At 45.0% G+C, this 72089-nt stretch overlaps 1 protein-coding gene across 1 annotated transcript; it reads left to right on the forward strand.

Annotated features, from left to right (window-relative positions):
- Positions 1-5306: 5306 nt before the first annotated feature.
- SHCBP1 (SHC binding and spindle associated 1) lies at positions 5307-36811 on the forward strand. The gene is made up of 13 exons (XM_063141423.1): positions 5307-5577; positions 8270-8452; positions 8862-8977; positions 10669-10877; positions 12614-12706; positions 16377-16610; positions 18115-18283; positions 19777-19897; positions 24700-24831; positions 30715-30833; positions 32212-32298; positions 34917-35058; positions 36025-36811. The coding sequence occupies exons 1-13, from the start codon at positions 5307-5309 to the stop codon at positions 36336-36338; spliced, it is 2190 nt and encodes a 729-aa protein (XP_062997493.1). The 3' UTR covers positions 36339-36811.
- The last annotated feature ends 35278 nt before the right edge of the window (positions 36812-72089 follow it).

A 72089-nucleotide genomic window follows, 5' to 3' on the forward strand; every position in this document is an offset into this window, starting at 1 on the left:
TTAGCTGATTTGTTTGTGTGATTAAAAAAGAAAGACAGAAGCGATGAGAACACATGGGAGGGTTACAAATGGAAGATGACCCCTGTAAAATTTGGTGTTTGAGGCAGGGCAATTGCACAGTCTGAACCCCATCTGGAAGCAACCTTCTAGTAATAGAAAACAAGCCTCAACAGAGCAAAGCTCAGACTAATGAAAACCAATAAGACTTCTATTACTTTCATCTCAGGAAGGATTTACTCTTTAATCATTGGAATGCAGGGCCTTCTTAATGAGACAGCTCATTCTCTTCCGACCATTACGCAGTGTTGTGGCTTATTGGCAATGAACTTAATAAGGCTGTTTATTGAAAAACATATATTACCAGGCAAGAATCAGACTGCAGAAGCAAGCTGCTTGCTTCCAAGGCAGAAATAACCTCATTAATGAAGAGGATTTTGTTTGTTTATTTAAAAGATGTCGTACATATGCTGCAGGAATGTCACTCACCTTGGGGTGGGGGAAACATGACCTCTTTTCTGCACAAACTGCATTTCTTGGGTTCCATGTTTTTGTCACTCCCTTGGGCAGAGGTGTTGAACCTCCAGTCTGTGGGCCAAATCTGAAGTGCCTAAGGTCCCAGTCCAGCCCTCTGGGGTTCCCTAGATTGGTGGTCTTCAAGTGGTCCAGATCCAAGGCCCACCTCAGACTCCTGACCTGCAACATGGCCCCCACTTTCACAATTGCCCAACATAGTGGAAATAGCTTTGCCATGACACATCTGGATTGATCTCGCAACCCAATTTTGGGTCTTGCTCCACCAGTTGAAGACCACTACCCTAGATGACTACTCCACATCCACTTTCCCCCAACCACTTATTGTAGGGTGACCATAAGGAAAGGGCTTCTGTATCTTTAACAGTTGTATAGAAAAGGGAATTTCTGAAGGTGCCATCTGTATGCATGCAGCACCCAGTGAAATTCCCTCTTCATCACAACAGTTAAAAGTTTCAGGAGCCCTGCCCTCTTGACCAGATCCAAAAGAGTGCAGGGCTCCTGCAACTTTAACAGTTGTGATGAAGAAGGAATTTCACTGGGTGCTGCATGCATACAGATGGCACCTGCTGCAATTCCCCTTTCTATACAGCTGTTAAAAGATACAGGAGCCCTGTTCTCTTTTCCATGTGGTCACCCTTTGCACCCATGCTTTACTGTGGCCATTGCATACTTCGTCCAAAAGTTATAGCCCCACCTGGAACCTTCTCTGTGGTTCTAGGTATTTCTAGAGCTTGATTCGGATGTTCCCCCTCCTGCAATGACAACCCTATGAGGGATGCCAACCGCGTGAATGGGGACAGTGCTAGGGTGACCCTATGAAAAGGAGGACCGGGCTCCTGTATCTTTAACAGTTGTATTGAAAAGGGAATTTCATCAGGTGTCATCTGTATATATGGAGAACTTGGTGAAATTCCCTCTCCATCACAACAGTTAAAGCTGCAGGTGCCCTGCCCTCTTTTAAATCTGGTCACTCTAGTATAGCTCCTGCACTTTAACTGTTGTGATGCAGAGGGAATTTCACAAGGTTCTCCATATAAACAAATGACACCTGCTGAAATTCCCTTTTCTATGCAACTGTTAAAGATACAGGAGCCCTGTCCTCCTTTTCATAGGGTCACCCTAGACAATGCTAGACCTACCCCCTATGTTGTACCCCCATTACCAGCTTCCATGCACAGGAGGGGGAAACATCTGAAATGGGGAGCTTGCTTTACATATGTAGGCTTCCTATGCAATCTAGAACCCTGACCCTGCAGGGTTCTAGATCCTGCACCTATAGCGCAGGCTGCCCACTTCAGAAGTTCCTCCTCCAATAGATGGAAGGCAACAAGAAACAGGACAAAGAGGGGTGGGGGCAGCTCTTACAGACCCATTCTCCTCCCTCCCTTCATATACAATCGATATTGTTTTTAAATCGATATTGTTTTTATGCTTTTGATGGTTTTTAAAATTTTGTATATCTGTTTTTAATGTTCATTGTTTTTAACTTTTGTAAACCGCCCAGAGAGCTTTGGCTATGGGGTGGTATATAAATGTAATGAATAAATATATTCTTTCCTGTTGCTTCTCACCACCATCTTCCTCCCTTCCTTCTGTTCCCTTTCCTATTTCAAACTTTAAAGCTTAAGACCTACGGGGCAGGGACCTCCCTCTTTGCTCTTACTCTGTAATGCACTGAAGGTCTTTCTCATTCTGCTTCGGGGGAGATCTATGAAAAAGAGAAATTCTGCAGAAAAAAAACATTGATGCTTTAGTCCCACCAACAAAGGATTGTAACCTTCTTGCATTGAACAGAAGAGAGGATGGATGTCACCAGCATGATTTGAAAAGCTAGGTGGCCCCCTAGTGGCAGTAATAATTAAAGGAACTAATGGTGCAATCCCATGGATGTTTAGACAGAAAAAAAGTACTACAAGTCCTAGCATTCCAGCTTTAGGCTGGCTGGGGAATGCTGGGTGTTATAGGACTTTTTTTTTTTTTGCTGTTCAAACATCCATAGGATTGCACCCAGTGAAGTCTTGTGACACCTTAAAGGTTAACACATTTATTCTTTATTTTTTATTTTATTTTTTTATTTATTTAAGGATTTTTATGCCGCCATTCAGCCAAAAAAGGCTCTCATGGCGGCTTACAAAAGTATTTCTTGACTTTCATGGGCTATCGTCCACTTCATCAGATACATGGAGTATTATGGGGAGTTTTCAGGTTTCTACTCAGTACATAAGTTGGTTTTTGTTGGGAACAGAACAGTAAACAGTAGGAGTGTGCACGGACCCCCCGCTCCGCCCTGCGGGCAAATCCAAAAATTTCGGATCGGCCCGCTCCGCTCCGCCCATTCTCCGCTCCTCTTCGCCGCGGAGCTCCGGCTCTGAATCGGAGCTCCACAGTGGAGGGGAGTGGTGCCAGGTAAGGCCGGGAGAGGAGGGCGGGGGGGCGGGTTACCGGGCCCTGCCGCTGTTGCCGCCCGTGCGGCGACGGCGGCAGAGCCCGATAAGGGACCAAGGGGGAGGGGGGCCTTACCTGCCTCCGTCCGCGGTCCGTTGGCTTCTTCAATTGAGCCCGCGGTTCAACCAGGAAGTCTGGGCCGCATGCGGCCCAGACTTCCTGGTTGAACTGCGGGCTCAATTGAAGAAGCCAACAGACCGCGGACGGAGGCAGGTAAGGGAGAGGAGGGTTTTTTTTCCGGGCCCTGCCACTGTCGCCGCATGGACGACAGCGACAGCAGCAGGGCCCGGTAAACCCCACTTTCCTTTCCGGCGGAGCTCCGGATCGAGGCGAAGGATCCGCCTTCACCTCAATCCTCTTCGCCACGCTCCGCCGGCCCCCCAATCCGCTTCGCCTCCGCCTTAAGGGGAGGCGAAGCCCCCCCGCTCCGCTTCTAATTCGCCGGTCCGATTAGAAGCAGAGCACATCCGTAGTAAACAGTAAAGCCAGAAGGAAAGTAATTGCAGAAAGTGACAGTCACATTTATTACAATGCTTTTAAGTTCCTTCTGACCTCACTCTTTACAATCCTCCAATGTAATTTATATTAGCCTGAAACTTTTGATAACACTGTTAATAAGGCAATTGTCACTGTCACTACTTGCTGCATTGAATTTCCTTTTGGCCCCAGCGTTTACAATCTTCTCTCCCGTGCGCTCATCCACCCCATATGCATAAAAACCTGAAACGCTCCATGCCGTCTCGTGCACCATTTCATGACAGCTTATGCCGGAATAAACGTGTTAAATCTTCAAAATGCCACAAGTCTCTTCGTGGTTTATTCGGGTTTACTCAGAAGCAAGACACACCGACATCAATGGGACTTCCTGCTGTGTGCAGGTGTTTAGTAAGCTCCAGCTTACTATGCATAGTAATTTGGGATCGTAACCCCGTTGAGCAAAATAAGGAAGGACAATGCAATCCGACACGTGTCTACGCAGGAGGGAGTCCCATTTAGTTCAATGGGACTTACCCTGTCCCTAGCAAGTGTGCTCAGGATTGGAACCTAGCGGTACATCTAGGGGTGAGCATATTACCCCAACATTAAAATCACTCCACTGGCTGCCAATTAGTTTCCAGGCAAAGTACAAAGTGTTGGTCATTACTTTGAAAGCCCTCAATGGTTTGGGTCCAGGTTACCTGCGGGATCGCCTTCTCCCATATAGTCCGCCCCGCACACTCAGGTCCTCTGGGGTGAACTTACTTCAGTCAGCTAAAACTAGGCTGACATCAGTTTCCCAGAGGGCCTTTTCTTCTGTCGCCCCCAGATTGTGGAATAGCCTGCCAGAAGAGATTCATAAAATTAACTCTCTGTGTGATTTTAAGGCAGCTTTAAAGACTAGTCTTTTCTGGCAGGCCTATCCAGATCAATGTTAAATCATGAATTTTTAAGATGTATTGATTCCTATTCTAATGTTGTTCCCCACCTCGATCCAAAGGGAGAGGCGGGTAAGAACTAAATATATTATTATTATTATTATTATTATTATTATTATTATTTAGGGTGACCATATGAAAAGGAGGACAGGGCTCCTGTATCTTTAACAGTTTCATAGAAAAGGGCATTTCTGCAGGTGTCATTTGTTTATATGGAGAATCTGGTGAAATTCCCTCCATCACAACAGTTAAAGCTGCAGGTGCCCTGCCCTCTTTTAAAATGGTCACTCTAGTATAGTTCCTGCAGCTTTAACTGTTGTGATGAAGAGGGAATTTCACCATGTTCTCCATATACAAATGACACCTGCTGAAATCCCCTTTTCTATGCAACTGTTAAAGATACAGGAGCCCTGTCCTTTTCATATGGTCTCTTCTTCTTCTTCTTCTTCTTCTTCTTCTTCTTCTTCTTCCTCTTCCTCTTCCTCTTCCTCTTCCTCTTCCTCCTCCTCCTCCTCCTCTTCCACGTGTCTACTCAGGACACAATCTCCCTTGAGCTCAATGGCTCTTACACTACTGCTTTATAACGGTTTTGAAAACTGTTCCGGCCCAGGACACATTCCATATACCGTTTTCAAAGTGTTATATCCTGCTTGGCGTAGACCCGCGCGACTCCTGCCTCCCTCCGGGATAGAACCTTTGGGCACCGCCCGAGTGTCTCAACGTTCCAGAAACCCCCTTTCCCGCTTGCCGATTGGCTCCGCGGCATCCGGAGTCTCCCTCTTCGGACCAATCGCGTCTTCCTGGCGCCTGACGTAAAGGGAGGGAGGCTCACCGCCCGGGAAGGTTTGAAATTTGCAACGGAGGCTCGTCGACCGGTGCGCGGGCGGCGGGCTGGCTGGCTGGAGGAGTGCGATGGACGAGCCCACCGGAGAAGGCGGAGCTGCGGGAGCAACGCTGGCTGAACAGCGGCCCGGATCGCCGCTGCCGGTGGAGACGGCGCCGGTAGAGCCCCTCAGCGTGCCAAGGAGAGGCGAGGCGGCGGCACCGCCCGAGAACCGACCAGAGGAGACGGTGAAGGCCGCGGTGGTAGAAGAAAGGGACCAAGAGGGCGGCGAGCAGGGAAGGGAACCTTTGCACCCTGCGCCGGCTGAGCCGCAGGAAACAGGAGAGGATGTTCAACTAGGCACGTATTTGTTTGTTCCTTCTTCTTTCCCCCCAGATCCATGGTTTTGTTACATTTCGAAACCGCCCTTCCTCTCGAGGAGCTCAGGAAGGAGGATGTTATCTTTCCACACCCTATTTTTTTTAAAAAATATATCCTCACAACAACCCTGTGAGGTAGGCTAGGCTGAGAGTTTAGAATTAGTTTAAGGCCTTTTGGTGAACTTGGGGACTGAGTGGGGGATTGGGATCAGTGTCTCCCCAGTCCTGTTCTGGTGCTCTGCCCACCACATCGCACTGGTTTCCCTCTTGGGGATTGTAGGATGGAACTGCTAGGCAGGATCTACTGCTAGGCAGGATCTACTGCTAGGCAGGATCTACACTATTGCTTATAACGGTTTATAATGGTTTTGACAACTGGGCAGGATCTACACTACCGCTTTAAAACGGTTTATAACAGTAGTGACAATTGTTGGGGCCCAGGATACACTCCAGATGCAGTCTTCAAAACGTTTTCAAAGGGTTGTATCCTGCTTGGTGTAGATCTGGCCTAGTAGTCTGGATTCAAACTTGCAAAGTTCATAGAATCATAGAACCATAGAATAGTAGAGTTGGAAGGGGCCTACAAGGCCATTGAGTCCAACCCCCTGCTCAATGCAGAAATCCACCTTAAAGCATCCCTGACAGATGGTTGTCCAGCTGTGTCATGGAATCCCTTTCAACTCTGTATCCATTTGGAATAAGTTGCACTTCCTGGTTCTGTGCTAACAATGGCAATACTGGGTTTCTGCCTTGCCTTCCAAAGGAAGTTCTGGGGGCCGAGGCTACAATTGCACTGAAAACTCTTCAAACTACCTGGACTATGTAGTTCTGATAGGGGTGGGCTGTCTCCAATCTTCTTCATTTTATACTAGAATCCTTGCTGGCTTGCAGATGAGAGACAGATCGCTCTGTCTTGGGCCGGCCCTACCATTTGACAGAGTAAGGCAGCCAACTAAAGCTGCTAATTTTCATTGTCATTAAAGGACAGCAAATTGTTTGTTTGCTTGTTGTTGTTGTTCTTGTCAGGGAGGGGAAAAGATGCTTGTGGGATTTTCTGACCTAGATGCCAAAAATAACTGGACCAGCCCAGGGTGCTATGCACTGTGATTTGGGAGGAGGGGGGACCATTTGGTGTTCTTCCTCAGGCGGTAAAATGTCTTGGGCTGGCTCTGACCCTGTCCCCTGCCCGTCTTCTCTGTTTTGCTGCTTGCTGTGGAGGAAAAGGCTTTCTTTCTTCCATGGCTAGCATAGGAACTAAGCAGGGTGGTAGAAGAGGATTGGAGTAATCCGTGCCTCCCCTACCTGCTCGCTCACTCGCCTGGATATAATGCCTGGTCACCTATGGCGATCAGGTGAGCTGTTAAATACAAGGCTGCTTTAAAGCCCTGGCCAGTCTAGGATCAGGGTACTTGCAGTACTGTCTGCTTTCTTATAAGTATCTCTGGATCTTTAGATTGTCATTGCAGGCTCTGCCTTCTGTGGTAAAAGGTGTGGCTACTAGGGGCAGGACCTTCTCAGTAGTGGCCCCTCAGTTGTGGATCATCTTCCCCATGTCTGTTTATCTAGCGCCCAATCTAATGGCGTTTTGGTTCTACTGTTAACAGTTTTGATGATTTCTACCATGAAATTATTATATTCCACTAGTTTATTATTGTGGTGCTTTGTTAGTTAATTTTAGTGTTTTTAATGGTGTTGTAAACTGCCTCCCATTTTCCAGTAGTAAGCATTTCTTTGAAAGGTGCCCCCCACTAACTTACTTAATAAAATGCTGGAATGTCATGGGGTGCAAGCATTTTAATAAGATAGTGGGGACACCTTTTGGAGAAATGCTTACGATCGCAACATGATGTGTTGTTGTTGTTATTGTTATTATTATTATTATTAATAATAATAATAATTTCTGTTCCCTAACATTGCTCTGTTACACAGTTATTCGCAATGGGAACTACAACCTCAAAAGTTGTATGCCTTGTACTTTAACAGCTGGCACGGGCGTGTGCTGAAACTAGAATTGTGTACAAAGGGCCTCTCAACCGTCACTATCCTATTTGTGAATACACAGAGAGAAGTATTCTCACAGCTCCTGTGGAGTAGGGTTCACCATTACCAGCGGCAGTAGCACGGCATCTCCACCCACCCCTGTGTTTGTGTGTTCTTCTCCTGCAAGGGGCAGCAGCAATCACCTTGGCCTCCCTCCCCCCCCCCCCCCCCGTTTCACATCCTCTGCACTGCCCTATACCTATTGTCATTCCAGGCAGCCAAAAGCTCCCTACCACCACCACCGAGAATATTTGGAGAAAACTCTGTTGAAGTGACTGTTCTCTCTCTCTCTCTCTCTCTCTCTCTCTCTCTCTGTGAGTGAGTGTGTGTGTGTGTGTGTGTGAGAGAGAGAGAGAGAGACACAGAGACAGAGAGAGAAACTTCAGCAGATTTTCTCAGCCTTTGGAGACATCTTGGCTCCTCTCCAGCTGAAACTGACTAGCGTCCTGGTCATATGCTGTATTGAACTGCAAATATGTAAGTGGCAGTTAGCTGTTTGGGAGAAGAGAGGCTTTGTACCAGAAAAGCCAAAAGGTTTCTTCTGATCTGCTCTCCGTCCAACAATAAATCCATAAAGGCGGGTTGAACCTGATCAAAATAATTGGATGGATGACTTTTCTCTTTGCTCTAAGATGAAGGCGATGAGAGTGAGGGCAGTGAATACGGCAGCTGCAGCGATTACGGAAGCCGGGGAAAGCCAGGGACGGCCTTACAGAGGCTCATCCCAGAAGGGAGCCTGCTCTTCCCGGACACTTTTGAGACGAACCACCTCCTCTTTTATGAGCGATTCAAAGCCTACCAGGACTACATGTTGGGTGAGTCACCCCTCGCCTTCTAAGGGTTTGGTCTTGATATCGGTGCCATTCCAGAATGACTTATCATTCATGTCAGCCGTACCCAACCGCTCACCCTTTAGATGCGAGTTCCCATCATCCCCAGCTAACATGCTGGCTGGGGGTGATGGGAGCTGTAGTCCCACACATCTGAAGACACCAGGTTGGGGAAGGCTGATCGACGTATTTGTCCGTTGAATTTATAACCTGCACTTTTAGGTTGAGAACCCACACAAGGCAGGCTTGCAGAATAACCAGCATGGCTCTTGTTTGCATGTTCAGATCTGCCTTGTGTCGTCGTCCCCCGCCCTGCTCTGGGCCTAGATAATGTGCAATCAGCATATGCTCTCTCTCTCTCTCCCCACCTCATCTCCCCAAATTTGGTTTCTAGCTGACTGTAAAGCCTCGGAGGTGAAAGAATTCACAGCGGAGTACTTGGAGAAGGTCCTTGAACCCTCAGGGTGGCAGGCCGTCTGGCGTACTAATGTGTTCGAGGTGCTGGTGGAGGTAAATGCCATTTCATTGTTTAGATCAGGCCTGGGGCACTTATGGCTTTCTAGATGTTTTGGTCTCCACCTACAATGAACCATTTACTTTGCTATTCCTGAACTGCTTCTGCTCCTAGCTTAAAATGATCTGTGCTGTAATGTGCTGTGCTTGTGGCATAGAATTGGTGCAGAGCAGGTGGACATAAAACATAACCTTCATGTGCCACAGAGACTTCCCTCCAGCCACTCAGAGTCAGTAGGCAAGATGTCCAAGTGTCCCACATTCTGGCCTGGCTTGGCTCTACTGAGGCCTTGGTTCTTGCCTGGAGAGCCGGGTCTCCCGAACCCTAATTCAGAAAAAAAGGCTGAAGGGGATTGAAACAGGGGTTTGGGGACATTGTGTAAAGCCACGTCAGCAGCAGTTTTAAAGTCATGTTGACTGGCCTTTGTTTAAAACAATGGACGGGGCCTTTTCGGTGGTGGCCCCCAGACTGTGGAACGATCTCCCTGACGAGGCTCGCCTGGCACCAACGCTGCTATCTTTCTGGTGTCAGGTTAAGACTTTCCTCTTTGCCCAGGCATATGGTGGCACATCTTAATCACCCACATTTTTAGTTCTTAACGGTTTTTAATGCTTTATGTGTGTCTGTATTTTAGAATTTTAAATTTTGTATACTCGTTATCTTAATTTTAGAATTACTGTGAACCGCCCAGAGAGCCCTGGCTATGGGGGCGGTATATAAGTGTAATAAATAAATAAATCTACAGTATAAAACTGCAGTATAAAAATAATAACTGAATAGGAGGTAGCAGCAGTGCAGAGATTTAAATTACAATCTCAGATATAAAACACACCCAAAAAACTAAAATGCCTGAGGAAATAAAAAGGTCTTCCCCTGGTGTCGGAAAGAACACAAAGTTTGCACTAGGGTTGTACATCAGACACGTTGATTTGGGGGCCTCATAGCTGTCACTGTAGCCCGAAGATGGCACCATGCATGATTTTACTGGGTTTAACTGGTTGTACCCAGCTAATTTATTTAGTTATGATTACATTTCTATGCTGCCCGATAGCTGAAGCTCTCTGACCAGTTTTCAACAATTGAAACCGCAAACTACATCATAATATACAACGGCCCCATTCAGAAGACACCTTAAACCATGGCTTTAACTACAGTGGTTAAGCCAGAAAGCCGGGCCGTGTTCAGAAGACACCTTAAACCATGGCTTTAACCACCACCACCCGTCTAATTTGTATACCGCCTTCCACATAAATATGCCCAAAGTGGTTCACAACATATATCAATTCATCATTACAATCAACAGTCTCTAGCACAATTCATCTAAATGTGTAATACGACAAACAAAATAAACAATGCATTTCAATAATGTGAACGTTCTAACATTTTACATTCACTATTAAATAGACACTACCAATAAGCCTTATTCACTGTGGTTAAAGCCACGGTTTAAGGTGTCTTCTGAACGGGGCCCCTATAACATGTAAAGGTTTAAAATCACAGTAAAAAACTACCAAGCGAAATAAGACCTAGCGGCAATGCAGGAATTTAAAATACAATAACAGATTTAAAACAACAGAGTATTTATGTATTTGGGTTTATTTTAGAAAGAAAGTGGGGGAGAAGTTTCATAAATGGAAGAGGCAAAAACAATGCACGGCTTCTTACCTGTCTCTGCTTAATATACCAGGTTGTTGATGTGGAGTGCTCCACCCTGAAGGCCGTCGTGCGCCTCTGTGAGCCGTTCCTGTGCGAGACCCAGGAGGGCGCTTTTACCCTGGAGCGCATGCGAGAGCTGCTGGAACTGAAGGAGCACCGGCTGCCGTTGCAGGAGCTGTGGGTCGTCTTCGATGAATCGGGGGAGTTTGACCAGACGGCGCTCGCTATTGAGCATGTCAGGTAGGTCGGGGCAGGTGGATCGGCGTCTATTGGGAACTCTCTGGGTGATTTGCACTAGATTGGCAAGGCTTTCTGACTCCTGGCTGTCTAAAACGGAAAGGAGAAACGTGGGATTGCGGTGGAGAAAACTTGGAGTGAATTTGTGTGTGTGAATGTGAGTGAGCGAAAGGACTGAGAGCTTAGTCCTGGGTCTGTGCTGGGAAAACCAGGAGTGGATTTGTGTGGGTGTGAAAGGACTGTGAGCTCAGTTCTGGGGCTGTTCACAGATTCCCGGGTGGAGTATGTGCTCCAACCTTATTGCTTAAGGTCTGACCTTAAGGAGACTTGTCAACTTAAAAGTCTCTTAGCATTTAAGATAGGGTGACCCTATGAAAAGGAGGACAGGGCTCCTGTATCTTTAACAGTTGTATTGAAAAAGGAATTTCTGCAGGTGTCATTTGTTTATATGGAGAACCTGGTGAAATTCCCTCTTCATCACAGCAGTTAAAGCTGCAGGTGCCCTGCCCTCTTTTAAATCTGGTCACTCTAGTATAGCTCCTGCGGCTTTAACTGCTGTGATGAAAAGGGAATTTCACCAGGTTCTCCATACATACAAATGACACCTGCTGAAATTCCCTTCTCTATACAACTATTAAAGATACAGGAGCCCTGTCCTCCTTTTCATAGGGTCACCCTATTTAAGAAAGCGATCAAGACTGATCTCTTCCGGCAGGCCTACCCAGCAAAATTTTAGAATGTTTTTAATATTTTTTAAATAATGTGTTCTATGTTTTTAATCAATTTTATGTATTTATACTTATTGTCGTTCCCCGCCTTGATCCAAACAGAGAAGATTTTTTTTTATATTATTATTGTTATTGTTATTGTTATTATTATTATTATTGTTATTGCTTAAGTCTCAAGTGTATGTCCTGTCGCTCTTTTGCACCTGTGTCTGCTTGGTGGGTCTTGAGCAGGACCGGCCCTCTCATGAGGCAGGGTGTATCATCCACCTTGGGTGGCAGAGTGGGAGGCGTGGCAATTTGCACATGCCTCTCCCCAGATGGGAGGACCTGCCGATGCCATGTGCCTGCTCATACACCAACCCACCCTTTACGGCCATTGCCATGTCTTACTTCCCACTCCACTATCTACCTACCCGCCTTATTGCTGTCACGTCTCACTCTGCAGATCCTCTCAGAGCGAGCAGCAGATAGACGAGCTTTCTGAAGAGCTGTGGGCCTCTTCAAACAGCCAACCAGGTCCAAACAGCCAACTGGGTTCTTCCTTAAAGCCAGGCTTTGTGGGCGTGGGTATCCCTGAAGCATTGTGGGAGTTTTTGTCCCTGGTGGCGGCTCCGATTCCGGTAGGGCTGTGAATACATTCTGGATTGTAGTCAGAACCAGCCGGAAACTCTAAAAGGTGCTATCCAAGCTGCTGACCCTATTTCGGGAACAGGGCCTTTTTGTCGGAGGCACGGGATAAAAATACTTTAAATAAAAATTAAAACAAATCTCCAAAAGATGAAACTGCAAAGAGCAGAGATCTAGAATACGGAGGAGCGAATTCAAGGGATGAAAAGGGTTCTATTGTGGAATGAGAAGATAGGAAAACCGGCACGGCAAAAGCTGGGCTGAGGTGGAAATTGAAATGGGAGATGACGTTTTGAGATTCCTGTATTCTCTCTTGCGTTGTGAATCTTGTCCTCTGTTTCCAGGCTCCGAATTAGCCACTCAATTTGCTCTTTTGTTCGGAAGGTTTTTCTACAAACACGTTTGGCGGAGCTGGGATGAAGAGGACGATGATGACTTTGATTACTTTGTCAGATGCGTCGAACCTCGTCTCAGATTGTAAGTGCCTCTTACAGATATTTTTGAGCCCTGGTGTTGGCTATTCCTGAACAGCTTCTGCTCCTAGCTTCAAGTGATCTGTGTTGCATTGTGCTGTACTTGTGGCCTAGATTTGGCACAGAGCAGGTGTTCTGCCTCGGAATGTCCAGCTGCTCCAGCAACAAAGAAATTTGCAGTCCAGCTCCTGTGCGGGAAGGGGAAATTGGCAGTTCGGCTGTGTTTAAAAGCCTCATTCAGGGGCAGACTGAGTACTGGGAAGAGCCCCAAGTGGTAGAAGGCGCTAAAAGACACTTAGATCAAGGCAAGGAGGTGGAAGAAAGGGTGCAGAACAGGCACTTTAATATCTTGAGAAAAAAAGGAACCGAATGAAGTGTTGGCGGAGAATGAGTCTTGAGGAAATGGAGGAATTGATTGAAGAAGTGAATCGGACAGCAGGCTTTGAAGAAAGCGTCACAGGATTTAAGACCGCTTTCCCCAAACTGGTGCCCTCCAGATATTTTGGACTACCTCTCTCATCATCTCTGCTCATAGGCCATGATGAGTGGGGCTGCTGGGAGTTGGAGTCCAAAACCTCTGGAAAGCAACAGGGAAATCAAGGCTAAGTTGAGGGGGGCTGTGTACTGCTGCAGTAGGGATAGAAAGTGGAAGGCAACTGAGGCCGGTCAAGAGATGGGGTGGCTAAAGGAAGCAGGACAAAGTAGCCAGTCGCCTGAAAAGACCACTGAGTAGTGGAGCCATGGAGTTGAAGGAAGAGGGGCCCAGAGAGGAAGGATTGAAGCAAAACTATAAATAGGGCCTAGAAGAGGCAGGGGATCAGTCATGGATAGGAAGGCAGGAGAGAGAGTTGAGGGGGAGACAGGATTATTAGTCTAGCCTTGGGATGGGGAACCTCCGGCCCGTGGGCCGAATTTGGTCTGTCAGGTCTGTGAGGCCCCCCACTTCCTGAAGAGCAGCAGGGCTTCCTTTGCATGCCATTCACCCTGTCTGATAGGTGAATTCTGTAACATTTTAACGCGGCCATCCTAGAGGGCAATTGGTGTCATATGTGGAGATAGAGATGAACCTCATACCATAATAATAATATAATATAATATTTCTTACCCGCTTCTCTGATCAGATCGAGGTGGGGAACAAGAACAAGCATAAAATGCACAAAATACTGATTAAAAACATAGCATGCACTGTTAAAAGCATCCTAAAAGCATATTGAAAGTATCCTGACCCGATACCCGTTGGACGCCCATGAGCAGGACCTGAGTGCAAAAACATCCTCCTGCTCATGTATCTCACCAACTGATAAATAGAGAGGTAACATATAGCCAGTGTGGCATAGTGGCTAGAATGTTGGACTGGGAGTCGGGAGGTCCCAGGTTCTAGTCCCTACTCTGCCGTGAAGCTCACTGGGTGACTTTGGGAAAGTCACTGACTCACCCTAGCCTACCTCACAGGGTTGTTGTGAAAAATTATTATTATTATTATTATTATTATTATTATTATTATTATTATTATTTATATCCCACCTTTTTCCCAGTACTGGGACTCAAGGTGGTTTACAAGATTAAAACACGTACAATTAAAACATAAATATAAATCGTGTCAGCCACCTTGGGTTCCTTGTAGGAAAACAATCAAATCAATAAATACATAAATTATGATTTGTTGCCACTGATAACTGCATCCTCTATTCTTTGGCTTCTAGTTCACTTGACAGAATAGGATTATTTTTTTTTTAGTAGTTATATTACTCATTTGTATTCCGTAAACCTTGCAGGAGAAAACAAGTTTTAGCAGGAGAGTTATGGGTTATTGTTAATTCTGTCGCATGCATGGCACCAGCTCGCCTCTAGATGGCAATATAAAACTGACTTGTAGGATTTTGTAGGAGGGAGGCATTTTTAATTCGAGGAATTCTAGCTTAGTCAGAATACATGCAGATGCTGGGAGTCTCCCTCTGGCCCAGGAATATGGATCTTTGGCTGTTTCTACACCTGCGTTTTTTCCTGGGATCATCCCTGTGCACCCAAATGACACAAGGGGATCCCGGGAGCAGGCAGGGATGATCCCTCCATTTTCCTGGGATAACCCTTAGGTGTAGAAAGGGCCTTGGTGGAATAATGCAGGATTTGTCCCCCTTCACCCCAGTTTTGCCAAGCTCATCTTAATGTTACAAGTCCCCACTTTCTTTTATTCCTGGAGAGTGATAGCCAAACTCTCTGCTCCTACGTAACTGTGCACCTTTGGCCATATGCCAGGTCCTCTTTTTGTTTTGTTCCCTTGCTCTTTAATATTTTTAAGTCATGCCAAAGTGCTCCTATTCTGGGAATTCGTCAGAAGAGCTTTGCTGCATCAAACCCCAAATCCATCTAAATTAGGAGTGTTGGACCTCTTTCAGCCCAAGGGGCCGGATTCCATGTGGGAGAAGCTCTTCGGGGGAGGAGCGCGTTCCAGTGGTGGGTGTGGCCAATGGCAAAAGAGGCGTGGCCAAAATATTTTCACTTCATGCTCTTACTGCCAGTAAGTGAGCCTTAGGGGAGGTATTTCAACCTTTTAGAATGGGGAGAAAAACACCGCCAAAGCCAGGGCACCACCCAATGATTGGCCTTCCAAGGGAAGGGGACGTGGCTATTTAAGACAGTGACCAGGTTTGCATGACCACTGCAGCCCACCATGGCTTATTTATTCAAGCCACGGTGGGCTGCGGAATTCATGCAAACTCAGTCGCTCTCCCAAAACAGTTTGAAGGGGGATCAGGCCGAGTCAAATTAGTGGTTTTATTATTGTATGCTGTTGATTGTTTTTCTGCCCATAAAAACCCTTGCATAAACCACCCTCACTGGGTTTGCTAAATGCGGTAAGCCACGGCAACTGCCCGTCACGGCTGGAATATTCAAAAGGGCGTCTGGCAAGAGTTAAGCCATGGTTTGTTGTTTATTCGTTAAGTCGCTTCTGACTCTTCGTGACTTCATGGACCAGCCCACGCCAGAGCTTTCTGTCGGCCGTTGCCACCCCCAGCTCCCCCAAGGTTAGGTCTGTCACCTCCAGAATATCATCCATCCATCTTGCCCTTGGTCGGCCCCTCTTCCTTTTGCCTTCCACTTTCCCTAGCATCAGCCTCTTCTCCAGGGTATCCTGTCTTCTCATTATGTGGCCAAAGTATTATGTACTTTGTATTATGTACAAAGTATTATGTGGCCAAAGCCATGGTAGGCTGTAGGAATTGTGCGAATTGGTCTTGAAGTTACTGCCGCATCTTGTGGTAGCAAATAGCATAATTGAATTATACACTGTGTGAAGTCCCCCCCTTTTGTCCTGGGTTTGCTGCCAATCGTTTTCACTGGGTGCGCATGAGCTCCAAGGGGGAAGTGGGGAGAAATTCTTTCTAGCTCCGAATTCTGCAATCGGGATCAATGGTGGTAAATTCCCGTATTCCTGCATTTTTTTTCTTAACTCCGGCTTCCTTCGTACAGATCTATTCCTATCCAGCCCTAACCCTGAATTCCAGGTACTAACTCTGGAATTCCAACATCCTAACCCTGAATTCCAGGTACTAACTCTGGAATTCCAACATCTTAACCCTGAATTCCAGGTACTAACTCTGGAATTCCAACATCCTAACCCTGAATTCCAGGTACTAACTCTGGAATTCCAACATCCTAACCCTGAATTCCAGGTACTATGACATCCTGGAAGACCGGGTCCCTTCCGCTCTTGTGGCGGACTACCACAGCCGGCTTTCCCAGTGTGAGGAGCTCTACCGCATGTTCTTAGACCTCAGGAACAATATCTCAGGCAGCGATTCGGACTCCGAAGCAGAAAACGTCTCCATGGTGGAAGGCATGAAACTCTACGAAAGGATGGAGCACCTGAAACAAAAGTTGAAGATTATTGAAAATCCTCTATTGAGGTAAAGTGAATTTGTATCTTTTTTTTTGCGTTTAAAAATATAATGAGTTTATGGGGGTAGAGCTGTGAAGGCATGGGACCCCCCCTTAGAAAAAAAAGCCAGGGAGGAAAACCCTAGGAATTTTGGGGAAATTGGGGGAAAATTTTCTCTCTGTTCCCCCCGCCACGCCTTCACATCTCAATGTGAGGGTTTAGTGGGGAGTCTTCCACGGGATCTGGACGACTGTTTTTCCTAGTAGTGCTGGCTCCAGGTCCTTGGGAAAGACGCCCTCGATGCCCCCCTCCCTCGGTGAATCTCCCTTATTTATTTATTTATTTATTATTACATTTATATCCCGCCTTTTTTCCTCTTAAGGAACCCAAGGTGGTGTACATAATCCTCCTCCTCCTCTCCATGTTATCCTCACAACAACAACCCTGTGAGGTAGGCTGGGCTGAGAGTCTGTGACTGGCCCAAAGTCACCCAGTGGGTTTCCATGGCTGAGTGGGGACTAGAACCTGGATCTTCCGACTTAGCCACTACACCACACTCTCTCCCTTCTCACCACTATTGTCACCAGCTGCTCTTGCTTCTCTCCTCATTGCTACCACTTGCTCGCTGGGCAGGCAGAGAGTCAGTGAGTAAGTAGGCAGTGGCTTCTAGGGCTCCTCTTTCTCGCCAATTCTGTTGTCCAGGCCAGAGTGAGAGGCGGGTGAACAAGCAGGTTGTAATGATGAAGAGGAGGAGTAACTTGGGGTGGTGGACCTCTATCAGGTGCCTAGCCATGCCTACCTTTGACGCCTGCCCTATTTTTCCAGCTGAAGTACAAGCCGTGTGCTAACCTCGATGGCCTTGCTGAGCCTAGGTACCACAACAGACGGAGATATTAAATGCGTGAACGCATTCAATTTGCTTTCCCCCCGCCAGACTATGAAAAGGATTTTTTTAACTCTTTCCCCCAATGCCATGTTCTTAATGAACCTGCCCCAGCAAAAACTGTTCCCCCCCCCCCGCCAATCTGCTATAATGGCAGCTTCCCTCATGGAGGACTTGGCAGGTCTGAGGGTGGCATTTGTTGGAGAACTGGTGTGGAGAGAAAGGGGTTAACCCCACTTCCCTACGCACCAAGGTCCCACTCCTGATCAGAGTCCCGCCCGTGACTGCTAACTTTATAGGGTGGGGTGGGGAGGAATGTGCTAAATGCAATCATTTTTTTTTTTATTGCAGCCTCCTCCAAGTAGAATTCCTAGATGGATGATACTTGGGGTGGGTGGGAAGGAGGGAAAAATAGATGATACCCTAAATCAGCCTTCTCCCGACCTGGTGACCTCTAGATGTATTGGACTGCAACTCCCATAATTCCCAGCCAGAATGGCTGTTGGCTATGAATTATGGGAGTTGCAGTCCAACACATCTGGATTTAGTGTACCACCTGTTTTGCCCTCCCCAGTATAGCATCCATCTAGGCATTGTACTTGCCCAAGGATGAGGGGAAAGTCCCATGACGCTGCTGCTCTTTTTGAAGGTACGTGTTTGGTTATCAGAAACGTGCCGGCCTCCAGGCGAAGGGAGTCCGTCCGTCCGGTGCCACCATCACTCACGTTGTGTCTTCTACCGTGATGTCCAGCCTCTTGCAGTGCCTGATCAGGGACAAGCTTTCGCCAGAGCCTTTTAACGAAGAAATCGAAATCCAGGTGCAGTAGTTGCGTTTCTTTTTGCTGCCTCGTGTTTTCTATCTGAAAAAAATTCCCATCCATGAAAGCATTTTCTCCCCATTCTCTCTGGGCAGCAAACGATGCAAACGTGTTCTAAGACAGCTATAAAGAAGTCTGCTCCACAACCTTTAGGAGCAGATAGAAATTTGCGCAAATTGAACAGGGGATCGTTGTGCAAATTTCTCAATCGATCGCTACTTGATTGGCGCAATTTTCCCCTTTGCGCAGAGCGAGCGGTGTGATGTTTTACTGCATGTGGCTATGTTGTTAGGTGTAATATGGAAGTTTGTTAAGGTTTGCAGAGTTTAAAGAAGGTACTCACTGAGTGTTTGTAGCAGAATGGTAAGTAGGAAGCCATGGAGGGGGGAGTGAGTGCTGGATGGAAGGAGAGTGCTGGTGTAGCATCTGGATTGGCTGTGAGAGAAGGAGAGGAGTCAGAGGACTGTGTGATATATATGCTGCTGCTGACAGGTATGTGGGGATATATGAGAGAGAGGTTTGGAATTGAGATATGAAGGGTCTGCGTGCTTTGTTTTGGTGGATTATAGTGTGGGAGAGAGAATAGTGTGGTTTAGAAGGGGTAGAGAAGTTCGGAGTACTTATACAGAGAGCCAGTGTGGCATAGTGGCTAGAGTGTCAGACTGGGAGTTGGGAGATCCGGGTTCTAGTTCCCACTCAGCCATGGAAACCCACTGGGTGACTCTGGGCCAGTCACCGACTCTCAGCCCAACCCACCTCACAGGGTTGTTGTTGTGAGGATAAAGTGGAGAGGATGAGGATTATGTATGCCACCTTGGGTTCCTTGCAGGAAAAAAGGTGGGATATAAATGCAATAATAAATACAGTTACATTTGAAACATTGAAGTGAAATTACCATCTGAAACTGTTACGCATTGTACTTGAAAACCCTGCGCTTCTGAACTGAGAGAAACCATTAAGCTTTTGAACCTGCAGTAACGTCTTGTTATTAAATGACATTCATTTACACCTGGTGTGGTCATTGGAGTACCTGGGGAAGGGTACAGGTCGATCTATGGTGGCAGCGGAAGGGAGAAGTTTGGGGCGAGGGTGCGGATCTGTATAGCTGTGGGGCCTAAGCAGAAGAAGGCACGCCACAGGGACGGCTTTAGCATCCCAAAACCTTGATGAAGGCACCTGACCTGGGTCCTTTGGGTTCCAGAAAGAAGAAGAGTGGTTCAGAGTAAACCCAGTGAAGGGTGGGCGTCACAAGCGGTGATTGCAAATGCGAATGGGAATCGGCCTTGAAATGAGTGGCAAGCTGATGTTCTGAGAGTCTTGGACATCCTCAGCATTGTTCGTTCATCCGTCCCTGGTTTTCCGTATGCCTGCATGCATGTGCTCTAAAACCATGCAGTCCTGAAATGGAAAGAGAGTGGGGAAAGCATCCTCTCTCTTCCTCCCACTCGGGCGCTTGCTGGTTGTTTTTATGGCATCTGTGTTCCTCTCCCCAGTTCCACCGTGACCCACAGTCTGCTGTCAACGCTTGCTATGAAGGGGATCGAGTCATAGTATGTCCTGGTCACTACACCGTTGAGGGCATGTTGTACATTGCAGACTCCATTGAACTAGAAGGTAAGAGCTTCTGCTCGTAAAAAGACTTGACATATTTTCCTTCTGGCTAAAAATCAGGTGGGGTTCCCTTCCAGATGATGTTGGACTACATCTCCTATCGTCCCTGACGTTTGTCCGTGTTTACTGCGGCTGGTGGGTGTTGGGAGGCCCATAGCTTCTCCAGCCCTGCATTAAAAAGTTGTGCCTTTTTTAATGAATAAATGAAAATATTGGTGTCTTACTTGCAATTAAGCTGTTGTGGTGGGGTGGGGGTAGAATTGGGGCAGGGGAGAGGCAGAGCATAACACTGCTATTGAATGGGCTGCACTGACCGCCCCCAACCCAAAGAAGCCGCATTTTAATTTTAACACTTTGGGCAGTATCCAACTCCGTCAGTTCACTGGCTCAAAGAATACTGCGCTGGCAAAAGCTAGATTCCAGACCATGCACAAGAGAAGTAGCCACCTAAAAGTTACATTTGCACAACTGTGGTTCTGCAAGCATCGTATGCAAGCAATTGCGTAATGGAAATATTCAGCGGAAATATTCTGCTAGCGCTCTTTGAACTTGCGGAATGACATTGTTGAAAACTTCCCCTATTAGGTATCATTAATTACAAATTAAAACTGGGTTCAACTCCCCCCCTCACCCACTATCTGTTGGGGTGTGTGTGTGTCCGTTGTGTTGTACCATTGTTAATTTTTTAAATAGCAAGCCCTTTACGTACTTCATGAAGGGTGCAAGCCGCTTTGGAGATTCGTAACAAAGAGGAGGATGCGAACTTTTATGAATATTTAGGGCTGTGAATATCCTTTGCTAAAGGACTAATTAAGAAGAAACAAAACTCTGTGCCAAACCCTGCAATTTCCCTTTTCTCTTACACTTTTATTATTCTGCGGTTATGTTTTGGGGGTAGGTGGGTTGCTGCCTGATTTTATTTCTTGAGGCTCTAGCAATAAAGAGGGTGGTGGTGGTACATTTAGAAACAAACAAATAAATCTCTGGCTGAAACGGAGCATAAGTCCATGTAAGTGAAATAAATGGACATTCTTCTCCTGTTTACTCTCTTCCCAGTTGTCTATCATGTGAAATATTTGACTGCAAGCTCCTTGGGGCAGGCATCTGATCTGTTGTGCATGGTGCTCTTGAGCCAGGGTGGACAGGAAGTAGATCTCCAGATGTTTTAAATGTAAACTCTCAGCATTCTTGACTGTTGGCCATGTTAGCAGGGCTTCTGGGAGTTGAAGTCCAAAACATCTCGAAGTCTATCTTCTGAACACCTGTTCTCTAGGAAACACAGATTGTTGTCTGTGTATAAACACATACACACAAATGAAACCATTGGGAACTATGCAGACCGGTGAAGCCTCTTGCAAAACATAAGAACTGCCCTGCTGGATCAGACTGAGGGTCCATGTAGTCCAGCACTCTGTCCACACAGTGGCTGACCAGCTGTCGACCAGGGACCAACACAGCACCCTACCAACCATGTTCCCCAGCAACTGGTGCACACAGGCTTACTGCCTTGGATACTGGAGGTAGCACATGGCCATCGTGGCTAGTAGCCATCGATAGCCTTCTCCTCCAGGAGTATATCCAACCCCCTTTTAAAGCCATCCAAATTGGTGGCCATCACCACATCTTGTGGTAGCAAATTCCATAATTTAACTCTACCACTGAGTTAAGTCCCTTCCCTATTTCAGGTCCACCATGCAGCTGTTAATAAAATAAGCTGTGCATCACTGCAGGGCCATCGCCGTGTTCTGGAGGCAGCTTGGGCTGTGGTCTCGATCTCTATCTTGTCAAAACTTCTTAATGGAAACAGAGCCGAGGGTTTAATTTCCTGCTGTTTTCGGCTCTTATTCCCCCCTCCCTGGCCTGTCGTGCTTTTTTATTTATTTTTATGTTGATTTTCTTTTTTCTTCCCATCTCTCGTGTCTTTGATTTATACCCACATCCGTGACAGTGTGCAATGCCCCTGCAGGATAGAGGGTTTCAATAAATTTCTTTTATCAGTGGGAACGAGGATAAGATGGTTTGGGCACGCGGGGTGGTATTTATGACAAATCGCATCCCATCAGAGGGGTCAGGCGAATGTTAGCAAGCAAATTAAAGCACACGAGAGCAGACATAGCCACCAGCTTTTAAGGAACAAAAGCCGACGTTGAGTTTATTCACGGAGTCGACTCGGTGATTGAAGAAGCGCCAGGAAGTCTTATCGCTTTTTGTTGGAAGGTTTTTTTTATTTTTTAAATTTCCTTTCCCCTTTTTGAAAGCTGAGGAAAGCCGATGGAAATGAAAGGATTCGGTGACACTGTAACGACGTGGGGTATCAACGATGTTGGATGAGTGTTAATGATGTGGGGCGGGGGGAGATGAGGAGACCAAGTTGAGCTGTTGTATATTGGCACGGAGCACTCAAGGTCAAGCAGAAGAGATTATTTCCTGACCGATAAACACTAAAGAAAAAATAAGAAACCAGGAAAGAACTGCAAATCTTACACAGGAGATCAGTCCTGTACCATTCAAATAATTCATAAAAGAAAGCTAAAACTTGGCAATAAAAGGTACAAATGTAGGTGAAGTGGTGTAAGTGGTACTAGCGTGGATATTTTTTGGATCCATGCAGGGGCGGCGCTGCCATTTAGGCAAACAAGGCAGCTGCAGAGGGAAGCAGCATGGCCTGCCTGGTCCGCAGCCTCCGGGACTCGCAACCCGTCGCCCGCGTCCAGCGCCGCTGTGGGCTCTTTCCGGCTGGCACAGATGCAGGAAATGCTTGCGACCCCTAGCAAAACTCTCCCTCTCTCTCTCTTTCACTCTGAAGCAAAAGGAAACGGGGTAACTGGATTCTAAGAAAAATACTTGGGAGTGTGGGGTGGGGAGTGTGGTGATTGCTTTGAAGCATTACTTATAACTGAGTAGGTGTTTGTCGTAGATATTTCCTTCATTTAAAAATAAATAATCCTGGTCTAGTTAGACCAAGGGCGATCATACACATGTCTATTCAGAAGTAAGCCCCAGTGAGTTCAATGGTGCTTACCCCCAGGTAACTGAGTATAGGATTATCACCTAGGTGTGCTTCCCTGTAAAATCTTGTACTGTGTGTGATCGTGGGGCATGGACGTCCGTCGACGTGCAGGCATGCAAGGGGCTAAGCAGTGCTGCTGCAGCCCATTTGCACCCCTCCGGGCACCTTCAGTCTCCGCGCAAGATGGCGGGTGCCCCCCACGTTGGATTTGCAAAAGACAATCAAAAACGGATTATTACTTATTCTGCCAATTTAAAATAAATTTAGCAGTTTCAAGTTTTGTGCTTTTTATTTTTTCTTCAAAACATATGCTCTTAAAAATCGCAATTGGCCATTTGGTGGGGTGTGTGTGCAAGTATCTCGCCTTGCCTAGGGCGTAAAAGAATCTGGCACCAGGCCTGGATCCATGCTGAAGCAGTCATTTGCTAAGCAGTAAATCTGCTACTGAAGAAGTCTGTTCAGTCGAATCGCATTTAGCAAACAATGATACACACTTTTAATAGATTGACCTTGTAAGCTGAGATTGAAAATTTGTCATAGGGTTATGATATGGTTTAGCTGTCTTTCAACACGTTGAAGCTGGTTCATTTTGCGGTGTTTGTCGATTTACTTACACGTGTACATTTTTGTTCTGAAGTTTTAGCTATGATTTAGCCTTTTGTTCTAAAGTTTTCGCCTAACACATTACCCAATTTTCTGAATTTGTGCAAATTCGCACTTGCGCCTTTTGAAGGGATTCACGCGTTTTCATGCTTTAGCCTATAGGAGAAATGTTCAATTTTTTTTCTTTATGTATTTTTCTACAACTATATATCAAATTTTGGAAAGTTAGGAAGGAAAAAAACAACAACATTCTGCAAGGTCATGGAAATCATGCAGCTTGTGAAAAACCAGTCCGCTGAGGAATCTGCAGGTTGGACTCACAGAAATCTGAACACATTTGATTCTATTGCATATTTCTCTGACATTCTTAGTCAGCCATAAGGGATGTGATTAGCGGAAGGAGGCATGGCTATCTTGGAACCCTGGGTGGGCTTGATTTGGCTTTCGGGTGGGCCAGATTCAGCCTTTGGGGCTCAGGTTATACACCCCTGGTATACATGGTTGCTGGTCGAAAGAGGGAGTGTAAATCCCCACTGGATTTGCTTCTCACTCTTTCTGCATGCCTGAAAGCTCTCTTGGAACACTTCCTTTTGGTTTCCTGTTACTCGGCTAGTATTAATCAAGCACCTTCTTTTTGGGTTTGTCTTTTGAACAAGAGTTTGTTCTTGAATTTTAAACATTCCAGAAAGATCTTGTGGCTCTAATAGTATCTGTGTTATCACATGCCTTATTGTTATTCTTGCTAGCGACAAGCTGTAAAAGCTTTACATGCTCGTAAATTTCTCTAAGTGGTTTCAGGTAAACAACTCTGGATAGCTTAGTTAACTCAGCATTGTAGTTTTTTTGTTTTTTTAAAAAAAAGTGGGTGGGGAGGGTGTACCTAAACGCCGTAGAGCTGGGCAGTGTAAATCGGAAGCTAAATAAGCATATGGAAATAAGCCTGTGTTTCGGGGCAATAGGCCTGTGTGCAATAGTTGCTGGGGAACATAGGTGGGAGGGTGCTGTCCCTGGCCAATGGCTGGTTGGCCACTGTGTGAACAGAGTGCTGGACTAGATGGACCTTTGGTCTGATCCAGTAGGGCTCTTCTTATGTTCTTACGAATAATAGCACCCCCTAAGGGGTTCAATTAGCTTCTGAGCTGTAGTAACCTACTAAGATATTTATACTTTGGTTCTGTAACTTTCTCCAAAGGCTACGGTCTGCCGGATGACATCGTGATAGAAAAACGAGGGAAGGCAGACGCCTTTGTCGAGTGTACGGGAGCGGATGTGAAAATCTCCAGTCTGAAGCTCATTCAGCATGATGCGGTGGAGGGCGTGTTGAGTAAGTTCTTGGAGCTAAGCGCCTGACCTCCCGAGAGGAAGGATGCCTTGCCCCGGCAACGGGTGTTTTTAATTTGCTTTATCCATTGTTACATTTATATCCTGCTTCTTCTCCCCTTGCAATGAACCCAAGCTGGCTTTTACGCTCCTCCTCCTCTCCATTTTATCCATACAACAGCCCTGTAAGGTAGGTTAGGCTGAGAGTTGGTGCCTGGCCCTAAGTGAGCTTCATGGCTTACTGGGGTTTAGAACCCAGGTCTCCTTAGTCCCAATCAAACACTCCAACCGCTACACCGCACCGGCTCTCTTGGATGTTCCGAGATGCTTTGGTGCGCCTGATTAGAAAAGCCTCCTTCTGCTAATTAACCTAGGGGGCCGTGTGTTGGGTAGTTCTCCTGTGCATAGAATCATAGAATAGTAGAGTTGGAAGGGGCCTATAAGGCCATCGAGTCCAACATGTCCCACTGTCCATGTTGAAGTGGTATGCGTAGAGCAGCGCACTGCTCAATTGTGCCCACTGAGACCTGAACTACTGACCTGAGCCATCCATGAAAATAAAATAAGCCAAATTGCTAAAAAAAAATTCCGATGAATGAATAGGGGGATATTTCCTTAAGTTATATATCGAGTAATATGATCTGCTGCAAAACCAATGCAGGCGAGGAAAGGAAAAGCCTTTTTATTTGTATTAAGTTTTCTCTATAACTATTTACGTAGCCAAGTTTTGATTAATGAATTTACTTATATACAGGAAAACCTTTTTTCTTTCAATACCGGACAAAATGGAGAAGGCAGGGGGAAGCTGAAAGGGGGAGAATAGGGGTGTGGTGTGTGGAAAGGGTTGGGGTCGTGGTGGAAAATGAAAAATGTCTAATCAACTGTTAAAAACAAAACACGAGAAAACCATTAAGAGGCAGCCAATGATTGCCCAACGAAGCCCCCTTGAAATTGCCAGGGTCAAACAGAAACATTTCCCCCCTTGTGCTGTAAAAATGGCAGAGCTGGTGCTAGCTTTACACTCTGGACTTCATGAGCTTACTGGGGTGTTTGCATTTTCATTGGTAATGCATATTACTTTGCTTCAGAGTGTGATAAGGTAGCCTTGCTGTGTATGACCGGCTTCCTCCTCAGTCTGTTGAATGGACTTCTGCCCCGATGGCACCACTGCTGTGTTTCACGTAACATATTTTCCCTAAAGAGGGGACTTGGAGATGAACTTCTCCTGAAGACAGTGGAGGCTGGTGGCTGTGATGTCAGTGGAGTGGTGAATCCCTTCCGGGTTTCAGTCAGAACTCTAAAAGAGCTGTCCAAGGTGCTCTGTGGATTCACCGCCCCACTGGGATCTAAGCCACCACCCTCCACCGCCTGAAGATCTTCCCTTATAAAGAAGCTTTTGTTCTGGGAGGCTTCCTAGTATCCATTGCCCTGCTAGGGTGCTGCTGGCAGAGCGAGAGGAGAGTTGAGGATAATTTTCACCTCTTTGTCCTCCTTTTGTTTTCGTTTCTTCTAGACGGGTCTCTGAGCCCGTCCAGAGGACTGACAGGGCTGAGATTAGAGAGCCACTGGATGCTTCGAATACCTTTTCCTCCCTCCAAGGTCACCCAGGGTCATCCCAAGAAACTGATTGGTGGGAGATCCAGGACAAATAAAAGGAAGTCCTTCACATAGCACATTGTTAAATTATGGAACTCACTACCACAAGATGTAGTGATGGCCACCAATCTGGATGGCTTCAAAAGGGGGTTGGATAAATTCCTGGAGGCAAAGGCTATCAATGGCTACTAGCCCTGATGGTTGTGTGCTGTCTCCAGTATTCGAGGCAATAAGCCTGAGTGCACCAGTTGCTGGGGAACATGGGTGGGAGGGTGCTGTTGCACCATGTCCTGCTTGTTCATCCCTGGCCACTGTGTGAACAGAGTGCTGGACTAGATGGGCCCTTGGTCTGCTCCAGCAGGGAACTTCTTATGTTCTTATGTTCTTTCCACAGCAGCTGTGAGGGGGTGGAGAATCGGAACTCGGAGCCCCCCTCCTGAGGTCATGGCGGTGTCTACAACCTTAGGAGGGGGACTTTGAAAAATCTACTGTCTCTGACACACTCTCCCAGGGACCATATGTTTGTTCTTGAATAGTTCTAATTCTAGCTTAATTTTTCCCTTTCATTCCTATTTATATTAATAGTCAGTACTGGGATTGTGTGTCTTCCTTGAACAGTCTAGCGTGGCTACTTCTAACATCAGATATCGAAACGTTTCTCTTTGGAAATGTTTGTTCCATAACCGGAATCTGCCACCCATCTTCTCCCTCCTTCCGCCCCCACTTGAATTTGACAGTAATCTTGCTGGCTGTGTCCTTCTGCCTTTTGGAGTAGGTGATAATTAACTCTTCATCATTGAGAGGTAGATTTGAATAACAAATGTTACAAGGGCTAGCAAGACGATTTCAACACCTTTTTTTTAAATGTGAAAATATATTCGCACACCAAAGGAAAGGGGATCTTGGGCCACTTGTCGGTGAGAAGTTACTAATTACATGTCCCTAAAATATTCTTAAAGAATATTTAACTTCCTTTACAAATGTTGTCCTTGTTCTAAATGTTTAACGGACAACTTGAAGCTTAAAGACTAGGCCCGGTCCGTGCAGACCAACCATCCTGAATTTTTTAACTGTTTTGAGCGAGCAAAAGGATTGGTGCATGCTGTCCAATCACTCCCATTATGAGCGGGAGCCACTAAACAACCCATAGATGCCCCCTGGGTTGTTTGTTGTGATATGTGAACCAGGAGTTCTGGCTTATTTCTCCCCTGGCAAGCCAGAAAATCAACCCATGTTTTGTTGCTTGGGTTATTTTTCTCGCTTTTCGCTGGGGAGAAGACAAGTCAGAGTTCCTGGGCAGAGCGTCACTGGGTTGTGTAGCTGCTCCTGCTCAAAGTGGGAGTGATTGCGGAGTTACCAGGTTCACAACAGCCATGTTTGTTTGTTTGGTTTTAAACTGGGTTTGTTGTGACGTACGAACTGAACCATTGTCAAGGGCCTCTCCGTACCACCAGTGTCAGGGATAGGCAGCCATGGGCACGTGGGGTTTTTATCCTGCTGTTCACCGCTCCAAAATCTTTGGCTGTGGAGTGGTATAAATATATTGTAAATAAATAAATATACCTGGCAATTTGAGAAACCACAAAATGGCTACCATGTGAGGCATGGCAAAGGACAAGTAGCCTGAATGAAAGACAGAGATGGTGATCTGAACTCCAATAAGCTAAACAGCGCCTTTGATCCCACGGTTTTTAGCACTGTGAAACCCATTTCACAGCTATTCTAGCTGCCAGCAAGAAAATGTGTTAATTATTTTTCTTTAAAAAGTGGGAGGGGTTGAGTGCCATTTGGTGGGCGCCAAGATGTCCGGGGGCGCATTTGATGCCCACAAGCGCTGCGTTCCCTACTTCCGTCTACGTTATCATTTGATGGTTATTTATAAGAATTATAACTTGTCTCTCAATAGGGTGCATTTCAAAGAGGGAAGCAACAATTAAAACCACCAGTTGCAACCCAAAACCTACACACCAAGGAAACAATAAGTGGGAAATTGTATAACAGCCAATAAATCAAAGGTACATTAATGTGTATCCGTCGCGCCTTCCAGAGTAACAATAGATCTTAAAAATGGGCTTAAATAAACCGCTAAAATGTTTCTCCGAAGAACAAATCCATAACCAAAAAAGGGTTTCACAAGCAAATACCACTGCAGCTGAACTGTAATTAATACATACTCACAAACCAGCAGCAATTGCAAAGGAGAATATTTGTTTATGCAAGTGGGATCTGCAACAAAGTGTTGCAGTATTGGATCGGAGTCATGCCGTTTGCCAGGATACTGCCACGATACTCCATTCCAGTTCCCCCTTTTCTGTTCCCCCCTGCCCCAACACACACAGCGTTCTGTGGTCACTGATTATACTCAGTCCTTACTGAGCTGTTTTGGGGGTTCTTTTCCTGTTTCTTATCTACATTTGGGGGGTGCTTCTGTGAACCTCGGTGTTCCTCTAAGCCTGCTGATACCTGGTCCTTCTAGTGCAGGGATGCAGGATCTAAAGGCAAGGGCCATATGCGGCCCACACAGATTCCAAAGGATGATGCTCCTTTGTCTATGTAAGCATCCATAATCTCCATGCTGCTATTAGGATATCTGTGAGTTAGTTTATTTTGGTTTTTGGTTTTAGTCTGGCTTGTGCTTCATGAGACTGTGTGGTGTGTGAGGAGTGAGAAGAGAGAGGATGTTAAGGTTGTGTTGTTTTTACCCTTTCCTCGGGCTTTTCAAGAGGTGGCGCTTGGTTTGAGAAGGGTGTGCTGTGCTAGGCAAGGCCTTCTGTGTGAGGTTGGTGTTGTCACATACTTGGCAATATCCGTCCTTTCCTTTATCACTAATAACTGCAGCCTGCCCCCACACACTTACGGGCAGTTCACGCAATGCTCTAACCCACCCTCGGTTGAATGTGGGTTGTTTTGAACCATGAGTTGTTCATTGAACAACCGTGGGTCACTGTGTTGTCTGAACATCCACAGGCCGGCTTGTTAATAAGCAGTATGGCTTATTTTCTTAAACAAGTCACCTTGAGAACCTATGGTTTGTTGTTGGGTTGTTCAGGGTGTTTAACAAGCCACACTGTATGATTAACAAGCCACCCTGGCTGCATTCCATTAACATATTAGCCCATGGTTCAGCCAACAACCCACTCTTCAAAACAGCGCACACTGAACCGCTGAGTGTGGGTTAGTGTGTTGCGTGAACAGCCGCTTAGACTTAAAAAGGAAGTATTCCAAGGCAGGTGGTATCTTCCTTTTTTGGAAAGAAGGCAGGAAATTGCTACTGAAATTAATTTCATTGATTACATTTCTATATCACCCAATAGCCAAAGCTCTCTGGGTGGTTTACTATGCCAGATTTGTCCTTGTCTAGGGATATGATGATACAGGTTTTTTGTATTTAGCTTGATTATAAATCAGCAGGTAATGTATCCCATGACATATCTCTGGTACAAAATGTCACCAAAGAATTGTAAGTTTACAACATTCCTGGAATTAACATGCAGAGTTTTTAGATAGAAGACTCTAAGATCAGGCATGTCTTTTTATCTGGTTCCCCCCGTCCCCCCATGATAGAAGAGCGTTAAACACGCAGAAATACGTAGTAGTTGCAAACAAAACACATTTTTCAAGTTTTTTTTTAAAAAGAATTATTTAGGAGCATTGCCTTTAAAGTAGTAAAATATCTCATCCACATGGTAGTCAATGAGGACTTCACAGAGCAGAGAAGTCAATGAGGACTAGTGTGATTATCCTCCTGGGGGAAATGTAGCATCCTCTGAGAACTGATGTGTGGTTCCGTGACGACAGGTTGAACTGATGTTTGGATCTGAAGTTCCTCCATTTTGCCTCTCGTATTGAACTGATTTCTTATCAATACTGCTATTGTGATTTCTATTCTGCAGAATGGAATTTCTTTACCAATTAGTTATTACTTTCCCCGAAGTTATATATTTGGAAAGTAATATATTTAGTTCATGATTTGTCAGTTTTGCTAAGATACACATTTCCCTTCAAAACAGGTAACGTCTTGCTTCTCTTCTGCAGGTTTCAGGTTTTACAATATCAGATCTGAAGTGTTTCTTAGTTCTGTTTACATCCCACAATATTTCACGTTCGCTTATACATAACCTGAATACATACAATTGTTTAGTAAGTAGTTATCCTTTCCCCCAACTTTCTTATCTGAAGCAGATTTGCTTTTTCCTAAGTTTGGTTGGGAAAAGTCCATCTTTTCAATAGCAGCCTCCTAGCTTCTGTCAAAAGTGTGTAAACCAACTCAGAGTTTGACACTCTTTTTCAGGCGTTCACCAAGGGAAGACTATGCTGGAGAATTGTGTATTGCAGTGTGAGACGACGGGAGTTGCTGTCCGAACCTCAGCTGAGTTTTTAATGAAAAACTCTGACTTGTATGGCGCTAAGGTAAAAATGGTAGTTCATTTGTAATTGATTATTCACAGTGCGATCCTATGCATGTTTACTCAGAAGCAACTCCCCCTGTGTTCGATGGGACTTAGCAGGAGTGCAGCCTTAAGTTTGGAGTGGCGAGACCTGGCTTCAAGTCCCCACTCGGGCATGGATTTCATTGGGTGACTATGGGCCAGTCACTGATTGTCAGCCTAATCTACTTCTCGGGATTCTTCTGAAAATAAAACGGGGAGGAGGAAGATCATGTAGGCCACGTTGGGTTCTTTGGAGGAAAAGTCAGGATATAAATGTAACAAATGCATAAATATCCAGTTTAGTGAATTTTTATGTGTGCTTATTCTTTGAACGGCTGAATCCTCCAACCCCCAAAATGCCATACTGCCAACTGCTTTTGAAGTTCCTTTTGAGGGACAAGTGTTTAAGAAGCACGCCCATCTTATTTGTTACATTTAGCTTCGGAACTTGACTTTGTGTCTTAGCTAGGGTTTGGAAGCAGTCTCTCATCCAGTCACTGACCAAACCTGGGCCTGCTTACCTTCCTCAAGATGGCTACATCCTGTGCCTTCAGCTCAGGGGTGGGGAATGTGTGACCCTCTGGGTGTTAGAGTACTGGAAGCTGCCTTATATTGAGTCAGGTGAAAAGAAGGGAGAAACCAATTCTCAGGATGCTGAACTTTTTTATTTGTAAGTTGAGGAGCCCGATGCGTTTCAGCCTGTATCTTTTCAAGGCCTTCTTCAGAGGGTTGTAGGAAGATGTCTGCAAAAATCTTCTTATCAACAGAATGTCTTTCTCAGGTTGTTAATGGCGCCATTAATAGTCGCCATTAACAATCTGAGAAAGACATTCTGTTGATAAGATTTTTGCAGACATCTTCCTACAACCCTCTGAAGAAGGCCTTGAAAAGATACAGGCTGAAACGCATCGGGCGCCTCAACTTACAAATAAAAAGGTTCAGCATCCTGAGAACTGGTTTCTCCCTTCTGTTCACCTGATTTGGGTGCTTTTCTCCCTCTGTTTTTGGTCCTTATATTGAGTCAGACCATGGGTCCATGTAGGCTAGTGTTGCTGACGCTGATGGGCAGTGGATCGCCAGGGTTTCTGGCAGCCTTTTTTCCCAGCCCTTCCTGGAGATGCTGGGATCAACGCACATGCTCTTCCACTGAGCTGTGTCCCTATGGGACCACAGTTCCCATCTGTTTGAGCCAGCACAGTCAGTGGTGAGGGCCGATGAGAGGATGTAGTCCAATAGCATCTAGAGGACCATCTAGTCCCCATCTCTGCTTCAGACCTTTTCAGGTTCTTTTCCATTGTTTGGATCTTAGCATATGTTTTTAGTTGCTTATTAACTGTTTCTTCCCCTCTCAATTTCAGGGTGCTGGTGTAGAAATCTATCCAGGGAGCACCTGTACTTTGATAGGGAGTGGTGTGCACCATTGCAAAGAGGGAATCCTCATAAAAGTGAGTCCTAGCTTGAATACAGAGGATCTGAAGAAGAAGGGGATAAATATAGGATGCTATAACTGGAATTAAGGTGCTTGTTTTAGACACGGTTAAAACACACACCTGTTTTTGCAATAGGAGAATAGTTTTTTATTTGATTTCTTTCCTGACCAAGGAAAAGATCTTGGGGTTGTGGTGGGCAACTTGATGAAAATGCCGACCCAGTGTGCAGCTGCTGTGAAAAAGGCATATTACATGTTAGGTTTAATTAGGAAAGGAATTGAGAATAAAACTGGCAATATCATACTGCCATTATACAAATCTTTGGTGCAAACACATTTGGAGTACTGTTTATAGTTCCGGTCACCACACCTAAAAAAAAGGAGATTGTAGAGTCGCAGAAAGTGCTGAAAAGGGCTACTAAAATGATCCACGGACTGGAGCAACACCTCTATGAGGGAAGATTGCAACATCTGTAACTGTTTAGCTTGGAGAAAAGGTAAGTAAGGGGAGACATGATAAAGGTGTATGAAATTATGCATGGGTGGAGAAAGTGGATAGGAAGACATGTCTCTCCCTCTGACATAATACTAGAACAGGGTCATCCCATGAAGTTGATTGGTGTGGAACACACTTCCACAAGTTGTAGTCAGGGCCGCCAATTTGGATGGCTTTAAAGGGGGGTTAGAGAAATTCCTGGAGGAGAAAGCTATCAATGGCTGCTAGCCCTGATAGTGATGTGCTTCCTCCAGTATAAGAGGCAGCATCCCTATGTCCACCAGTTGCTGACGAACATGGGTGGGAGGGTGCTGTTGCACTCATGTCCTGCTTGTGGGTTTTCTGTGGGCAGCTGGTTGGCCACTGTGTGAACAGAATGCTGGACTACATGGACACTTGGTCTGATCCAGCAGGGCTCTTCTTATGTTCTTAAGGAGCAACAATCTAAAGCAAAGCAGGTGTCATGTCTAACCTTACTGCCCCTGTTTTGGGAGAAGATGTTTCAGGTAATCAATCGGAATCAGATTCAGAACTAGAAGACGCAGTGCCAGACACCAGCCAGCCTGTACCAGTGGGGGAGGAAGCTCTCATGGGCGATTCCCCAGCAGGGAGTCAGTCCTCTCCAGAGCTTATCTCCTCACGGCCAAATCCTACACACTCGGTGGGAAATGAGCCTTCTTCCGGAGGTGAGTGTCCCGACAAGCTGGCTGATGCTAGGGTCCGTCGGAAGCTCAAACACACGGGGCAGAAGGAAGGCATGAGAAAATCAGTTCGATTATGCCAGAACTGGCCTCCGCACCAGGCACTCTGAAGTTACGGGCATTTGGGAAGTGGCTTCCTATTCTTCTTGAGCTGACAATTATCTTCTTTAGTTTGCATAGTTTTGCCTAGGGGGGCGTTGCCACGACACAGGCTCTGAACACCAGACCCAGCTGCAGCTACTCCCTGCTCAAGCCAAGCACCACCACTTGATACGCCTGAGGAAAGGGATAAAAACCACCTTCCTCCAAACTATGTGGAGAAAATGGTTTAAATTGGAGAAGGATTTTAATATATGTAATAATGCTCTGTGAGTTATATCTGCTTAGGAGAATGATTGTCAGAGTGGGTGTTAAATGTGTAAACTTAAGATGATAAATGCCAAACAGACACGTGGGATTTTTGTGGTAGTTTAAAAACAAAACAATCAAAATTTACTTTTAGAAGTTCACAAGCTTTGTTTCAACTAACAACATTTAAAAAACTTTTTGAAACCTTTCATACAATCCTGTCACTCATTCACATACGCGCTTTCCTTTTTCTCACACAATCACTCTTAAACTTTCTTTATTCTCAGTATTGATTAATATGCATCCACTACGTGCACACCACACTCTAAAGACACCACTCACTACACTGACTCTCAAATTTCCCAGAACTTAAGTACCATAAACACAGAGAGCACTACAGACTCTAAGAGTCCCTAACAAGTCTCCCTGAAAAGTCTTTCTGAAAAGAACAAGAACTCTCAATGATCCCAGGGTAAACGTTAGGTCTAGCTGTGGCCTAAGAGTACCTAAAAAGTCCCCCACAATCCCCTCAGTCCTTCCCTTATATATCACTCCTCCCCCCTCCCAAGACATTCTAACTCCGCCCACTCAGGCCAACATTCTAAAAACCACAGACTTACAAACCGCAGACATATATTTGGAATTGACTTGTGGGGTGTAACGCCACAGGCGTTTCCAAGAGGTTAGACTCTATTCAGGTAGAAGAGACGTTTGTTGCTTAATAAAAGCTTTGCAGATTACTTAGCAAGCCTCGTTATTTGCCTCCCATCGAAAGCAGGAGTGTTCTGAGAAACATGACAGCAGGTTAGGCCAAGGGAGACTTGCCAGTGCTTATCCAATCATGGCTGAGGAGAGACCTATGCTGTAAATAAATAAATGTGGCAAAAGCATCTGGTTGCAAGAGCCATGCAGGCACAGGCTGAATGGCATAGTTACTTCTCTTGTTGGCATCTTCTTTCCCATGGCTGTGGGATGAGTCACTACATCTCAGCCTTACATTCCCATCCGCAAAACAGAAACAAAAACAACCTATCTTGCAGGATCGTTGGATCGGGTGAGTCTCATGTGCTTATTTCTCTTGCCTTCTAGGACTTTTTAGACGAGCATTACGATGTCCCCAAGATCACCATGGTGAACAACGTTATACACAATAACGAAGGCTACGGTGTGGTCCTGGTGAAGCCGACGGTCTCTTTGCAGGCACAAGAGAGCGTGCTAGAAAACGTGGAAGGTACCATTAAGTGGGAGGGGCCGTGGCTCAGTGAGAAAGCATGTCCTTTGTAGGTAGAAGATCTCAGGTTCAATCCCCAGCGCATCTTTAGGGAAGTGCACACAACAGTGAGGGTCTGTTCTAAAATCTCCAGTTAGAAATGCTTGCATATTTGCAAGAAGACCAGGATATGCCCTATTACTCTGTGTGTGTGTGTGTGGGGCAACTTTAGGGGAAGGGGGTTCGGAGGCTGCCAGTTGTCTAGCCCTGCTGCTTCCTCTTCCTCCAAAGTCCTTAGGTGTTGCAGTTGGTAGCAGGAGGGAGGGATAATTCCAGGGACATAGGAAAATGGCTGACTGGTACTTCCTCCCTGTCTGATGGACTCAGCAGCCAAAAGAACTGTGTGCCAGAAACACTTGCTGATCTACTGCCCTGAGTCATAGGTAAATATATAAAATAAAAAAGCACCGAAAATGCACATTATCCCCACAGGCTAAATTATGAAAATGCACATTTGGGAGGGGTTTTTGCACAGCTGGAGGGGATTTGGCCATTTTTGCAAGTGGGAATTTGTGCAAATTCGGGAAATCGGGAAAAATCAGATTCATTGCTGATGAGAGGATGACAGAATGAAAGGCACCTGACAATCTGAGAAACGGGGGTGGAATGGGTTTTCAAAATCCATACATCCCTATTTCAAATGGGAAACAATATATTATTGTTGGGGAAACTTCATTTCTTCCCAGCTACTGTGAGAATTACAGCTAAGCTCAGAGAGATCAGAGAAACCTGAGAGTTGTGTGAGTGGCAGCTGACATCAGTCTTCCGGCTATTCAAAAAGTACCAGGGCAGCGTCCCTACACCATTGATTGATCGCCATTATTTTTGAAGTGTCTTGAGTATGTTGATGGAGAGGCATTTTATCAATGAAATGAACAATATCCATTATATATAAGGATCTATTGAATGTTGTTGATTCTGACCTAGAGCCCACAAAGGCTGTCCAGTCTTCTGATGGCGCTGTCAGCGTGGGGTGTGAAGACCTGCACAAACGGGCTAGTGGTGAATTGGGCCCCTACGGAACAGCGGGTGTCTCCGAGCACGCGGAGGGCAATTCTCAAATTGCCCACGAACTTTCTGCCACGTCTCTTAAGAAGAGCCAGCTGCACAAGAAAAGGCTGAGTAACGTGGGGATCACAGAGGCAGATGACAACCTGATGTCTCAAGAAATGTTTGTGTCCATCGTGGGAAACCAGTTCAAGAGAAACGGGAAAGGGAGTTTTGGAACATTTCTTTATTGATTTTTTGGAATGGCATTGAAATGACACGATGCTTCCTGGCTGCTGGGTAGCCTTGTTCCGAAGCAGCTAAAACTTTCCCACCACTTGTCCTTTTAATTTGGTTACTTTAGTCCCTTTCGGTGTGATTCTAGCGTATTTATTCTTTTTAGCAGCGTGTGCTTCGCATGAGTGAAATCTGTATTCTTTGGGGAGAGTTTCGAACACAGAACTCGAGACCAAAAGCCTCTCTAGTGGCGTCTTTTGAACAGTAAGCTTCTTTCCCTCTTCCTATGCATATCACTTTTTTATAGTAGTATTTATTTCTAATATAAAACACCCCCTTTTAAAACAATAAAAATAAAATATAGCTCCGGGCACTAAGAGAAGAAGGCAGTGAGCAGTATTGTAACCCCCTTTTACCTCTTGAACGTAAGTAAAAAGGAACGTTTGCTTTCCTTTGTAGTAGCTGCATACCAATTTCAGCTGTGTGAAATAAAAACATTTTTATATTTAGGAAGCTGTTCTCCTGCGGGTTTTTTTGTTTGCTTTGGGAAACTGATGGCCCCTTTAAAAATACTTTTCATCGCTAAGCGCATTGCCTAAATTTAGGGAGTACATTGGTGGTGCTTAGATTTGTGAGGAGCGTTAGAAAAACGTGTGATTTTGTGTTCTTGTGCAGAATCTGCATGTTCTTGCGATGGTCTCTGGCTACTTGAAGCGTTTTCCAGCTCTGTGGTCAAATTGAGATGCTCAGAGTCTGTGGGGAATATCTTTATTTTTGAACCTGGAAGAGGGCGAGGCGTCGTTTCCAGAGCCCTTGGCCAAAGCAACCATTTTGAAAATCCCAAATTTGCAACCTTTGTATATTCCTGAGCCATGATTTCTCAGTGTACAGAAAGTATACGGGTCTGTTGAGAGGGCGGGGGTGGAGTTTGGTGGTTCTGCGTCTTTTGTGTGTCTCCCCCCCCCCGCCCCAATTATGAAAGGTTTATTTATTTATTTATTTATTACACTTATATACTGCTCCCATAGCCAGGGCTCTCTGGGCGGTTTACAGAAATTCTAAAATTGAGGTAAAAACAAGTATACAAAATGTAAAACTCTAAAACACAGAACATACACACATAAAGCATTAAAAACCGATTAAAAACTAAACATGTGGGTAATTAGGATGTGCCGCTATATGCCTGAGTAAAGAGGAAAGTCTTAACCTGGTGCCGGAAAGATAGCAGCGTTGGAGCCAGGCAAGCCTCATCAGGGAGATCATTCCACAGTCTGGGGGCCACCACTGAAAAGGCCCTATCCCTCGTTGCCACACTCTCTCGGAGTAGGCACCCGGAGGAGGTGAAAGGTTTATGAAAGGTTAAAATGTTAAAAGGTTTATGAAAGGTTAAAATGTCTCTCCTAAGACTCAGTTACTAATAGGGGTGCTGGAGTAATCCATGACTGAGTAAAATGAGGTCGGATTTTTATGAATCTGGCTCCGATGTTAGTGGGGAACTGAATTTATCTTTATTGTTCAAAGCCATAAACTGCCACAATTCCATATGGACAGAGACAAAATACAATAAAAATCCAGGCCAGTTTTTTTTTAAAAAAACAATACACAAACAATAATTAAAGTAACACATCAAAATCACACTCTCCACAACAACAAAAGAAGAAAAACATCACAGTCCCTTCCCATATATTAATGTGAGGGTGCAGGATGATGCCTGGCCCTTTATTTTCTGGCAGCCAGGGCAAATTTTGCAACCTGGTTCGTGATATATGTATCATTGTCTGAGCATCTTTAGAATTCTGACTGAAACTTGGAGCGAATTCACGACCCCACTGATGTCGGCGCCACCAACCTTCAAGGCATAGCGACCTCCTTTACAGAGATTGCATTGATAGTGCTAAAGGGCAATCGCTCCTTTTAATAGAGAAGTCCAGGTCTGGTCGGTGTTTGGAGGGGAGACCACCTGGGAACCACATGTAGCCACCTCGAGTTTCACGGTGGAAGAAAGATGGGATATAAAATGTAATAAATAACGAAACCGGATTGAGTTTTAAGTGCTGGATTTTAAAACTTGAGAGCAAAAAGGCACAAAATTCTGTTGCGGCCAAATTGTAATGCCGATGAGTTTTTCAGCTCCAAGGCGATCAATAATTAAGCTTCCTGAATGTACTAAGCATATTTCCTTTGTCTTCCCCCCTTTTTCTCTTTCAAAGGGCTGTTGATTCTGATGTGCTGCTGACTTCTGACGTTTCTGCCCAAAACTTTGGGGACGACGCATGGCAAACTTCAATGTCTTACCGATCAATAGTTCTCAACGTGGGCTAGTTTATAAAAGAGGAGCTTATAAAAGAGCAGCACATCAGAACCAGCCCGGAAGGGTGCGGATGGCACGTTGACGTCCCTACGGTCTCGCCATTTCATGAATGAGTTCTGTGTATCTTAATTTCTTGCATCTCTCTGAAAACGAATCCATCTAAAGGCCAAAACAGACGTGTGTGTTTATTCCCACAAGCCTTTGTCTGTTTGGCCATAAACCGAGGGTTGAGAGGATTCAAATTATACAAAAAGAAGCACACTAGGAGGTGAGCAACCCTTCTGGGTTTCAGTCAGAACCAGCCAGAACTTTGAAGGAGCTATCCAAGGACTTGGCCTATTTTGTGGACAAGGTTCAGCACCTTGGATAGCTCCCGTCTAGATACTGGAAGTGAACTGGTGGAATGTGATGAAGTAAGTAAGAGATAGTGTTGCTCCTTTTAGTATGAGACCTTAACACACACCCATGCCCATCTTTATAGCTGAATGGGCAGATATATGTTTAATATACACACACGTGGCTTGGCCTTAAGACAGGTGTTGGTAACATGGTCCCTGATTGTTCTGTATTGTTGGCAGTTATGGCAAAAAGACGTTAATTTTTATTGTAAAAAATAAGTGTGTGCCTTGTAAAATAGTGGGGTGATGGCAAGGGGGGGTACAGGGGTGCAGCAGTGTGCTGCCCCATCCCTAGAACCTCCACCTCCTCCTCTCCTCCTCCTCCCCTTTCTTCTTCTCCTCCTCCTCCTCCTCCTCCTTCTTCTTCATTTAGCACCATCTATGCACATGGTGCTGTACATAGTAAAACAATAAAACAGCAACCCCCTGCCACACAGGCTTACATTCTGATAAAACCACAATACGTTAAGCTGTACATTTCTGGCACCTGTTTAGCCATATTAAAATTAGTACACATTTCCTAGAATTTCCAACTGACATGCATTTCCTTGTGCTGGGCAATTTAGAAGATTGTCTTCCTTATTTATAATATAGCATGTTTATATACCACCGTCAGTGTGCATGTGTTTTTACGGAGTACAAGAGGGCAGGTCACTTTCCCAAGAGGCTTTAGAGTCTATAATTCCACATAAGAAGGCGACCGTAGCAGAGGCAAGGATGAACAGGAGGAGAACTTGCAAAAAATAAAACCCAGCTACACGTACTAATAGTTTAGTTACATTAAGGCTGCTTTCCCCACTTCGGCCCCCTGCAGATGTTTTGGACCACAATTCCCATCTGCCCCAGCCAATGGCTAAGAATGTTAGGAGTTGTTGTCCAAAACATCTGGAAGGCACCAGACTGGGGAAGGTTGCATTAGGGGACTAGGAGATTTTTCTATCTTTCCTTTCTTATTGCTTCTCCCTAGTTCCCTTGGTTGGCAATTGCATCCCAGGTTATTCTGTTTGCCCAGACATATTGGGAATTGGGTGGTGATGGAGGAAACTAGATGTTTTTGAGTGTGTGCTAAAAAGGCAGGTTTTGTTAATGAAGTAATGTTTCCATCTCACAGAGATCATCCACCTTTTGAGGGGAAGGAGGGAATGAATGAATGAGTTGTTACAGGTTGAACTACAATCCGTCTTCTCCGACAGCGGTGCGACCCGCCCTTTTCTTTCCTCCCCGATACATTTACTCTTCCCTGAAGATTCCTTGCCAACGCGCACTCGTATAACTAAGCGTTGATATTTAGATGTCTTCATCACGGTCAATAAAGCGAAATGTAAAATACTTTCTCCGTGCAAGTAGCTGTGTGCCTTGTGGGGCCTAATGCCTGGTCTTCTGTGGCAAATCAATACCTTCCGGACTGCTCTTCTAAAAACTTTGATAAATGATTAATAAGGCGAGTTAAGAGCGGTCGATGCTCGGATAGATTGTCACCTTGGCATATACTCCTGTGTATTCAGCTTTCAGGGGAGAGAGAGAAAGAGACAGAATGCTGAGAAAAATGAATATAGGGGTTCTTCTCTCCTTTGAAAAACAAGAAGGAACTAGGGCTGTCCACAGCCCATCCTGATTTGCCTCTGAAGCTGATCCAGAGCTTCTAAATCGGCCCTGATTTCACTTGGGCTGCTTCCTCACTGCCCTGGCTCACTTTGGATTCGGTTGAAAAATGTGTACTTTGGAAATACGTGCACAAAGAATGCAAACATTTCAAAGATGGGCACAACTGATGCTTACCTTTGGGAAAAATGCATGCAGAAATACGGGTAGATTTTCATATGAAAAGAAAAAACAAAGCTTGCCGTCTCATACGGATTCAAGTCGGAACGAGCTTTGAGATATGGAGAATCGTGGCAAGCTCAAGTTTTGCGGTTTCGTACTTCCTGACACATAGCTTGAACCTCCGATACAGATTTGTATGTGCAGATTATCCCAATATATGGCGCATGAGTTGCAGTAGAACAACTTTCCCCAACCTGATATCCTCCAGATGGTCTGGACTATAACTTCCATCATCCCTGAACATTGGCTGTGCTGTCTGGAGCTTATGGGAATTGTAGTCCAAAACCTTTGGAGGTCACTGTGTTGGGGAAGATAATTGGCTCTGTTTCTTAACCAATCTCCTTCGACCCAGCCACTATTTTGCACTGGGCTCTGGTTGGTGAATGTTGGGGGTCATAGTCAAAAAGCCAATGAAGTAGATCCTACCAGCTTGAAGCCTGTCTCCCTCTACCTTAGTTCATATGAAACCGCCTTCTGAAGCAGATCATTGATGTAACTCTGCCTAGCAGTGCCTCTCTAAGCAAAGGTCTCTTCCAGCCCTGTTAACCTACAGGTAGTGCTTTACCGAAGGGTGCTGCAAATTGAAACGGACACTTTCTGTTTGCAAAGTGTGTGGTCTACCGTTGAGCTGATGCTTCCGAAGAGGGCGGGATGCTGGTGTGGTGTGATGATGGTTGAATACCTTGCTCTTTTGTAATAGTAGGGGCATGTCCCCAAAATGAATGGTGTAGATTTGGCAAAGTGTCTATAAACAGACAGCAAGTATGTGTCGTGGATGTTAAATATTTTGTTACACAAGTTCTCCTTAATTCCTTCTGCATTTCTTCTTTTCAATAGTCTTGCCTACTACTGGCATAGTTTCTTTGTGTGTGTTTTCAAAAATAATAATTTGACGTTTAAATTGCTACCATGTAATTTTATAATACAATCTAGAATTATCTTGTCATAAAACAGGTGGTTGTCAAGTGACGTTGAAGGGTGGGGATAAGGATCCATGTTGGTTAGATGAATTACTCTTAAATTAGCATCTTTGCAGCTTATCGCAGGGATGTGAAAAGAGCAAACCAACCTCACCTCTAAACCACAGCTGAATGAATTAATACTTAGAAATGAAACCTAGGAATGAGGGGGAAAAAAAACAGGCTTCAAGCATCTAAAGTGCTTCACGGATGTCTGGTTTTGTGTTTCGGAACTCAGCTCCCATCTCTGCCTTGTACTTGTTCTTGGGGAAGTTGCTTTTCTTTCAGCCTTCCCATTTTGCCTTCTGAGAAATGGGTACACTCACCAAGGCAGCCATTTTGGACGCACACCCTGCCTTGTGAAAGCAATTTTGCGACTGCCCACAATGCTTCATCCATCTTCAAAATGTGCCTACCAGCCCCCAAAGGCTTGAAGATTCCTGATGTATGTAATTTCAGAAATCCTCACACTATCCTTGTGAGGTAGGCCAGTAGCCTTAACCCCATATTGCAGACTTCGAGGCAGAAGAATTAGTCGCTTGCCCAAGGCACCTCGGAAAGTTGTGAATGACAGCACGTATTCTTGACCACTTGTGCAGTATTGGCTCTCTGTTTCATATGATCCACAAAATGCCATTACCTTTGAATATTTTTTTTTAGCAGGGGTAGACTTTGGCCTTGCCGATTTGCTAAGTGAAATATCTTCATTCCACTTGACTACACTTACACTGGTTTTCCAGTACCCACTTCCGTTTAAGGATCGTACTCTGCTTATTTCTTGTCTTCCCTAGCCTTTTAAAGTTTACTTTTGAGTTTCTGGTTTACAATATGAAGGCCTGTGTTGGCAGTATATCATACATTACATTGGAGAGCACCTACTAGCTGAAGGGAAAAGTGCTTCTGGGCGTAGACAGAGTCTTCCCTCATCCCCATTTCCCCAATGAGTAACTGCAGCTCAGTCATAATGCACTAAATATTAGTGGGTGGAGGATATGGAGCAGGGATGGCGAATTTTCCTTTTTTCAAAGGCTGCATTCTTTTGGAGGGTCTGGTGGCCACATGCAGGTGGTGGGGCTGGCCAAGCCAAAGTGGGCAGAGACACTCTCCCTGTGACACCCCCCCTCTCTCTGTGTGTGACAGACAGCTTCCATCTGTCTCTCTTCCACTCTCCCCCAGTCTGTATATGACAGAGACCCATCTCTCTCTCTGACACCCCTGTCTGTGTGTGCTTCTCTCTTTTTGATAGCCCCCTCTCTGTGTGTGAAAAAAGCACTCCTCCCCCTCTCGGATGCCCCTCTCTCTGTGTATCACCCCATCTCCCTCTCTGTGTAACAGCACCCTGCCTCTATCTGAGACCTCTCTCTTGCTCATTCTGCGACAGTGCACCATCACTCCCTCTCTGTGTGTGTTGCCAGTGCCCTGTCTCTCTCTTGTGACACCACCCTGTCCCCCCTCTCTCTGACATGCCCTCTCTCTGTGAAATACCCCTTCTCCACCCCCTCTCTCACATCTGCTCCCCTGAGACTTCCTCCTCACCCACAGGGCTGCTGGGGCACAGAGATAGCAGTCTGAACAGATCTCTTTCAGCGGGCTTTTCAAATGAGGCTGAGGTCTGCCCATGGCTCCAGGTTCCCCTCCTGGTATAGAGGCTGGGTCTCCTGGCTGACTGCAGGTGTGTGTAGTGTGTGTAGACTGCAGGTGTGCTAACGTTAAGTGCTGGTGCCACGACACAGGCTCTGAACACCAGACCTTACCACTACCACCACTTCTTATGGGGCGATACAGGCTCTGAACACCAGACCCGGCCGCAGCTACTCCCTGCTCAAGCCAAGCACCACCACTTGATACGCCTGAGGCAAGGAATAAAACCCACCTCCCTCCAAACTATGTGGAGAAAGGGGTTTAAAATGGAGACTGGATTTTAATATATATAATAATGTGCTGTGAGTTATATCTGCTGAGGTGAATGATTGTCAGAGTGGGTGCTGAATGTGTAAACTTAAGATGATAAATGCCAAACAGACACGTGGGATTTTTGTGGTAGTTTAAAAACAAAACAATCAAAATTTATTTTTAAAAGTTCATAAGCTTTGTTTCAACTAACATCATTTAAAAACCTTTTTGAAACCTTTCATACAATCCTGTCACTCATTCACATACGCGCTTTCCTTTTTCTCACAAAACTTAAGTACCATAAATACAGAGAGCACTACAGACTCTAAGAGTACCTAACAAGTCTCCCTGGAAAGATCTCTCAATCCCCTCAGTCCTTCCCTTATATATCACTCCTCTCCCCTCCCAAGACATTCTAACTCCGCCCACTCAGGCCAACATTCTAAAAACCACAGACTTACAAACTGCAGACATACATTTGGAATTGACTTGTGGGGTGTAACGCCACATAGGCCATGACCTTGGCTCTGCAATTGCTATGGTGTTCTCTGCAGTTACAACTCATGGAAGGGACATAATGGGGCATCATATTGTCTTATGTGAAATCTTAAAACACTTGTGCGACGGCACCAAAGGCCTTGCCTAGCACACCCTTCTCAAGCCAAGCGCTACCTCTTGAAAAGCCTGAGGAAAGGGTAAAAACAACACAACCGCTCCCCTATATGTGAGGGAACAAGGTAAAGGGTTTTGGCAAATGGGTTCTATTACTGAGGTACTGAATAGCAGGTGTGTTTTTAGATGTTTTTACACTGTGTAATATAGCAGGTTATCACTCCGAGCTGACACATGGTTTGTGGTAACAGAACACAAAGTATAGTTTATTGAAATTTAACAAATCATTAGTATTTCAATTTAGATCAAACCTGCATATTTTTATATTCAAAATAACAATCCCAAGTCCCTTAAAATTCTCACTCCTCACACCAAACAGTCTCACGAAGCACAAGCTAGACTAAAACTCCTAGACTAAAACCAAACCTCCCACCAAACAAACCTAAACCTCACAATCCCCTCAGCCAACCTATTTATACTCCTCCCTCCCCCTCTCTCACTGCATCACTAGCCACACCCACTCAGTCAAACAGTCCACACTCACTAGACATACAACCTAAGGGACAGAAAGATGGGTATCGCCACAACGTGCTTGATGTGTCTTGTCAGAAGTGATAATTAAGTATGATAATACAGCTAGCTTGCCAGTAGCTGTACATTTTCATGTGTTGATAAAGATGTATATTTTTCTTCTAGGGCAAAGGATGTGTTGCCAGCTGGTTGGGCTTCTTAAAATTTGATTCCCCCCCTTCACTCCTAATTAGTGGGAAGGTACTATTTTAGTTACTTGGGAAATGTCAGTCTTTTGGTGTAAAAGATACTTCCCAGTGTATCAGGATGTCATTGCTATGCTGGTCTCAGAAATCATGGGTATGACGTGAGTAGAACATTAAGCCACCTTATAATGTCTCTGTATGTGGTACATTTGGGAATTTGAGAAACTGCAGTGGGCACCACCACAAAATGGCTTCCATGGAGGGTGTTGCTAGTCCCTTAATGGCTGCTGTGGTGGCCTGGCTAGTCACAAGAGGTGGTGGTAGCGGGGAGAAATAGCAAGGCTAGAGGCTGGGAGTGGAGAGAAGCAGGAAGAAAAAGGAGTGAGTGGGAGGGAAAGAGTAAGGCTAGGGAGGGAGAAAAATAGGAAGGGAAGATGTTGGGTGGAGAGAAATAGTGAGGCTAGAGGCTGAGAGTGGTGAGAGAGAGAAAGAGCAAAGGGGAAAGGTCTGTGTGAGCAGAAGTTTGGGAAGCTCTTTCCTTCCCGCTGAACAGCCAATTGGCGCACAGTCAGGGACAGGAAGAAGAATCTGGTGCCCTAATGTTTTTCAATTAAAAAATAAAATAAAAATAAATGTTTGAAGGGGGCCAGAGAAGTGGAGAGCTTCGTAGGCTTTACTGCAGATCCTGGCATTAGATTTATTTATTTTATTTATTTATTTAAGGATTTTTATGCCGCCATTCAGCCAAAAAAGGCTCTCACGGCGGCTTACAAAAGTATTTCTTGACAGTCCCTGCCCACAGGCTTACCATCTAAAAGACATGACACAAAAGGAAATGGCCCTAGGCAACCTTTTTCTCGGCCTGAGTGAGGCTTTGAATATGAAGCTCTCCAAGTCTAGCGCTGGGCAACTTGTTGCCCTTTAGATGTTTTGGCCTACAACTCCCAAGATCCCCAACATTGGTTGTGCTAGCTAAAGCTGATGGGACTTGTGACTCTCCAAGTATTTTGGCCCACAAGGTGTCAACTCCCGCGTCCAGTCCTTTTTCAACACTCTTGACCACTACATCAAATCATTGCTCAATCTGTGTGGCAAAGGAGGCGATACTCCCATGGGAATGCCTTGGCATGGGTTTGCTGCTTGTCTACATATCTTGAAAGCAGGAGGGCATTTTGCCCAACCTCTGTGCAACAACCAGCTTTTGTGTTCCCCTCTATGCATGCCAACGATTGCTTGAACCTCTTTCTTCCCTTACCGCCCCACCTGTCCTATTAAACTGGATCAATAAAAAAACAGAGCATTAAATCATCCACCTACAGCTTTATTGAGAAAACTGTTTGCTTCTGTTTATTACAAAAACCTGTGCTGGTATTCTGCCTGGAAAGGATGTTTAATTAAAAAGTGAGCACTGAAGTCAGTGTCACAGTGGTAAAACAGGCTACCTGAAACCACAGCAAACTCAAGCAAACTCCCTTTTTTTAAAAAATAAAATAAACATATACATATTGGAATTGTGTTCAGCCTTTGGTGGTGAAGGTTCCATGGCTCCTTACAGTAGAGCCATAGAAATCAATTGGAATTAAGTTATGACTAGGGATGTCAGAGGAATTTTTCCGGGTGGGTAAAGTTTGCTGAGTTTTGGTTGATTGGCCCCCTGGTCTTTAACTTGTTGATCTGTATTGAGTCAGACCAGCTCATGGATGTTTGGTTTCTGAGCTGTTTATGCAAATAGTAGGTACGATTTGCATGATTTGCACAAATTGTGGTCGTGACATGCTTAATTTGTGCAAATATGCTTAATTTGCACAAGTTGCAGGTGCAATTTGTGCAAAAATAAGCATATTATGGGCACAATCAATGCAAATTATGGCCGAAATTTGGTGAGTTCCACGAATTGTAGCCACAATTAGGGTAAATGGCAATTAAAAAACTAACCCAAAAGCATACTTCACAGAGATTCATACTTCACCGTGGCTGTAGTCAAGTCTTTCTGTTTCTATGCTCTTGGAGCTTCATGCCACAGCTTTAATGTGTACAACATCTTGATCAAAAGGATCACATGGTAAACTCTCATGTGTGCACCATACTTGCTTTGGGGGCTGTTGGCATTTATATGGAAACTAACCATGCAAACAGAGGGACTGGTGGCTTAAACATGGAGACACCCTGTTAAGAACTTGAGATGAGATGAACTAGTGGTCCATCTAATTCAACATCCTGTTTCTTGCAAAGCCATGTGCTTCCAGGAAGCTCACAAGTAGTGTACAAAGGCTATTTGTTTTATTTATTTATTTATTACATTTATATATTGCCCCATAGCTGAAGCTCTATGGGTGGTTTACCATCAATCTCATTGTTTACCCCCAACAATGGATATTCATTGATAAAGAGCCAGTGTAGTGTAGTTGTTAAAGTGTTGGACTGGGGGTCGGGAGATCCGGGTTCTAGACCCCACTCAGCCATGTGACTTTGGGCCAGTCACAGGCTCTCAGCCCAACCTACCTCATAGGTTTGTTGTTGTGGGGATAAAATGGAGAGGAGGATTATGCATGCCGCCTTGGGTTCCTTGGAGGAATAAAGGTGGAATATGAATATAATAATAATAATCTGGACCTTCCATTCTGCTATTATGGGTGATCATCATTGCTAGCCTTAACTTCTTCCTCAATGAATTTGTCTAATCCCCTTTAAAAGCCATGAAAGTCAATGGCCTTTGCACCTCTTGCAGCAATGCAAGTATACAGGGGTTCCAGGAGAGCACTGCTGGATAGATTTGGCCCTATGCAAAGAAGTCAGCATTCCTTTCTGTGGCTTTAAAAATTGGTCCTGCAGCCCAGATTGATATTTTAATGAGGTTGGGCCTGGATTGATGTAGACACCTAGGATACATCTGTCACTTCTATACTGATGGATTAACTTTCTACGCCATTCACTGGCTGTACGGAGTTTCTTATTTTTAGGCTCCGATAATGAAACGGATTTCTTAATGCGTTCAGCGATTAGATAGCCTTATCTGTCAACTATCTGCCATCTAGTGCCGGGCTCTCAAACTTGCTCACAGCATGAGATACATATTAATGGGACAATTTGCTGCTGGTGTGCTTCTTTCCTTTCTCCCTCCTCTTCCCCATTTTGCTTGACTCAAAAAATCTGCCAGGAGTTTTCCTGCACATCACATTTCCTGTCCTCCCGTAACGCTTCCACAAAACAGACGCTACCGAAAACTGAGTGGGAAGGGAATGGGCTATCTTGAGGTCCCACTTGTCCTACCAAATAGTGATGGATGGACCCACCCTAGGAATTTGTAAAATCAGTTTGGAAGGTTAGCCCAGCCAGGGTTGGTCATCCCCAACTTATGACATCAAATTCCATAAGTGAGGTGAGGTGGCCAAATTTGCTGATGACACCAAATTATTCAGGGTGGTTAAAACAATTGTCCTGCAACAATTGATGAATGGTGCACAAGGGATTGGGATATGACCTCAATGATGAAATTAACTAATATGATCAGAGTCAGAAAGGGATGAGCAGCAAATAACTTTAGAAAAATGAAGTCTATTTGATATTGGAACAATAAACAAACAGGATTCAGTACAGCTTTATTAACTGTTGGCCAATTTAACTGGTATGAGTTTGATTGAGTTTATAATTCTTCTTTGTTATCAATTGTATTTTTGAACCAAAGCAAGATGTTTCCCTTGGTTTATCTATTGGGAGTTCCCTTTGTAATATAGAATAGAATATTTATTTCTTACTTGACTCTCCCTCTGGATCGAGGTGGGGAACAACATTAAATACAAGATCACCATAAAATGCATAAAACTGATTAAAAACATATAAAACTGATACAATATTGAAATAATAATTGGACATGTTAAAAAAAACATGTGGGTAGGCCTGCCGGAAGAGATCAGTAGTTATGGCTTTCTTAATATATACAGTAGGAATAGTGAAGAGCTCCAAAAGGATCTCTTCAAACAGGGAGAATGGGCATCAAATTGACAAGTGTGATTCAATGTAAGCAAGTGCAAAGTGATGCATTTGGGGGCAAAATAACCCAACTTCATGTATAGGCTAATGGGATGTGAGCTAGCAGTGATTGACCAAGGAAGAGATTTGGGGTTGTGGTGGACAGCCTGGTGAAAATGTCGACCTAGTGTGTGGCTGCTGTGAAAATGGTGAATTCCATGTTTGGCATAATTAGGAAAGGAATTGAGAATAAAACTACCATTGTCATACTGCCCTTATACAAATCTATGGTCTGACCACACTTGGTCTACTATGTACGGTTCTGGTTACCACACCTAAAAAGGGATATTGTAGAGTTGGAAAAAGTGCAGGAAAGGGCAAGTAAAATGACCAAGGGGCTGGAGGAACTCGTCTGTGGTCAAAGGTTGCAACATCTGGGACTGTTTAGCTTAGGGAAAAGGTGAGTGAAGGAGAGATATGATTGAGGTGTACAAAATATTGGAACTTGGGGCCATCCCATGAAGCTGATTGGTGGGAGATTCTGGACAGATAAAAGGAAGGGCTTCTTCACACAACGCATAATTAAACTATGGAATTCATTACCACAAGAGGTGCTGGTGGCCACCAACTTGGATGGCTTTAAAAGGGGAATTGGATAAATTCATGGAGGATAAGGCCATCAATGGCTACTAGTCCTGATGGCTATATGCTATCTCCAGTATCAGAGGCAGTATGACTATGTACACCAGTTGCTGGGGAAGATGGGCAGGAGGATGCTGTTGCACTTACTCCTACTTGTGGATTTCCTGTGGGCTGCTGGTTGGCCACTGTGTGAACTGTGTGGCTCTTCTTATGTTCTTGTGTTGTTACATGCACACTTTGTGTAGAAGATGAAGTTGCTTTTGTCTGTCCTGAGGACAAACAAAATATTCAGGCTTTTCATGCATGCTTTTAACAGCTCATGACCTTCACCATCCCTTCCAACTCTATAATTCCCTGTGGATGGTATTGGTTACCAGTTGGGTACTTGTAACATAGAATGGTAGTTTCACTTGCACAGACTCCATGGGTCTATTCCAGTGAAGAGACACCTCAGGGATTGAGGTCCACCATTCTATCTCTTACAGCCATCAAGTTCCAAGCTGGAACTATCTACAACATAATAAACCATATCATATCCATAAATAGCACGTCTGTGGGCCTTTTCAGTTCCAATCTCCCATAATTTTGGAGACTTGAGTGAACATAAGAACATGAGAAGAGCCATGCTGGATCAGACCAAGGGTCCATCTAGTCCAGCATTCTGTTCGCACAGTGGCCAAACAGCTGTTGACCAGGACATGGTCAACATGTTGACCCACAAGCAGGACATGTTAAGAGCTAACATAGATAGCTCTTACTGCAACATAGTAAGGTGTTCTTTTTTTGTTAATTGAATTTGATTACATTTTGACAAGGCTATGCCTACAATGCAAACTTGAAAATGAAAATGTGAAGCTCAGTGGGGAAAGGAAGAAATACCATAAATGAATAAGAAATCACATACCATTTCAAAGGGTAAGAATTTGTGTAGAGGCACATCAACAAACATTTTAAAAACACGTTGGGGGTGATCCTGCAGCTAGATATGCAGAAATGAAGACGGCAAAGTTTTTGAGGCATAGAGGAAGAAGTGGAGGAGAAAGATTCACGTCAAGGCGAGGGAAAGCTTCATGCAACCTGATGTGCAAAAGCTGAAGCACAAAAACAAGGCCACATTTATTTATTTATTTTATTTATTTATTGCATTTCTATACCGCCCAATAGCCGAAGAAAGAAAGAGAAAGAACATCAACCTTGTTTATACCAAAGTTATATTTTTGGATGTGTGTGTGGCATAGCACTTAAATAACAGAGGAAATGAAACTGTACATTTAGTATTGCATTTTCCTTCTGATCGATAAAGATTTAGCCAGGGGAAACAATCACAATAGCTGGACATTGATTTTTTTTTTCATTAGGCGCATAAAATACTTGTACTGATTCTACCCTAATGATAATTCAGTTTTAAGATATATTTTTTAAAACGCTCACTGGAGGGTAGCCTCAGTTCAGATAGCTGTGGACCAGGGGAATAGTGTTCGAAGTGAACGAAGCGGAGTGGTTTAGTTGTGAGCTGATTTTTTTTTTTTTTTTTTGGTGTTGGTGTTCAGCTTTTGAGGGGGGAGAATCCTATACACCACCTCGAGCTTGTTGAAGGTAAAGCAGAATATAAATATAAACAAATCTATGAACGATAAATCATCATCATCATCATTTATATATCGCCCCATAGCCGAAGTACTTCTTCACACAGCACACAGTTAAACTATGGAACTCACTACCACAAGATGTGGTGAGGGCCAACAATTTGGATGGCTTTAAAAGGGGGTTGGATTAATTCCTGGAGGAGAAGGTGATCCATGGCTACTAGCCCTGTTAGTTATGCATTACCGTCAGTATATGAAGCAGTATATGCCCCAGTTGGTGGGGAGCATGGGTGGGAGGGTGCTGTTGCACCGTATCCTGCTTGGTTGGTCGCTGGCCAACAGCTGGTTGGCCACTGTGTGAACAGAGTGCTGGACTAGATGGACCCTCGGTCTGATGCAGCATCAAGGCTCTTCTAATGTGAAAATTGCCATTTCAAAGGACACAAAAAGGTCCATCAGAAACTTTCTATCTTTAGCGGTTTCACAAACTTTATGCCACTGTTATTTCCCTAGTCTACGTCTGCCTCAGCAATATCTTTGTGTCTCACTCAAAAGGCTGTTGTTTACATTCTTCTTGAGCCTCATTGCTGCACATTAATGCCCTTGGTAAAATCAGTGTTTAAAATGCATGGGTGCAAGGGAGCTCCCTGGCCCAGCAAGTCACCTTCCACGAATTCAGGGCCATAAAAGTGATGATGAAGCCCAGTGCTCCCTCTCTTCGTGTGTTTAATCTACACAGAATCACAAGACCTGAATACGGCTTTAGCGTTGAGCGAAAATGTCCCGTCATCTGAAGGTGATGAATTTTGTGGGATTGTCTGAGAATTTTAATTTTGCTTGCAAAACATATGACCGTGCCTCGTCCGAAGCCCTGAACGTTAATGCGCGCGTGCCTCCGACGAAAATATTTGCAAATTGTCAAATAGGTGCTCAAACAGTTTCATTCTTGATTCCTAGTTTGATATGCACAAATTTTGTGATTTGTGCAAATTTCCCCAGTAGATTGAATTATCCCCACTTTAGTCTATGGAGGAGATTTGTACAGATTTGCGCACAGCTCCTGTTCAATCGCTGCTGAATTTGCACACGTTCCTTCTTTGTGCGAAGTGATCAGCGACCGCAAACAGAAATTGGGCACAAGGCAAGTGTCAGGATGATGTTCAAAGAATCCTAGCATTGTCAAACATTGCTCTTTTGCCCAGCCCTACTTCTCCGTAATTTGTAGGTGGAGTGGGGTGTTCATCCCTGGGGGGGGGGGGGCTCAACAAGAAGGCTTTACTCCTCCTTTTCCTTCTTCAATAAACAAACAAACCCTCAATGATGATGATGAATTCCTTATGGTGGTTGCCTGTGGCCACCATTTCCCCTTCCAAATGCCCCAGATGCAGCATCACTCTGGGACATTCGGGGCAAAGAGGAATGGCAACCTGTAGAGGGCAGCTAGCGCTCCAGCTGGCACCAGAAATAGGGTGGATGCTGCTGCAACCCCCTGAGAACAGGAACTTCATTCACTGCAAATCTTCCCCAGTCCCAGGATCTCATTTTCACACTCACCCCAAAATTTGAGAAGTCCTCTGCTTAGATTTTTCAGTTCATAAATAAACTATTCTAAGGCAGCCTTCCTCAACCTGGTGTCTTCCAGATGTTTGGGACCACAACTCCCATCAGCCCCAGCCAGCATGGCCTATGTCCAGGGATGATGGGAGTTGTAGTCCAAACAATATGGAGGGAGCCACGCTAGGGACAGCCGCTTGGAGACCATGGCCGTTCACTGCTGTGCGCAGACACCTGCGTTAATAAATGAAAGTCATTCTGCAAATTCTCCCCATTAACATTTTTATACCTTTGCGATGCCCCCGCTCCAAGTGGAAGCTGCTTTTTGTTTTTAACTGCAGGAGACCTGCAGTTCTTATCCCCATTTGGAGGAACCCACGAGACATAACATTTTCTGCAGTATTTTCACATTTGTCCTACCTGACATCTTCAACAGCATGATTTCTTTTTTAAAAAAGCAAAAACAGAAAACAAAATCAGAATTCTATCATTGTCTCATTTTGGAAGAGGAATTGGAACCAGGGTGGGGGTAGGGGTGTGAAACATCTCACCACCACACCTTGTGTATTACACTGATAAAACATTTTGCTGCAATCCCCCACCCCCACCTCGGCTTGGCTCTAGTAAATAAGCTGTAGGAAATCAAATGAATGGAAAGCCGCTTCTCAACATCTGTTTCCTTCCTTCCTTTTTTAGTTTTAAAAGAAAAAAAATAAGTGAAAGCTGCAGGAGCCCTGTCCTCCATTGTATCTGATCATGCTAGGCCAGGCTCCTGCAGCTGTTGTGATGAAGAGGGAATTTCACCTGGTGCTGCATGCATACAAATGACACCTGCTAAAATCCCCAATCCGCAGGTGTCATTTGTATATATGGAGAACCTGGTGAAATTCCCTCCTCATCACCACAGTTAAAGCTGCAGGAGCTATACTAGAGTGACCAGATTTAAAAGAGGGCAGGGTGCCTGCAGCTTTAACTGTGGTGATGAAGAGGGAATTTCACCAGGTTCCCCATATATACAAATGACATCTGCTGAAATTCCCTTTTCAATACAACTGTTAAAGATACAGGAGCCCTGTCCTCCTTTTCATATGGTCACCCTAAATAACAACAACAACAACAGTAATATTTCTTAGCCGCCTCTCCATTTTGATCGAGGCGGGGAACAACAGTAAACGGTAAAATACATAAAACTGAATTAAAACATAATATACATTGTTAAAACATCCTAAAAAACTTCTAAAAACATCTTAAAATTCCACTGGATAGGCCTGCCGGAAGAGATCAGTCTTTATAGCTTTCTTGAATGCTAAAAGACTGTTAAGTTGATGAGTCTCCTCTGGAGGCCATTCCACAGTCTGGGAGCAGCAGAAGAGAAGGTCCTCTGGGTAACAGTTGTTAATCTAGTTTTTGCTAGCTGAAGTAGATTTTTCCCAGAGGACTTGAGTGTGTGGGGCGGACTGCACGGGAGAAGGCGATCCCGCAGGTAGCCTGGACCCAAACCATGTAGGGCTTTAAAGGTAATAACCAACAGTTTTCAATACAACTGTTAAAGATACAGGAGCCCTTCCCTCCTTTCCATATGGTCCTACTCTACATGCTTTGCTCCAGCCCCCCCCCCGCCCCATTACTCTATTCCAGATAAACAAATGACTGCTGTTCATTCCTGTGATGAATGAACAAATACTGTGCTCAGATATGGCAGTTGATCCCAAACCTGTCCTCCATCTCTGAATCTGAGTGGCCCACCTCCCATTGACCAGGATGCTGCAGGGATGTGTAATACGGACTCACTGCACCCCACCCCCACATACATGGAATATTTGCACTCCCTTTCTGATGGCACAGTGAACTCTAGGCAATATTATACCCACTTGATGAAGTTCAACCCAGACAGTTGAGATTTGAGAATTGGGTATATTGTAAATCCAAAAACAAAAGGAAAACCAGAACTAATTATAGCCGAGCAGATCATTTCACTAAAGAGACAAACAGAGATTGGAGCAGAATGGCAAACAGCTGGGAAACATTTTAATCAGCCGAAAGCAGCTTGCTTTGACTCCTTTAAGGAAGGAGAGATTTAATCAATGCGCGTTGCATTGTTTGTCAGTGGAAGGGAAAGATGTTTGAACTAATGATGCAGCGTAGCGTCAGAGCCACTCACAGCACAGTGGAATTTTGGGTGACATAAGTCCCAATGAGGGAACAAAGCAAAGGCCCAGGTTAACTGAAGGACCACCTGAACCAACATGAGCATTAAGGTCAGCGTCTGAGGCCCTGCTCTTTGGGCCATCAGGAAGAGATGTTAGTTTGATGCGTAACAGGTAGGGATGTGTGGTTTTTGTAAAGCCTGTTTTGAGGACTGTCAGGTGCCTTTCATTCTGTCGCCTGCTCATTGGTGGAATCAGGCTGTCTGTTGGGCCCTCCCAGGCAGGAAGTGGTATAAAAGTCCTCCTGTTTGGGCTATGGCTTTATTTGGGCTGCCCAGGATCCCTGGCTCTTGTGGGTTTCTGTACATCCTTTACCTTTGTCTTACCTTCGCAACAAATGCGTTGTTCTCAGCCCAGCAAATAGTTAATTATAATTTATGTATGTATAGCTTTTAAATGCTTTGCATTTTTAACAATGTTCTGAAATTTTTCCATAGATAGTGATTCCTTCCTGCCTAAGGTGACTATCTGAAAAGGAGGACAGGGCTCCTATATCTTTAACAGTTGTATTGAAAAGGGAATTTCAGCAGGTGTCATTTGTATATATGGAGAACCTGCTGAAATTTCTTCTTCATCACCACAGTTAAAGCTGCAGGAGCCCTGCCCTCTTTTAAATCTGGTCACTCTAGTATAGCTCCTGCACTTTTACTGTTGTGACGAAGAGGGAATTTCACCAGGTTCTCCATATATGCAAATGACACCTGCTGAAATTCCCTTTTCTATGCAACTGTTAAAGATACAGGAGCCCTGTCCTCCTTTTCATATGGTCACTCTATATCCTGCTATCCCGTTTTCACCAAGTACTCCAATTTAAAAATGATCATCGTTGTGAGAAGGTGGTGGTGGTGGGAAGACGTTGGGTTCCCCCTTTTCTTTTAAGCTTTCACTATGCAGAAAGTGATTTAAGTTTATTGGACGGTTGTTGTTCCTTTCCTCCATTTTTAAAAAAGAGAAACTTCACCCTTTCCTAGTGATATAGTAGAAAAAGTTATGGCGCTGCAATGCATTTTTAAGTTGTCCTACCCTATAGCCGGCTCTGTCTTCCAATAACGTTAGTTTCAGCTTCATATTTTTCCCAGGAGGGTGTACAGTTCTGTGTTTGCCTTTTAAAAATTAGACTGCTTTATGGTTTTGCATTTATATCTCGTGCAGTTATTGCGGCTGCCTTGCAAATAAATGGGGAGGTGGGGAAATCCATGCTCTGCGAAGGAGCGAGTGGAACAAATGGGTGAGATCCGGTGCTTCATCTCTCTTGCCTGGTCCTTAGGAATGTGCTTTAGCTTCCATAGCACAAGATATGCTTTGGCTCTGCCTACTATGCCCATATTGACCCACAGGATGGAGACAGGGGGAAGGAACCTTGGCAGGCACTTAAAGGAGCTGGGCCCCAGAACCATCAGACACAAAGCTACATAAAATCAGAATTTGCTTTATATCTATATATTCAAGTGTAGAAATAGTTATGAGGATTTATTTAAATTTCACAGGAGGCAAAGCCAGCGAATTGATTTCTCTTGTGAATAATCTCATATAAAATAAATTCTTTAATTTGCACCCTGACCCAGATCATTCCAAGCTAATGGAAAAAAAGTCTGTCCCCCCCCCAACCTTAAGTGCAGGCAAAGATATTTGGGGGGGGGGGGCTGAGTGGGTTGAGGCCTATGGGAAGGGGAGAGTTAACACTTCCCTCCCCAGCTGCAATGCCCCTTGAAAATCCCTCTGTCATTGCTAAACACCCCTAAATTCTAGCCAAAGCTCTGGCCTTTTGAAAGTTTAGTTCAGCTCTAGGTATTTTGCTCCTCTTTGTTTTAAATTATGCTCTTGAGAAGCGTAGCCATTCTGCATCTGCAGACCACTGTCCCATGTGGTGCAGGGCAGAAGTGCAGCCCCTCAGTAAACCACCAGGAACTCATACAGCTGCCCCGTGTGGAGAATCACTGAACTGCAGGTGGCAAGTTTTTAGGAAAGAAGCTTCCAGATCTTGATTGACTTGGACCATCCAAGCTGGTCATTTGAACCTTCTGGGCAGGAAGGAATACCATGGGCTTCCTGTTACTTAAGCAACAGGACCTACCAGAGCGCTCGTGTTTCTTGTGTTCTTGAACTTGCTCTCCAGTCCTGACTTGTTCTTGGTAGGGCTGTGCATGGATCCCCTGAACCGCTTCATGGCCCTTTCCAGAACTTTCGAATCAGGCCGATCTGCTTCAGATCGATCTGACCCTCCCCCACTCTGCTCTGCAGAGCGAGATCCGGAGGAGCGGATCAAGATTTTGCCTCCCTCCCTACTTACTTGCCTCTGCAGCGGACTGCAGAGGCAGGTAAGTGGGGAAGGGGGGGCAAAATGGGGGCTGAATAAGCCTCCTCCCCCTTACCTGGCTCCACCACCATCACTGCATGGATTGTGGTGGTGGAGCTAGGTAAGGCCCCCACCCACTTACCTGCCTCCATCGCGATCCTGTGCTGGCTTCAACTGAGGCCCAGGCCTCAAACCAAAAGAGCAGGCTGCAGCCTGCTCTTCCGGCTTGAGGCCTGGGCCTCAGTTGAAGCTGGCACCAGACCGCGATGGAGGCAGGTAAGCCTTCTCCCCCCTGCTCCCTTACCTGGCTCTGCTGCTGTCACTGCACGGACGGCGGCAGAGCCAGGTAAGCCCCCTCCCCCCCACTTACCTGCGTCCATCATGGTCTGGCGCAAGCTTCAATTGAGGCCCAGGCCTCAAAGCGGAAGCAGGCTTTGAGGAAGCCCCCTTACCTGCGTTCGGAGCTCTGGATGGAGGCGAACCACTTCGCCTCGATCTGCAGCTTCCTAGCCCGATTCGGATCCGCCTTTGGCGGAGGCGGTTCAGGTAGCTTTGCTCCGGATTCACGATCCGAATTGGAGCGGAGCACAGCCCTAGTTCTCGGGTCCTAACTCCCTTCAGTCCTGACTTCTGGCTCGCTCCAGACAACTTCCCCCCTTTGACAGTTCCTTACAGAAACACAACCCTATTGGCACAGGAGACAATGTTCCAGAGCTTGGAAGATGGGAACCCTGGCTCACTACCTGCTGTGTGACCTTAGGGGAGTTCCACACAACTACGGATTTCCTTTCATTCAAGAAATGCACCGACTTTGTGCCCCCAAACATCATTCCCCCCCAAATCATCAATATTTCCTATGTAGGCGAGGCAGTTCACCGCAGATTTGCTGAGATGCAGGGATTTTTCAAGGATGTGAGTCCCACCAGCTTATATATTTAAAAGGTAGGGGTGGGGGGGTGGGGGTGGGGAAGAGCAATATGGAAAGTGAGCCTTATTGCTCATCTTTATTCACTGCATTTCTGTATCTTCCCTTCCCTTTAACAGAACATTCTTCTCTACGGAGCCCGCATCCTTGCATGCTAACTATTTAAGATTTAAATCCAACTTTGCAACTTTATAGCTGAAGATGACTCCTGCTGTGGGAAGGGAATGGGACAGATGGCATGAGATATTACTGTAATTTTACTGACAAAGCACTAAGCAAGCCACAGAAGTAGTTCAAAACCCATCCATCTATTTTTCCCAGTAGAAGGAAGTTTAAGTCACCAAAGAACAATCTCGATAAACATGGTGGCGGCGGCAGCAGCAGCGTGATGAGATGGGAGAATTAGCTCCGTAAAGGGGGCAAGTCACATGTTGGGTTGGTTGGTTTCCATCATCCCAATTCATTTTTTATTTACCTCCCCACCTACTCTATTAAAAACAAGTGCTGTGCTAATTTCTCAGATTTATTATCAGCAGAACATGTGCTGCCAACGGAATCTGAGCTCTATCTGTCTTGCTGTGTGGTCTGTATTACATTAACCCTGATCTATATTATAGGACAATCCAAACTTAGAGCACCATCCAAGGGTGGTGGTGGTAAGTGGTGGATGAACCACCAATTTCTAAGCCCTTCTGGCTCACCCCAGCCAGGGCAGAAGGTGCAGAGGGGGGGGGCATTGTTTCACCTTCTACTTCCAGTGGGAGAGAAATTAGAAACAAGCAAACATTGTTTACGATAGGGAGGGAAACTGCCCCATCCCTGTAACTGGAGGGGGTAGGGCCCCATCAGCTTCTCCAAATTCTGATGGCTTCCCCTACTCCATTCTGGAGATATTAGCAGATACTTCCTAGCCGTTATCCCCCATTGAAGAAAAACGTACCAGCTATTGCGGGTTATTAACATGCAATCTATCAGCCTGACAAGAGGTGTGGGTGGTCGGCAGCGGTACCAGTATTATTGGAACTGTTGATGTCCCCTCACACCCAATGTTTTTCAGGGAAGCGAGCTGGCGCATTTGGTAATAGTTGTGTGATCAACGGAGGCTCAATCAAGTGATGCGTATGCATGCATGCATACCAACCCCGTATGTTAAAAGCTACCTCTGATCAAAGACTTGGGGGTCAAGCTGAGTACATGATTCATTTCAGAGCCAAACGAGAGAAACTACTTGAATAATAAATATGGAGGTGAATGTTCACAAATCCTAAATCATGTGTGTGTGTACATATATTCCTCCTCCAGGAATGGATAAGCAAGCCCAGCGGGTTTTCTGCACTCGGCATCTCATTACGATTGACGAAGCATGGATTTATGCATTCGGAACGGCATGTGGCAAAATGTGCGCTCGGGTTTTTATGAAAATCCTCCATTAGCTTTTTCATATTTTCCGGAGCTATTAAAATGTCACTTGGGGTAAATAATACGTGATAATGTACCTGATAAATCTCACCTGCTTTTCTTCGCGGTCTCGATCTCATTTGGTAATAATTCAGGCGCTGGATGGCTTCATTGGCGTTCGCTCCAACGCCATAAAGAAATCCAAGCTTTCCGTTTGTAATTCCAATTTCATCAAACCCAATTCAGTTATTCGGGATGTCGTGCGATGAGAATTTAAACGGCATCCTTTCTGCACTGTTGCAATGCATCACACCTTCTGGCTTAACCAGTCTTTAATTTGCTATGGTTATGGATGCATTTGTTTCCTATTGATCGCTGAGAGACTGGGCTAAGGGTGGCTTGCAAGGTGGCATGAGGCCATAGAGCGGCCTTCCCCAATCCATTGTAGTCCATAAGTGTTGGAGTCTGACACCCACCACTCCCATGTTGCCATTATCCCTAGTGGGCCATCTGGAGGGCAAAGATTGCCAAAGAAGGTCAAAGATCTGCACCTGTTTGATTGGCTCAAACCAACAGGTTAAATTTAAAGACTTCATCGCTTCTTTGAAGAGGCCGCCATCTTGATTCCATAGCCCATGGTCCCTGAGCTGCCAAAACTTCTTTGCCCTTCTAATCCCTTTCTCACAGTGTTAGAATTCGGTTCCACAAGAAGAACAAAACCAATTCTGGCCCTAGATGCTGTGTAAGGTTTTTCCCACCTCCTTCACAACAATTTCTTGAAGTATTTTGTCCTGGGTTGCTATTCTCAGTTCATTGCCTAATCTGGTCTCCTTCCTTCATCCAACCTGCCTCTGAGATTCTTGTAGTTTACTCCACCTGCCTTCTGTTTTCCATCAGCTTCACAGCCTTAAAATGGCTCTGCTAACAGCACAAAGCCTTTACTATTCTTTGTCCAACTGACCTTTAATTTTCCTGAAGAAACTGCATTGTTGGCTAGTTTTCTGTTGCTGACAATTCTCATTCCCCTTGAGCACTTAGAATGTTTCTGAACATTCCATAAAGGCACAACAGCTCTGTCAATGGCTAGCAGGGGGTCAATGATAGGTCATTACTTTTTAGCCTGCTAGTTATATAAGGACACTCTAAGCTGACTACGGTTGCTTTGAATGTTTGTCTGAATTGATTTTTGGAACATAAGTGGAACTTTGGGGAAAGTCAGAAATATTTCCCAAAGATCTCTTATATGTGAAGAATATTAACTTCTTAAAAAGTGTTTATTGCCATTGTTTCCTATGTTTGGGTGCTTTGGTAATTTATTTTTCCTGGTTAGAGCTTTACAATTCCCCCCCCCCCCCCCAGAGTGATCCCAGCCAATCAGGGATCATGTAGTGAATGTAATGATGTTGGAATACTATGATGTTAATTAGAAGTGGCAATGTTGCTGAGTATGAATGAAACTGATTCAGAATGAGGGTAATGCATTCTGGGCTGGCCATATGAATGATCCAAGCCAATCAAGTGTCACATGGAGAACTGATGGTGTCATTGAGGACAAACAAATTAATGCTTCAATTAGACATGGTCCCTCTCCTCTCCATTTTATCTTCACAACAACCCTGTGAGGTAGGTTAGGCTGAGAGTCAGTGACTGGCCCAAAGTCACCCAGTGAGCTTCATGGCCAAGTGGGGACTAGAACCTGGATCTCCTGAGTCTCAGTCCAACACACTAACCCCTACACCACACTGGCTCTCATTGTGTTCCCTTCTCCATCTACTTCTAGCTTAATCTTATTGCTAACAAACCATCCCATGAACAGGCAATACTTAGATGCTTTAACATATACTGAGTTAGGTTTGTTCTCCTTGAATACTGTAGCCCATTAAAAATCCAAATATATAACCCTAATATGGTATAGAGCCAAATTAAACCATTATTTTAAAAAATAAAGTTTAATTGAGTTTTGCCATATATGAACCTCCTCCCTGATTGGCAATCCCTTACATGTCACTTAATAATCCAAATGCAAATGTATAATGTTAAAAGAACATAAGAAGAGCCATGCTGGATCAGACCGAGGGGCCATCTAGTCCAGCATGCTGTTCACGCAGTGGCCAACCAGCTGTCAACCAGGTACCCAGAAGCAGGACATGGTGCAACAGCACCCTCCCACCCATGTTCCCCAGCAAGCAGTGTATATAGGCTTACTGCCCGTGTTACTAGATGAAATGCAAACGCAAACAACATTAAAAGTGCAATAAAGCTTGTAAAAGGGGAGCCAGATGGGTTAGATAGGAAATGTTTCATCTCATGGCTCAGAAAGCATCTGTCATGATGGCATGCCAAAGCTGATCTGGGCTCAGCTTGAAGAGAGCTGGTTGCTAGCAGGCTACAGTCACATGATTGGATCAACCCATGGCCTTGTGGGTAAAAGTTGCTATGAGTGGACTAAAACCACTCACACATGTCTGCTGTGTAGGGTTGGCTCCAGGTTTTTGAAGGCCTTGCCATAAACACCCGCAATGGGCACCCTTCCTTGGTCACCAGGTGCTATTGTTCCTCCTCCTCTTTCTCATCATGGCTACTCCAGGGGGTCCTTTTCAGTGGCTGGGATGTGGGCCCCCTGGGAAGGGCCCAACCATGCCCACCATTGAGTCTAGCCCTGCTACCATGGGTCAAACCCTTAGACTCGAGTTTGTGTGGGTTCCTGAGCAAACAGTTTGCTCCCCCAATCTTTTCCAGAATCTTTAGTTGTCCAACTTTCATATCAGTCTTCTGAGAAATGAGAATATAGGGAAGGTATATTTAAACACAAGAGTCAAAAATGCATGTGCTTCCTCAAATTCTCCTTTGGGAATTTTGATATTGAATATTCACATACTCCCTGAATATGTTAACATTTGGCAAATATTCCCTATACATTCAAATCCATATTGGGCATCCTAAAGTATTTGCCTTCTGTATTTGATATTTGACCATAATGGACATACAGTAGAAGAGTATTTGGAGTTTGGTAGCTGACATGAAGTGATATTTCATACTTGGCAGTATCTGATGGTTGCCATGCAGCAGTATTTCACATTTGGGACTGAATTTGCTAGTTGACATGCAAAGGTATTTGGTATTTGGCAATATCTGAGGACATGTAACCCTATGTACAGTGCAACCCTATGCATGCAAACTTAAAAATAAGCCCCACTCTCTTCATTGAAGTTTAATCCCTAAGTTTGTTTAAGGATGCTGGCTGTGTGTTTGACAGTTTAGAAGATTTCACATTTGATGCTTGACAAAGTAATAAAGAGATGGATGCTAGTAAGGCTAAAGAACCCTAATCAGATGTCACATTTTGAGCTAAAATATCACAACCAAAATGTAGAGATTAAGTTTGGTTTCCAAATTTCACATTCAAGTTTTGAGTGGCAAAACTGGGAATGTCACCAGTCTTCAAGTACTTTCAAATATTTGCAGTTGTAGAAATTGTGCTGAGCTGTGGCCCCATTCAGAAGACACCTTAAACCATGGCTTTAACCGTGGTGAATAAGGCAGAAAGCCTTAATCATCGTGGTTAAAGCCATGGTTTAAGGTGTCTTCTGAATGGGGCCAGTGTCAGCTCCAGATTTTTGAGGGCTCTTGGACCAGCCCCCTCCCTCAATGCGCCCCCTTCTCATTGCCACCGTCCCTGGCTGTTCTTGCTCCTCTTCCTCTTCCTCACCATTGCTACCACGTGCTTGTTTGACAGTCAAATAGCCCGTGAACAGGTAGGCAGTGACATCTGTTGCTTCTCCATCTCGCCACCACTGCTGTCTGGGCCAGAGCGAGAAGCAGGTAAGCAACCAGGGGCATGTCTAGATATCCCAGAGTCATCTCTAGGTCATCCCTGTGTGTCCATATGATACACAGGGGATCCCGGGGACAACCTGGGATGACCGGGGACTTTCCCTGGGATATTTGGGACTGCGGATTTCCCAATATTTCTGCGGTCCCGGGACCATCACAAGGAACACGGGCAGCGTGGCCGCCGCTCCCGGGTCGTCCCTTCTTCCCCGCAAGTAACGGGGTTCTGGAAATGGGCATGGAACTGCACTGGGGCAGTCCGTGCCCATTGGGGGTTGGGTTGGGGAGCAGTTGCAAGAGTTTTTTTTTTTTTTTTTAAAAAAAACTGACTTTGTGGTGGAATGCAAAATTGTGCTCCATCTCTGTTCCATGAAAAAGAAAAAAAAGGTGGCTGCAACTTCCTTACTACTGGGATGTCACGCTGCCGTTTGGATGCTGGGGAGGACTGTGGAAGCAGGTAAGTCCACAATCTTCCCCCCTCCCTCCCTCCTCACCCTTAGGTGAAGACATGCGCCAGGTTGCAATGATGAAGAGCAGGGGCAGCTCCAGAGGTTTTTTTTCCAGGGCCCCCTGCTTGGGTTTGGGCCCTCGGTAGATGCCCGAGCATGCCTACTCTTTCAACCACCCATGAGCCCTGGCACCAACCATGTCTTTGGAATGCTTCAGTGCCTTCTTTCCATTCAACACCATTCCACGAAGACCGCACAGCAAGCAACGGTGTACTAGTGTGTGTGTGTGTGTGTGTGTGTGTGTGTGTGCAAATGTTCCTAGGACATTCACTCAGATCTTTTTCTGTTTTCTTTTAATGGCTGCCTCGTCTTTGGGAATACAAGAGACTCGCCTCAACAGGCTTGCCAAGAGCAGTAGGCTCAGCTTGAAAAATATTCCTGGAGACATTCCTTAAAAATGCAAATGCGCCAAGTGTTTACAATTGCGTTTATGCTCCGGTGCCGTGTTTTGCTGTGATTCTGTTTAAGCACATTAAAATCCACATAATGGGAGTACAGTCGTGTATTCCCCAAGGCGAGTTTGATTTATCTCTGCGAAAGTTTTCAAGTGTATCTTCTCTGCGGTGAGAGAGGCCGGTTTTTCTTTTGGCGGTTGAATCGGGGCGCCTTTTGCTGTGATTAATTTTTTTTTTTGGTCGGTGGTGGTGTTCAGTACAAAAGAGAAAATGAGCATCCCATTATTCATCTGTTCCTGGTCAAAAGAGGGCACTGTTCGATTTGATATCCTCCGCCCCCATAGACTGTTGTTCATTGGAGGAGCAGTTAGCAAGTGCAAACAAGAGGTGCCATATTAACATGGTTAGGCATCGTTTTCACTGGTTGTATATCTCTGTTATAAGCTTTGAACGTGCAGTGCAATTGTACTGGCCCCCATCTATTCAACAACGGGATTGCTCCTCATTGAATATAAACCTGAATTTTCGTTGATTTGAATCTAGGTAAAGAGCGTCAATGCTGCAACAGCAATTTATCTCCTGATTTTTTTTTGTAGTGCAGTTATTAATGAGCACATGCGCATTATCGCATATACGATGCTATGGAGTGTAGACGAGTGAAGCTATACATTTTAGCTGCGGAGCTCCGCAGATTCATAGAAGAGGAAAACCGAGGGCTTAAAGGAACGAGGCAGCAGAGGATGCAAGAGGGGGACTGAAAACGTCTCCTCTCTTTCGCTGCCTGTTCCCTCCTCTTTGTTTTAATTTTAAAAGCTGTAACTTCCCGTTCCCCTTATAGGAGGAAAACCGAGTGAGGAAAGGAACGAGGCAGCAGACAAGGATGCGAGCGGGACACTGAACACATCTCCTCCCTTTCACGGCCTGTTCCCCCCTTTGTTTTAATTTTAAAAGCTCCATCTGCGGACCTCCGCAGAGTCATATAGTTCGATATGAAAAAGGCGGGAAGGAACGAGGCAGACAGAGGTCGCGATAGGTGGGAAGGCGGGAAATTGGCCAATCACTTTGTCCTGCCCTCAAAGTTACGCCCACATGTCAAAATGCGATTTAACTCCCCCAAAGACACATAGCCATAATGTGGTGCAAACTCAGATGTTGATCCAAAAATCGTGGTAAATCGCAAATGCGAATATGCGCGTTATCGCGTTAAAAACCCGGCGCTGCGGCCAATGGACGGCTGCGTCATGTGTCCTAAAATGTGAAACTGCGCATTTACATCGGGGTAAAGAAGCCGTATAGTCAAGCCCCTGGCTGTATGCAGTGATTCGGCTGTTAAATTGTGAGTTGCCATCAGTTTGTTCAGCATTATCCTGTGCATGTCTACTCAGACGCAAGCCCCACTGCGCTCAATGGGAATTACTGCCAGGTAAGTGTGTATCGGATTGCAGCCTTAATTTGGTAAATATAATTAGGATTGCGGCAATTCAGAGGTTCTCAAGTTCTATGAAATCCACCCCCAGTTTAAACTTAAAAGATCTGCACTCCTTCCAAGTTAGAAATCTTGTTGGGTGTACCTACCCGGCAAATAGACCTTGACTCCACTGTTTCTCTTTGGGTGACCTGTCTTCTGACAACACTTTATCACTAGCTGGATGTAACTGTTCTCTGTTGTGGCACCTCGGTTGTGGAATACCCTCCCCTTGGAGACCTGACTGATAACGACGCTAGCTTCATTTCGGCGCCATGTTAAAATGTGGCTCTTTCTCAAAGCCTTTGAGGGCTAATTTCTCCATGGTTACACATAGTTTGCACTGTTTTTATTGTTTTTAAAAATGTCCTCCTGGTTTTCATTTGGTAACAATTTAATACGTTTTGAGTGGTGTATATTATTTATTGTTTTACATTGTTCTGATTTTTTTCCAGGGATATACGGCGGGATACAAATATTTTAATCAATAATAAATAAATAAATAAACTGTGTCTCTAGCACAGCCTTCCTGGTGCCCTCCTGATATGTTGGACCACAGCTGCCACCATCCCCAGTCAACCTGGCCAGTGATGGGGGTGGAGGCCCATTGGGCCTGGTGGGGCAGAAGGCAGGGCAGAGATTGCTGGAGAATGCATATTACTCACAATATTCTGAATTTCAAGAGAGTTTGTTTAGTCCATTTTGTGTTCAATTACACCAGCCGGAGCAAGACAGCAAACATACATGCCCCCAGTAATGCTGAAAGTCAGAGAGAGATGGCAGAGGGGAAGAAAGGGGAGGAGCAAAAGGAAGAAATAACAGGAAACCACACTGTAGGCCATAGAAATCCCAAGGCTAGCTGTGGTCAAAATTCCTGTGCATTAACTAATAGCAACACCGCCCCCTTCCAGTAACATGCAGGCAAGGTCGCAATATTCCAGTAACATGCAGGCAAGGTCGCAATATTCAAGTAACATGCAGGCAAGGTCGCAATATTCCCCAACAGTAGCTATGATGAGATGGCTTCATCCCAATCCTCGAATGGGTCCACCCACTCTACACAGCTAACACCCCAATCTGACCCTGTCAAATGGAAGTAGAAACTAACATGCTTGCCTCCGGCCTGCCAGTCTGCGGATGTTGTCAGCACAGTCTCTCTTTGCACTCGCCACATTTTCCTCGCAGCGCTGGGAGCTGCCAATTTGATCGTGCGACTCGGACCCTAAGTGGCGACAGCTCAGAGTGGTGGGGATGTACATCAGCCAGAATCTGCTACCACCACAGCAGAGAAGCGTTTGAAGAATGTCTGCTTCATTCTGCTAGGCTCTTGTTATTTTTCCCTCTTGTTTTTTGAGACCTGAAGTCATGTTTCCGGTCGCATTTTTCAAAAGTTTGTCTCCGGCAATGATATTTAGAGACTTGAAAGAGGCAAACACCCCCCCCCCCCCAAATTGCATACTAGACAGGATACGACTGTCAGCACTAGCAATGCCAGGTTTGTTAATTTTACCTACGTTTGACAGTGTTGAGGGGCATCTAGCTATTTTGAGCTGTCCTTACTGTCTGTGGTTGTCAGTACAGTCTTGCCTTGCACTCTGTGTTTTCTCACTGTGATGAAATACACACTTTATTTTTTTTAAAAAACCCAACAGCTTGAATAATTGGGGCTCAGTCAAACATTCAAGGAAGCTCTTCTTGCATTCTGCTCCAAGAGTCTCTGGGGAATAATTCACATAGAGAATATACCAATAGTTATGGCAGCTGGGATTAAAAAGAAAGAAAGAAAAGCTCCTGTGTTTGTCGCTGGGAAGCTTTTTCAGGTAAGTCTACCTGATTCAGGATGCAGAGACATAATCTGCAAAGCAGCTGAAGTTTTGAAAAGATCTCTGCTTTTGATTGAGCAGATCAGGTTTAGCAAGGCTTATCACATCACAGATGTTCTGGGTCATGTTTTTATCTCAGCGTTGTAAGTAAGCCTAGATATATTCACTCTTTAAGATGCTGGGAAATAATTTCTATTGCCTCCTATTTGAAACAAGAGCCTCAGTGATGCTGAATTTTGAATGACTGCGTGGTGCGTTAGATCAAGAAGTGCGTCTTGCTCAGTATGGTCTACAGCAGGCCTAGACAACCTGATGCCTTCCAGATGTTTAGAACTACAACTTCAACCATCTCTGACAACTGCCTAGGGTGGCTGGGGCTAATGGGAGTTGTAGTCTAAAGGATCTGGAGGGCACCAGGTTGCCTATCCCTGGTCTACAGTGACTAGCAGGCTTTCCCCCCGGCCCAGTTTCGAGATACTGTGGATTTGAACCTGGGACTTGCCAGCCTACGAAGCAGGCGCTCTGCCTCTGAGCTCCTTCCTTCAAGGAAATGCAAAGCCTGCTCATTTCCATTGGACATGTTTTTACCCGGAGCAGCCATCATCGGCTGCCTGCTGATTGTAAATCCTGCCACTTGACAAGCTCTCATGCTGAGATGCTTTGTAATCTCCAGGAGGTCTTTTGTTACGAAACGACGATTGCAAGAAAACGGAGGAAGGGGAGTCCAGTAGCCGTTGGGGGAAAGGGGCCATTCCCACTCGCCTGGGTGATGCTAATGACCAGGGACACATCTAAATACCTCGTGTGCGCAAAGGGCCATGAAAGCATGAATAAAACATGTCCCGGGTGACGAACTGTCGGAATGGTTAAAAACGCGGGTGCCTGCTGGAAGCAGGAGGAACTTCTTGAAGGCTGGAATTGTGTTTGCAAATGCATATGATGCCGGGGTGTCCTTATTTCTCACTCTACCTTGACAAAAGAGTATAATCACCCCGCTTCCAATAATCACCCTTTTTTTCTCTGGGGTTTTGCTTTGTGTGTGAACCATATTTGTACATACAACAGTGTCCGATTGATTTGATAACCCTGATTCGGTCACCAGGTGAATCTCAGGTGAATCTTATGTACATTGTGTGCGTGAACAATCAGCATATTAGCAACTGAATTTGAGGGGGGGGAGCAACCACCAGGGGTGCAAAGCTTGGAGTAGGGCAGATCCTAAGCATCCACTCAGCAGTTGCAGCGAACTGCACAGAGTTTATCTTGACTTATAAAGCTTGTTGCACTGATCTGTAGGGCCAGCGTTGCATGAATCTTTATTTCTCTCAAAGCCAACCTGAGATCTCTGAGCCTTGATCCAGCAAGCCTGGTTACCTGTTGCCCAGGGTGGATATTCTGCCCACCCTGGCCAAGCAAACTCTTTGTCCAGTCCACCCAGAAGAAGGTGGTGTTAGTAGGCTTGGACAAATGGCAAGGTTTGCAGAAACCATGAAAAAGAACTAAGAGGGGAGGGAACCTCAGAAATATTCCAGAGAGGACCGAGCATATGTGATAGCTGATGGAGGAGAGGGATGTGAAAATTGGCAAAACTAGGGTTAGCTGAAGGCTTCCCAATTCTACCTCAAAGCTGATCTGAGTTTGTAGCAGATTGTGAATATTTCCCCCCAAATGCACGCATCAATTGTGCCCATCTTTGAAATGTACACAGACTTCTCCCATTGCTTAAAGCACACTTGTGCACATTTTTCGAACTTGCACATTTTTCAAACACACACATGCTGCAGAACACATTTTTTGGGGTACATGAATCACACTGAAAACTCAGAAATGTATGGACTTCGACCACAGATCGTGTCTGAGTTTGTGTTCAATCTAGAATGAGTGAACTGTAAATCCAGAGCCAGTGTGGTATAGTAGCTAAAGTGTTGGACTGGGAGTCAGGAGATCCGGGTTCTAGTCCCCACTTGGCCATGGAAGCTCACTGGGTGACTTTGGGCCAGTCACAGACTCTCAGCCCAACCTACCTCACAGGGTTGTTGTGAGGATAAAATGGAGCGGAGGATGATTTATTTTTATTTATTTATTTATTACATTTTTATACCGCCCAATAGCCAAAGCTCTCTGGGCAGTTCACAAAAATTAAAACCATAATAAAACAACCAACAGGTTAAAAGCACAAATACAAAATACAGTATAAAAAGCACAACCAGGATTAAACCACACAGAAAAATTGTTATAAGATTAAAATACAGAGTTAAAACAGTAAAATTTAAATTTAAGTTAAAACTAAGTGTTAAAATACTGAGTGAATAAAAAGGTCTTCAGCTGGCGACGAAAGGAGTACAGTGTAGGCACCAGGCGGACCTCTCTGGGGAGCTCATTCCACAACCGGGGTGCCACAGCGGAGAAAGCCCTCCTCCTAGTAGCCATGATGATTATGTACGCTGCCTTGGGTTTCTTGGAGGGAAAAAAGGCAGGAAATAAATGCAATAAAATAAATAAATAAATAAATCCTGATAAAAAATGAACTGAAATGAATTTCTCATACATCGTTACTGAAGGGAGGGAGTAGAAAACCATGGGGAATATAACAGAATATCTTGGAAAAGAGGATAGCTGGCTGGAATCCTGCATGAAACCACTCCATGCTTGGGACATTTTGTTGCAGGTCCAACATCTATAAAACCATTTGTTATGACTGGTTTGTTCATCTCACTCCCATATATTGATTTATTTTTGTCTCCCTCCCCTTTGCGCTTCCTTTGTAATCATACTTCTTTGGTGACCTGTGGTCCAAACGGACTGACTTTAACATTTTCAGAATCTGATGGTGTGCTTGGTTCCCCTTTCAACAATCACCAGTAACTGTGTTCATTTCTGAGATGGAACTGATGGAGAAGGCTCCAGTCCTATGGAGCCTTCTCTGTCCCCCCTGACATTCTTTAATTGTGTCTCCCTCTATAATCTAATGTGCAAATTGAGGAGTTGGCCAAGTGGCAATGAATTTATTGTTTGATTAATTATTACTTAATTTTAAACATGAACAGCTTGCCTTTCAGACTTGCTTCTGTGATCCCCAAGGCTGTTAACAAGAATGATTAAACAACAACAACAATATTACAAATCAGTTTACAAAACAACAACTCTTAAACAAAACAAAACAAAGACAACATCAGCAGGTAACATTAATTGGGGGAGATACAGAGTCATTCAGGTTGCAGTCAGGCCATAAATGTGCCAGGTGATGTCAAAATGCCATTATGGAAAGGGAAAGGAGATCAAATGCACAGTTACAAGATGTGGGATACTGGGCTTAGCAATACTACAAACGAGAAGGATCTTGGAATTGTTGTAGATCACAAGCTGAATATGACCCAACAGTGTGATGTGGCTGCAAAAAAAGTAAATGCTATTTTGGGTTGCATTAACAGAAGTATAGCTTCCAAATTGCGTGAGGTACTGGTTCCTCTCTATTCGGCCCTGGTTAGGCCTCATCTTGAGTATTGCATCCAGTTCTGGGCACCACACTTCAAGAAGGACGCAGACAAGCTGGAGTGTGTTCAGAGGAGGGCAACCAGGATGATCAGGGGTCTGGAAACAAAGCCCTATGAAGAGACTGGAAGAACTGGGCATGTTTAGCCTCGAGAAGAGAAGATTGAGGGGAGACATGATAGCACTCTTCAAATATTTGAAAGGTTGTCACACAGAGGAGGGCCAGGATCTCTTCTCGATCATCCCAGTGTGCAGGACACGGAATAATGGGCTCAAGTTACAGGATCCTATGATCCATAGCTTTGGCACCTGAGTTTGGACAAGCTGCAATTCCGATAGTGGTAGGCCATGCAGAAGGTCCTCTGCCAATGAGCTCAGTGGATGGTGCAGGATTGCATTGGCTCCTGGGTCAATTTTATGAGGTTCATACTAGTCTACAAAGCCCTGAACGACTTGGGATTACGGATGTCAGAGAAATCCATTTGGGGGTGGGGGTGGATTGTGATGCGTTGTCCTAGCTCCACCCCCTGGACTTCCTTTCGGATCCCTCTGCGGTGTGCCTGACTCGATCTGCAGCGAGTCGGACGAGTTTGTGGATTATCTGGTTATTTTGTGCATTTAGGAGGAAAGGTTCTGCAATTTGTGCAACGCTCTGAGCGATCTGTACAAATTACAGCTGGCCCAATTTGCGTAACTTTCATAAAGTTGTCCACCATTTGCATGAAGTGTCTTGGCCCCCAGTTTATGGGATGCTCTTTCAGCTGAGATTAGGCATTTTGTTTAGGGCATTTGCGGAAGTTTTTTTTCTTTTCAGGAAAGCATTTTCTGACTGATGAGTAAATTCCAGCCACTGTTTTATCGATGCATTAGTTTTTATTGTAGTTTTTTGTTTTTGTGTTTGGTGTTTTAACTGGCGCACCACTCTAAAAGCTTTTGGTGTGGGGTGGTTTATAAATCCTCTAA

This window comes from Elgaria multicarinata, chromosome 14, assembly GCF_023053635.1.
Source record: "Elgaria multicarinata webbii isolate HBS135686 ecotype San Diego chromosome 14, rElgMul1.1.pri, whole genome shotgun sequence".
Taxonomy (NCBI): domain Eukaryota; kingdom Metazoa; phylum Chordata; class Lepidosauria; order Squamata; family Anguidae; genus Elgaria; species Elgaria multicarinata.

Excerpts from the sequence above, each read along its gene's own strand:
- SHCBP1 (XM_063141423.1), top strand. The coding sequence starts at position 5,307 with ATGGACGAGCCCACCGGAGAAGGCGGAGCTGCGGGAGCAACGCTGGCT. Across the intron at positions 10,878-12,613 it reads CTCGCTATTGAGCATGTCAG|GTTTTTCTACAAACACGTTT; the intron begins GTAGGTCGGGGC and ends TTTGTTCGGAAG. Across the intron at positions 32,299-34,916 it reads AAGAGGGAATCCTCATAAAA|GACTTTTTAGACGAGCATTA; the intron begins GTGAGTCCTAGC and ends CTTGCCTTCTAG.